Raw genomic sequence first — 72089 nt, 5'->3', positions numbered from 1 at the left:
AGCCGCAGCAGTTCAGAAGGGCGACCAGCTGTTGGGAATGTGGAATAGTCAGACATGTCAGACGACAGTGTCGTCGGATAGCAGCTACCCAGCCAGCAAGAAACCAGCAGCAGGGAAACGGACATCGTCCACAGCAGTAGGGGGACATACTGACTGTGGACCCTCAAACCAGAGAAAGCCACCTTGGCAGACCCCACGTCGGACAGGTCGACCTCAGACCCCCCCCATGGGTCGACCTCAGTCCTACTACAAAACTCCTTTGACTCACTAACTGAGCAGCAAACAGAGGAAATCCAAATCCCAAACCCAGTGGTTACAGAAAAGCCCCAGACAAGGAGACGGCGTAAGAGGTGGCAGCACACCGGTCGGACGAATCAGCAGGTCGGTCCTGAGAGAGTGGCTGCAGACACCCTTTGGAAACCGTACAGTAGTAGCTATTTCTTACCTGGGAAGATTATGGGCCGACCTGCTCATTTCCTGATAGACAGTGGATGCACCTCCAACCTACTCAGCCGTCATGTCTTTGACCGGCTTCCCGCGGGGTTGAAGGCTCAGTTGGTAGAGAGAACAGACTATGGCACGATGGCTGACGGGTCTCGCCTAAACTTTCATGGCATGTTGACCGTACCCATCCGAGTCAGAAGTGTACAAGTGACTGTATCACTTCTTGTATGCCCCCTAAAAGAAGATGCCATCATTGGGATGCCATTTTTGACAGACCAATGCTGTGAGATGAATTTCCAATAGTCCACATTGGTAGTGAATGGTCAGAAGCTGATCTGCACAGATCGGGACGGACGACCCTTGGTGAGCAAGGTGCAGGTAGTCCGTACCATGACACTTCAACCTCGGTCGGAGATGGTGGTTACATGCCGCCTCACGACCCACACATACCAACCCTTAGGAATGGTAGAAGGATCAGGAGATCGGTACATGGTGGCTGCCAGCCTCCACCTACCTGATGAGAAGGGAAGAGTAGCCCTGCGTTGTTTGAACCCGACAGATTCCCCTGTACAGGTAGCGTCAGGAACTGTGATTGGCAGCTACACAGGAGTTGATGAAACTGAAATCGGCCAGCCCTGGACAGAGGGGGGGCCAAAGGGAGCGAGACCAAGCCAGGATACCCGGCCTGACCCAAAGGTGTCTCCTCACGTGAAAGAGCTGTATAGCCAAGCTATAGTGCACTGTAGGGGTGACTACGACAGACAACAAGGAGTTAGGCTCCTTGATCAGTATGCCGATGTCTTCATTAAAGGGGATGGAGATGTGGGTTGGACTACCTTGGTCCAACATGAGATACCCACGATAACGGATGCTCAACCCATTCGGCAGACCCCATACAGGGTTGGCCCTGAGAAGGAAGCGGAAATAGATCGGCAGGTCTCTGAGCTGGCCAAACAAGGAATGATAGAGCAGGCATATAGAGCTTGGAGCTCTCCTGTGGTCCTGGTCAGGAAAAATGATGGAACCTGGAGACTGTGCATTGATTATCGGAGGTTGAATGCGGTCACTAAACAGGATGCGTATCCACTTCCTCGGATCGATGACAGTCTGGATGCTCTGTCAGGCAGCAAGTTGTTCAGCACTCTCGATTTGATGAGCGGCTATTGGCAGGTACCCCTGTCGCCGGGAGCGCAGGAGAAATCAGCCTTCATCACGAGAAGTGGGCTTTGGAGATGGAAAGTGCTGCCTTTCGGGCTGACGTCGGCCCCCGCCACGTTTCAGAGGCTTATGGAGCGAGTGCTGCAAGGGCTTCACTGGAAGACGCTCTTGCTGTATCTGGACGACATCATAGTCATGTCAGCCGACCTCCAGAGTCACCTGTCTAGGCTGTCAGAAGTACTAGACAGGCTTCGACAAGCCGGCTTGAAACTAAAACCATCTAAATGTACCCTCATGCAGACAAAAGTGAAGTACCTTGGACATGTGGTGAGTTCAACTGGTGTAGCCACAGATCCAGAAAAAGTGGAAGCGATCCACAGGTGGTCAGAGCCAACTGATGTAACTCAGCTGAGGGCTTTTCTCGGCACTACCGGTTACTACCATCGATACGTGCCTGACTACGCTTCGGTTGCCAAGCCCTTGACACTACTCACGCCAGAAGGGTCCGCCTGGAAGTGGGGTCCACCTGAACAAGAAGCTTTCAGTCATTTCAAGTGGCTCTTGACGCATGCCCCTGTACTAGGCTACCCAGATCCGACCTTAGAGTACATACTTGACACAGATGCCAGCAACGTCGGAACTGGGGCCGTATTGTCCCAGGTCCAGCAAGGACAGGAGCGAGTTATTGCCTATCACAGCAAGACGCTCTCCCCTGCGGAGAGGAACTACTGTGTCACGAGGCGAGAACTCCTGGCGGTGGTATTAGCCGTGAAACATTTCCGGCCCTATTTGTATGGTCGGGAGTTTGTCATCAGGACCGACCATGCTTCCCTAGTCTGGCTGCACCGGAGGAAAGAACCTTCCTGTCAGATAGCCCGGTGGTTGGAAAGCTTGTCGGAACACAGATACAAGATTGTGCACCGAAAGGGAGAGAAGCATGGAAATACTGATGGCTTGAGTAGGCAACAGTGTGAAGACTGCAAACAATGTGCCTCAATAGATAGACGAGATGGTGGGCCTCCCCGCTCGGAGATCTGTAAAGAATTACAGAAGGGGACGATTCCACCAAGTCGAGTACCCACGGGAAATCTGGATGAGATCGAGTGGCCACTTCTGCCCCGACAACCCTAGAGATGGAGGAACCAAGCAGTGGGCATCCCGGCAGATGTAGAAATCGACCAGGTCGGACCCAACAGCGGGCTTTGGAAAGACAAGGAGGCCGGCCCCAGGCAAATCCAGGAAGGCGACCCTAGTGTAAACAAGAAGGTCGACATAGGCTTAGGTCAGCATCCCCCTATTATAGAAAAACGGCCCCCCGCACAGACGAAAGCTGGCGAAATTGTTGCACTGCAAAAGAGAGCAGAGACGGTAATCGGGAAAATTTACCAGGCAGTGTTGACTGGTAGACCCATAGATGCCCAAGTTTTACAACTTGGCGTCCCAGAGTTGAAGAGGCTAGCCAACATGTTTTCGCAGCTACGGATCGATCCCGACAGGGTCTTGACAGCGACAATCCCAGGAAATGGTAGAAGCAAAGCAGTCACCGTCTGCCCTTTACCTGTGCGGCAAGACCTAATCTGGGAGACACATAGACAGGCCCACAGTGGCATAGATCGGACACTAAAAAGGGTCCAGTTGGACTGGTATTGGCCAGGAATGACCAGTGACGTACGTCGGACGGTAATGTCCTGTGAAGTGTGCCAACAGGCCAAACATGGCACTGGTGTAGCAACCTCCAATAGACAGAGGCTCTACGCTGGTCGACCGTGGCAGAGATTGGCTGTAGACCTGGTCGGACCCCTACCCTTAACCACCCGAGGAAACACCTGGGCTCTTGTTATGACCGACCACTTCACTAGGTGGTCGGACGCTATCGCAATCCCTGATGCCACCGCGCCTACCGTGGCCAGTACGCTGGAGGAAAGGGTTTTCAGTTATTTCGGATTGCCAGAAATAATCCATACTGATCAGGGGGCCCAGTTCGAATCCGACCTATTTCAGGAGCTGTGTCGACTTTGGGAAGTCGAGAAGCCAGGACGACTCCATACAGGCCTGAAGGTAACGGTATAGTTGAACGGAATAACAGAATACTCGGAGACTCCCTGCGAGCCCTCCTTACTGGAAGAGGACAGGAGGAGTGGGATCTCGTGTTACCACATTTAATGAGAACACTGAGGGGGATTCCCCATTCAGCCACCAAAAAAACTCCAAACTACATGATGCTCGGTCGGGAGTTGCGCCTCCCTGACCAACTCCAACATGGGAGTTCAGTGGAATCTTTTCAGAGTACGAATGAGTACGCTATTGCAATCCAAGATCGGCTCTTACAAGCCCATGAGATTCTCAGGCACAGGCAGTTAGAAATCGTGGCTGAAGACACCACTGAACCACCACTGTTCAAGGCTGGCGACCTGGTCTGGATGACCCGCAGACGTCGACGGAAGGGGAAGAACTCCAAGTTGTCGGCCAAGAGAGTTGGGCCTTACCGGGTAATCCAAAGCTTTCCAAATCATGCGTACACAATCGAACGCCGGGGACAGCGTTCTGTACAGTCTGAACACCGGTTGAGAGCTTACAAATCCTGCAGTAATTATCATGGAAAAGCCCCAGTCTTGCTTGAGCCTAGTAGGAGGCCTAACATGCGTGGAGTAAAGAAAAACAATAGAAAAACTCAGGCAGAGCCCGTCTTAGAAGCTGAAAATGCAGAAAAGGCAAGTAGGAAAGACAACTCCGAAGGTGAGGATGGGACAACTCCTAAGGAAGCTTTTGACAACCCAGAGGGCCAGCCTTCCAATGAACAAAGCCGAGATACAGAAAACTGCACTCCAGCAAGTGCGGAGGCAGGAGAGTCAGCTGTCCACCGACGGCCAGACAATGTTAGCAGGCCTCAGAAGAGTAGGAATCTGCCTCCGCACCTGCGGGAGTATGTGTTGAACAGTATCCAATCCAATTAAACAATTCGGGAGCGATTACGTCATCGGCAGCGGCTAGTTTGAAATGTGCTGCCATGCCCCAGTCATTCCATCAACACCAGCCTCAGATTTCCGTTCGGACTGTGAGTGTACGTCCAGAGAGGTTGGAAATCTCGATCCCAAGGAAGTCAATGTCAGCCGCTGACCGGTTGAGGTTAGAGGCTCAGCAATTGCGTAGGACGGCCGCATACTTAGAAAAGCTGGCTGACCAGCAAGAGGCCAGCCCGTAACTGTGACAGTAACAAGCGGTTTAGACTCATTTCCTTCTCTATTTTATCACCTCATTACTATTCTTTTTTTATTTTTAGTATTATTTTTATATATGTCTATATAGACGGATAGCCGTCTATAAGGGCGGCGTATGTGGCAGATTTGTTACTACCCATATTATACAGTTCGGTTACAGTGCATGCTTACTCATATTCTTAGTCAACCCACGCGTCATTTATCCTTGTATGGTCATTATTACCGTATATAGTCATTATGCCCTTACATGGGCTAGCTGCACGCTTGACATCACAACCTATATAAAGGAATGCACAGCCTGCAGTGGGAGCAGTTGTTTGTAAGATAGCCAATACAATTATACACACATACACACTCTCTCTTCATTTCTTGCTTGAGCAGTCAGCAAAGGAATTAATGCCGGATAGATGACCAGTATAGGCATCATCGGTCAGCTAGTTGACTACGGGGTCAGCAGCTAATGTGCCCTGACTGGGTCGACCTAATTATAGGAAGAGAGGTCGACCTAAGCTAATCAGACAACGGACCTTAGGGTTGACGTGGTCTTCTATAATCACATACAGTTATAGGCACGGCAAGCTTAATGTAAGCCGACCTGTCGGGTCGCCATTAGGTACACTGGTAGACCAAGACAAAAACCAGTACACTTGCATATTACTATGCTAATCCCAGGATAGCTTGATGCATGCGGCTATTAGAAATAGCTGAATTTAGCAGATCCATAACAATATTCACAGGATTCCAATACCTTTGTGGTTAGTAATATGAACTAAGATGGATATTAATTAGCACTTTATAGCAAGCCTACTGATGCTCTTGTGGTCGACATTCGCGTTGGGATAATCATAAGTTTTACTCTCTCGCAATTAACTCTCAGTTATAAATATTTTAACCTATAACTCCTTACGGTCAGAGAATTCTAACATAATCCAGCTCTGCTTTTGTATTAGTATCCACTATATCTTGTATATATGTATATGTATGTATATATATATATATATATAATCTACGTCAATTACATTAATTGGACAATGCTATAGACTGGTGAAATGTGCAAGTTTTCCTTGTGAAATGCGCACGACATAATGGTTCTACTTTTTGTCGCTCGGCGTTTCGTTGACCGGTCTTAATTTTGATTAGAAAAAGCTTGTCAAGTTTTTATCGCGACTTTAGGCCAAATTAATCTGTCTATTTGTGTATAATCTGATCAGATGGGTTAGTTTTAGGATATTGCAGAAACTTTTCAGAGACTTGGTAACATATTTAAATATGTTTATATGTGATTTGTATCATTATTACACTTAGACGACTCTACACAAAAATGGTTAAATTTTTTGATGGGATTATTGTACAAGGGTTTGGTTATGGCTGTTAACAGATAATTTTTCGGAAGTTGTGTGCGCACATGCATTTATCATAAAGCTCCCAAACATTCGCTTCACTCGAGTTTGGTCGTGGGAATATTATAAAATATATACCAATAGCTGACTCCATCTTATTCTAAATAGGAAAATAGTCTAATTGTGAAATATTATAAACTTCATCATCATGTATATAGTGCATGATGGGAAGGTATGAATGATTGTTATTAGACAGTTATTACATGCGTCAGCAAGTAGTATGTTAGTCAAGTGTTATAAAGAGAGAATTTCAGGGTTTACAAGCCATATCATTTAAGGTAAACATACTTGGAGATAAGACAATTTTTAAGTATGCCCTCTCTTCACTCTTTATCTGTTTGAGTAGCCGGCTTGTTTATTATGTTACCTAGCAATTCTGCTGCAACTAGCTAAACAGTTCCATTTTATGACTAGCTATTGGCAGTGTGCCAATCTGCCTATCTGCGTCTCTCCAGCTTATAAACCTGGTTGTTTGTAGAAATTGTTGATGTTGTTTGTGAAGGATGTATTGTAGCCTTAGTTCTGTAAGTAATCTAACTTTAACACAGTGGGTTTACTTATATATAATAAGTGTAATCTTTAGTTATAGTCCCTCAATGACTTTAAAACTAGGACATTTAGTGAGTAACTAAACACTTTGAAGGTGGTAACAATAAATATTATATATAGAAACAGTAAATGGTGAGTCACACTGACTCTGTCATACTCTGTCCATATGTGTTAGCTAAAGAGAGATCTATCAGAGAGAAATTACCTGATACATCTATTAAGTCTCTTTCCATTACCTGCTTTGTATGTAGATGATGATTGCTAGGCAATGTGATAGCTGCTGGCCTTTTTAGTAATGTGACCTTTAGGAGGCCTTTTCTTTTAAAACTAATCAGTGTAGAGTTGTACATCTAATTCAATATTTACTACAGCATTTCATATGAGACAGTGTTCAAACAAACCATCATATACTTAATATAATGAGTTACTTCATAAACACGCATGACTTGTAGGAGCACAATAAAAAAGTTCATCATATATTTATGCATGACATGAGCCAAGCACAAAATAACCCATGAGAAACAATAACAGATACAAACGCATGTCACATCTGTCTGTTTCAGGCATACAGGCAGAAGTGACATGAGATAGCATACAGGCATATTTGATATAAACAGAAAACTCGTTAGACCAGACATGTTTATGCTGACATGCAACCTCTGGGCAGCAAATAATAAACATCTCGTGTCAGTATCAAACTTTGAACTCTAAATTATTATTATTCTTACTCCAGTGATACCTTCTATATATATACATGTATATGAAATACAGCTGAGTAGAGCTAATAGATTTTATCTCTGTTTGGGACGGTCACATGAGGGGTCTGTCCTTTTCTGAGGTTCAAGGTCTATGTTACTCAATCTAAGCTAAGCAAACTTAGAGATAAGAAATCTCTAAGTAAGCCCTCTCCTCATTCCTTATCTGTTTGAGTAGCCGGCTTGTTTGTTATGTTACCTAGCAACTCTGATGCAACTAGATGAGCAGTTCCATTTTATGACTAGCTATTGGCAATGTGCCAACCTGCCTGTCAATCTGGTTGTTTGTAGAAATTGCTGATGTTGTGTGACAGATGTATTGTAGCCTTAGTTCTGTAAGTAATCTAGCTTTAATATAGTTGGTATACTCATATATAGTGAGTTTAATCTCTAGTTAGAGTTCCTCAATGACTTTAAGTAGTATGCTATATAGGGGTTCTGGCACACTTGGCACTCAATGGCCTTTGCACTCAATGGCCTTTGCACTCATTGACCCCTATTTTTATCCTGAGTTTGATAAAATATAAACTATGGGATAACGATATAAGCAATCACTATAGTATACTACTCAAGCCTAATTTTATATTAAACGAATCTTGTAATAAACAAGCATGGATAGCACGACTGTAAATAGCACAGAATTTAAAGCAACCACCGAGTCAATAAGCAAACTAGCTACATTAAATCAAACAACTCCTTATACCATCATATCAGTTAACCCCGAGCCAACTAAATACAACCCGTATATAGTCAGAATTTGTAATGATGATACTAACAAAGAACTAAAAGTTTTTATGCCAAAATATATAGCCAATAACGCTACGTCTAGCAAGAGATTTGTATACAATGGCCTGCAACAAAAATCTGATAACAGCGGACATACTTATCACTCCGTATTGTGGGCTCAAGATGAATAAGTTACAATAAATGATAAAGATTCCTTCAATGCCTGAATTTATATTAATGGACTCGAATGAACGACAAGTCTTGATGATGTTGATGTATTTTTTCCTTTTCTTCTTATTTTCTTCCTCCTAAAGATTTAAAAAATGAGCCAACAAAAAAATAAAAGTCTGTTTATTTTAAAATATGAACCTAGATGTATAAGTTTTTTGTAAATGGATTGCACGTAGACCCGTAATACTTCCTTCAAGATATGGAAAAGAATGTCATTTACCACCTGAACTTAGAGATCACAGAGTGAACTAGTGTTGAGAGAGATTGCTAAAAGCCTCGGTATAAACAATTATAAAAAGATGAAGCGACTCGAGTTGTTGCGAGTTTTAGGCGAGGATGTAAAAGCTCATCAATCAGTTGAAAAATAATTTAGATTAAGCAAAACTGAATTGAAAACAATCTTTTTAAAAAATACAGGCTATCTATCACTTAATCACAGGCTATCTATTACATGAGACTTTATAGATGATTAATAGACAATTATGGGATGAAAATAGTATTACAGTTGGAACATTTATAACAATTGTGTAAATTAAAAAAAATATTTACATAAATTCAAATAAAATTGTGCTAATTTAAAAAATATTTACGTAAATTTAAATAGAATTGTGTAAATTTAAAAAATATTTACGTTATTTTAAAAAATATTTACAGTAAATGGAGAAACTACAAACATTTTATTACAGCCCTGCTGGCTATCAACAGGGTGTTTTAGCCTCTAGTAAGCTACGCAAAAAGTTTCCTGAAATGAGAAAACAACAAATACAGCATTGGTTAGATAGACAACCAATATATCAATCTAATAAACCTAAACCAAAGGCTGTTAAATATCCTCATTATAATCAAGACAAACCAAATCATACTCATCAGTTGGATATTTTATTTTTACCCCACGATGGAAAGTACAAATACGCTTTAACTATAATAGATATCGCTTGTCGCTATAAAGAATCCGAACTTACAAAAACAAAAACTGCCAACTAAGCTTCAAATGCAATTCAAAAAATATACTCTAGATCTCCGCTAAAGTACCCAAAAACTATCATGTGCGATAATGGTCGAGAATTTATTGGCTCGTTTATCAAGTTGATGAAAGAACGCCACACTAAAATTCAATGATCTTTAGACAAGAAAAAAGTAGTATTTGTAAAAAAAATTAATAAGACTTTATCCGAAAAATTGTTCGCTCACGAATATAATGAAGAAATCAAAACTAAACAAACTAATCATGACTGGGTCGATAGACTACCCGATGTTTTGGATGCTATTAACAATGAAGAAACTAGAATGATACATATGAAACCAGTTGATGCAATAAAACTGGAGTGTGCCACAACCCGAATATAAAGATGAAGATTTTAAACACGATGAGCTACCTATGGATTCGATTGTTCGATATTTATACAAGCCCGGCGAAGAAGCTGGAGATAACAGATATAGAGCAACTGATCCAATTTGGTCTACAAATGCGTATTTGATTAATAAAATAATACCTTTTGATGATCAACCCTCGTTATATACCTTACAAGGTATTGAAAACAGAACATTTACAAGAAAACAACTTCAAGTCATACCTCACAATACAAAAAATCTCGACATTAAACTAGAGTAATTTTGTATTATATAATATAAAATTATTTCCATACAACGCTCGGTAGTCCATTGTTTTGCAACCTTTTTATTACAACGGTTCTTGCAGCCATTTCTGAACCCAACATCGCGAGGCTTTCTGGTTTAAACTCAATGGACCTATTTTTAAAACCCATTTTTGTCAACGCGTATTGAGATCCTACTACTCCCACCGCCATTAAAACTCCATCATATAAAGCATTAACACCATCTTTTAAGGCATCATTTGTTGCCATTTATTATAGTATATACATGTAATCTCACATTATTCTCTGTTTTGCTGTCGAGACTGGAGGATGTGAAACTTGGAGTTGTAGAGGTTGTAAGACTTGGGGTTGTGGTGTTATTACTTTAAAACTTTGCCATAGTGTATACGTTATGCCAGCTATACAATTACTCATGGTAAAATATACATTTTGTATGTTGGCTCATCCTCACTAGGTTTGGACGCGAGATCTTTATAGGCTTACATATAGGATTTTTCTAGGCTTATAGTCTTTATATCTTTATAGCTCATCACTAGGCTCTGTTTTATTTTTGAGTTTTACATGATTCGGATTCTTCTTTCCCATTTATTGATGCTTTATTTTGCAACTTTTGATAGTCAACATGAGTAGCTGTATTCAAAGCCAATGTAAGAGGCGCTAAAAATACTCTCCATTTAAATAATGTACAACGGAATGAATGCTTCTTTTATGGCTATATTTAGAAACACGTCTTCGTTTAGAGAATCTTCCAGACTCGTTGTATCCGTTATTGAAAGTACTTTTAAAACAAAAGTTGTATTCATTTTTTAAACTAATCTAGTTCACTGTTTAGACATACTATCTATAATACTTTGTTCGTGCTTGAGATAGAGCTTTTTAATTTCTTGATCTCCCATCTTGTTTAGATCGTCTTCAGTCTTTATTCGAGCGACTACCAGTCGTTCTTTGTGCATGTCTATACTCGATGTAGTATCTACAGTTTCTTCGATGGGGGGGGGGGGGGGGTAAAGTTACATTTGCCTCCACCATTTTATTATACAAAAAATATGAGTCTATAGATTTTGAATAAAATGTAACTCGATGTTAAAAAGAATACTATTCCAGACAGATGACATATTACATTGATCATTTATTTAGACACCGATACTCTCCGGAATCGACATTAATAAACAACATGATGTCGTTAACCAAACCTTGTTTTATTTCGTCTTGCGCTTTTCGAAGTATCTCATCATTTTCGCTCATTAACAGTTCAAAAGACTTTTCGCAAGTATTTTCAGTCACCAGAATCCAATGTATATTTTTTTAAATATAAAACACTGCGCTATAAACCACGTTGTCAGATTGGCGTTTCGACCAAAAAATGCAATCTTGCTGAGTGATGTACGATGTTTGTTTAAATTTTTTTCAACGCTACAATTATCAATAATAATTAAAGACTTTTTTCCACTGAGATCTCCGCCTCTCGAATGTCTTTTGATCAAGTTTGCTAGATTTTAGAATAAACTACCGTCATTGATGAGCCTGCATTTACTCAACCAAGGATGGCGACTATAGTCATAAGTTTTGTTGTCTCTAAAGGTGGGACAGATGTTGAATATGTAATCTAAATTGGATAAATTTTGCCAGAATTTGTTCTACCTTATGTTATCACGTTGTGAGGATGTTTTGGTAGTAGTTGATTCATTTATTAAATTTGCCAATTTAATAAATTTATTGATCAATTTGACTGATTTACAATTCTGTTGACGGATGTTATTCTTTTGTCGCTAACTAAAAACACAAAGGCTTTGCAATCAGCAGTCGTAACTTTTTTGCTTATCTCTAGCTTGATGCAATCTTAAATTTCACGGCTGATGCCGCTAGATCGTTTGTCATCGATAGTTCTTAGGTCTATGACTAAACAAAATTTGTCATCATAAAAGGACTCTTAGTTCATTTGACTCTCAACACGACTGTCAGTGATCTTGAAATATTTTTAGGCATCCTGATACGAATAAGGGGCTAGATAATCGGAAGTAAACAGCTGATTAGTCGCGCCGTCGATATCTACATTGATGTTGTTTATATTCGGATACTGATAATTGACGCTAGGGGTGTTGTCGGCTTTAAAAAACACGAGTACTGCTCTCAGACTCTCAAACGTACCAAATACATTAATCTCAAAGTATTATTCTTCTTTCGCCACATCTTTAGTCGTTCGCTCTATATAGTCGTTTACAATATGCCAGTGGTTTATATACTTTTGTATAATAATCGCGGCCATACTAGACTCGAGAATGTAGTCGTATTCTAAGCAAATGATTTTAAGCTTGAATTTTCCACTAGCTAGCTTGAGGTGAAACTCTATAATGTTATGAATAGCTTGCGGAGTAAAAGCCGCATCAGTCAAGAAAGATCCGAGATGAAACGTGTATCTCTCACCATGAATTGATCCGAGAGTATCAGCGGCAGCCCAAGTAATACTATGTCTCTTCTTTTTAGTGGCTACCGATTGGATACCTTTAATAGTCAACTCTTTGCTGTACTCGTTTTTAGGATACCAAAACTCGCGATATATAGCCAAATGATTATATTTACTAGTGTCCGTAATAGTGGTTCCATTTATGATCATTTTATAGTTTTCTATTATAGCTGATGTGAGATGATCGGGAACGCTGGTTTTGTTATTACCAGCATCGAGTGTGAAATTATAAGTCAGGTTTAGTGATTGGGGATAAATGACGCTGTTCTGCATTAATTTTGGCATTTTAACAACCAGCTCATTGCCAGGACTCACTTCCGATAGATTATGGTTTACTCCCGCGTTTACTTTATGCTCTTTTATACCTTGTCTATTTCTCGTAGACAGTTTGTGGTTTAATTCACCTTCATACATTTATTATATAATAAATATAGAAGTAGAAGGCAGAGATTTCGATAAGGAAGAAATGCCCGATTAATTATGGAAAGAAATGTCGATGATCTTACAATGAGTTTAGATGATCAACTTAATACCATAGCAAACCTCCGCGAATCTGAAAATTTGGAGCACGAGATACGAGGATTAGATCAAGCGGCTCAAACTCTCTGTGGAAACATTGCGAGTCAGGCATCAAAACTCCTAGTGGTAGAGCTAGAAATTGAAGCGGAAAAACTAAAACTCGAACAAGATCTAGCTAACGCTGACGCTCAAGCTACGATTGAAAGATTGGAAGGAGAAAAAATGGCAATTTTAGATAGTTTAAACGCCCTATGAGAGCAGGCCCATGGTCAAATCGAATCCATCAAAGAAACTATTAACAAGCTCAAAGATGATAGACTAACGGTTTGGGAAAAGATTAAACTACTGTTTTCCGAGCAAGGACTAACCATTGGGGCGTTACTATCAACTATAGGTTTATTGATTGGATTAATAGTGAAACCCAGTTCTGGTAGTGCTGGAGATGGTGGTGAGGGCAGTTCTGGTAGTGGTGGAGATAGTGGTGGAGATAGTGGTAGAGATAGTGGTGGAGATAGTGGTGGAGATAGTGGTGGAGATAGTGGTGGAGATAGTGGTGGAGATAGTGGTGGAGATGGTGGAGATGGTGGTGGAGATAGTGGTGGAGATAGTGGTGGAGATAGTGGAGGAGATAGTGGTGGAGATAGTGGTGGAGATAGTGGTGGAGATAGTGGTGTAGATGGTGGTAGAGATAGTGGTAGAGATAGTGGTGGAGATAGTGGTGTAGATGGTGGTAGAGATAGTGGTAGAGATAGTGGTGGAGATAGTGGTAGAGATAGTGGTGGAGATAGTGGTGGATCTAGTGGTGGAGATAGTGGTGGAGATAGTGGTGGAGATAGTGGTGGAGATGGTGGTAGAGATGGTGGTGGAGATAGTGGTGGAGATAGTGGTGGAGATAGTGGTGGAGATAGTGGTGGAGATAGTGGTAGAGATAGTGGTGGAGATAGTGGTGGAGATAGTGGTGGAGATGACAACGTAGTAAAAGATAATTTAAAAAAACTGGCATCTTTCTTAAAGGGGTTGGTGGAAAAAGCGGCAGCAGTGTTACCCGGTATAATAGGGTCATTAGTATCGACTTTACTAAAAAGTGGAGCGGAGGTAGTCCTGTTTTTTGCTGAACACCTTTGGGCTCTGGGGATGGGTATAGGATTAATAACTTATTAATCGTATATTAACCAGCCTTAAATATGTAACAATGTTTTTTTTACATTATTTAAAAGCAGCAATCCGCGCCAGCAACGCTAGCCGCTGTTCCTACTCCAACAAACACGGTTTCATATTTTTGCTGTTCATCGCTAGGTATATAGTCTAATGTCGGCTCTTTTGAGTTCGGATGCGGAAGTTCTGTAAGTTTTTTTTCGTATAATTTTTGATATACGGACAAAAACTTACAGAACTTATTTTGCAATCTATATCAAAAATAATTTTTGATATAGATCAAAAGCCGAGTTTACCGAATATATCTCATTGGTGTAGCCTCTTGCTTTCTAGATATTTGGGTATTTAACCAATCCTGATTTGTAGCTCTTTCGATGTTGTAATCGGCTTGTTCTTTATTGAGTTTTTCTATAACAGCGTTGTGTCTTTTTGCTTCTTTTTGGGCACCATTACTATCAATCTGGGAAAATAAGTAGTTGCCATCCGTAAAAGCGAGAGCGTTTATAATCGCCCCACCTATCATCATACCTACGGTTGCCATTAATATTGAATAAAATATAATGAGAGTAGACAATTTTGAACTCCCCACATAGCAAGGCGTCATCCAAAAAACCATCAAATCGATAGAATGTAGCTGGTTTGTCATTAATCCAGTTCACTTGAGCATGAAATTAGAAATTATCGAAAACTCAATTTCAAGTTTTTCACCCTTTTGATATGGTCTATAAAATAATACGTCTTTTATCAGAGCATTTTTGGGAAAAACGGGAATAAATAAACTTACCAGATTCCTCTGTAAACCTATTGAGCTCCAATTTATACAAAAATTTATGGTTACAATCGTGATGTCCATCCATTTATAATATCGGAGTAGTTGCGATACCGAGATTAAAAGTAGCATCTTTTTTTAAGGGAGGGCCAAGTTCACCAGGTTCTATTTTTATTACATCATTAGGACGTATTATTATAGGTAAATATCCATAAGCCGGATGACCTATAGCGTACAATGTTGAGGGTTCTGTGGCTCCTATAGTAATGTTCACACCAAACCCCAACAAAGGATTAGCCTGTACAGTTTTTTTACTCTGCCCAACAATGTGGCATGTGCCACGCTTGACCTTACATATTTGATTGTTCCCGCTATGGTACCGGAATTCTCCACAAAGATACCATCAGTTTCAATAATATTGAATGTTTTTCAATCTTGCTTAAAAGTTCCCATTATCGTTGCTAGCTTACTGACTCTGTTACAATCGTGATGTCCGTCTATTTATTTTAATAAAATTTCTGCTACAAACTTGCCAAGATAATCATGACTCCATTTATCTTTTATAGAGATATTTATATGAGTTATTGTATTGTTGTACATACTTTTGCTATCAGTTTGGTATTCGAATATTTCCCCCGAGCTCGTTTTGCCTACGGGAATTATCGACAACAAATTACTCCGCTTTCCATCCAGTAGGTTTTTTCAAGTATTGATTCTATCTATGTACATATACAAAGTAAATGTAGTTAGATTAATAAAGTCATTTTTTGATCAATTTGGTCAATCCACCAGTCGGGGTTCTCTCATACATAACCTTCAAATTGTTTGGATCAATTTAAAATTTACCATCCATAAGTTCTGAGTTTTTGATAAGTATAATCAATATTCAGGTGGTATCGTAATTTTGTTTCCGCTGACAGGTTCAAATTCGGTAGTCTCCATAATATTGTAGACATTTTGTAACAAAGTAATGCATCTTAAACTTATTTTACGCGCATTTATAGGAACATCCAACTCTAGTAGACCAGTTGTATGTAAGTTTAGTGTAGTCATTTATTAAATAAATGAGACTATCTAAAATTATCCCATTTACGTGTACAATTTAACTATTGTCAGTGTTTGATAAAAACAATAAAATATCTTATAGCTTTAAAAGAAAAGCTTTGCTATTAAGTCACTAACTTCTGTTGTATTACCATTCAGTTTGGTTTCTATTCTCAGAGATTAACTTTGTAAGGGTGGTGAGGGTGGCGTAACCGTTCTGTACTTTATAGAAGAACTTGTTCTAACTATAGCATAAATAATATAACTAGAAATTCCCCTGTCATACAGCCCACGACCAAAGAGATGGCCAGAGATATTGGCAAAAAAATAAAGGGTACTAATGGTTGAGAAATGCAATATTAGCAATCAAATGGCTCTGCAGTGCAATAGGATAACTGCAATGGTAGCTGTAATGTACTGGGTGTGGGTGTTATTATATACAACAATAAGCAATAATGAATGGAAAATATGTTTATATTTTCCCCCTGCAACAGGAGAAATGCAATATTGGCCAATATTAGAAGTAAAATGCACTGATATTCTTAGAATAATCAATTTTATTAATATAGTAATAATAGAAAACCAATACACAATTTTGTTTACATTTCAAAACGTCATAGGTAGCAATATCAAGAAGTTGTGGTATTTATATAGGTTTTTAGAAAATTTGTTTAAAAAGTGTTTGGTCATGACAAACAACAACAATGAAAGGAAAATATTACACGTTTATATCTCTCCCTTGCAATAGGAGAAATGCAATGTTGGCCAATATTATAAGTAAAATGCACTGATATTATTAAAATAACCAATATTGTTAATATAGTAATACAGCAATAATAGAAAACCTATGAGCGTTAATGCATCTCGAAGATTTCTGCAAGCTGCAGCAAAATAAAAGCTGTTATAAAAGTGTTATAAAGCTGTAGGCCCAATTTACTGTAATGTATGTAATTCAACAACAATAAAGAAATATGTTTATTATAACTCTGAAATGCAAAATTAGAAGTAAAATGGCAAGCTACTGTGTACTATACACAGTTTGAAAGTTGGTTGCGTTGAATGTAGAATGGTTTTGATAAGCGATCTTTAACAGAAAGCGGGTAGGAGCATTCACTCGTATAAAAATGTAGCAAAATAAAAAATGTTCTCGTCATGAAGGGGCGTTGTAGTTTGGCCTTAGCTTGTACGTAAGTTGTAAAGAATTTCGGCTAACGTTTTAAATAATGAAACCTTCGGTGATTGGACAAAAAACATAGGCTGATAAACGGTGTACCACAATTTCATACCTGTAAATCGGTCTACGCCTCAAACGGTCTACATTTATTACAAAAACCTTCGAATAAATTCGATTACAAGTAAACAGCACCATAGACTGGTAAAATGAACACGGTTTTCTCGTGAAATACGCACTACTAAATGGTTCTACAATCGGTGGCACGGCTTTATTGGCGTTTCAATTTTCGGTCTTAACTTTTATTAAACCGAGCTTTTCAAGCTTTTTGTGGCAATTTTCGTTCAAATAAATCTGTCTATTTGTGTATAATCCGATTAGATGGGTAAGTTTAAAGATAATACCGATAATTTACAAAGACTTGGTAACATATTTAAATAGGTTTAAATGTGTTCTGTACCGTTATGATACTTTAACGACTTTACATTCCGATGCTTAAATTTCTTGATGAAATTTCTAGCCAAGGGTTCGTCTCATTGTTGATGAATAATTTTCGTAAGTTGTGTGCACATGCATTTATCATAAAAACTCCCACACATCGCTCCGCTCGTTTGCTCGTGGGATAACCAATCAAAACAGCCACACGCATCCCACTCTGTTTAATAAAAGAGCAGTTCCTCTGCATCATATGACAGCTTAAGTACATGAAAAGACAATTCCTCTAACATCTTACGGATGTAGTAAAAAATGACTGATTCTGAAAATCTTGACTTTTCATGATTAGAAGCACCAACCTTAGACACAGAGTATTGTGGCAATAGGCTTAAACCATAACTGACAGTGTACAAACTAAACAAAGCCCATGTTTGGCCTAATGAAAAGTTCTACCAATACAATGGTTTTATCAAAAGATTTTCAGGATCATCTCCCCTTCACATCTGCATAAACACGATTTGTAGCAGTCATCTGGTGGACAAGCCTATCAACTTGAATTCTGGAAGTCAAAAGTGTCTCATACGTTTGATACATGTTCTTTAACACAGGCTTTTGAGAATTTGTGATGTTTCGCTTTATAGTATTTTGAGCACCTTTTCCACTGGAACTGATGGATTACTGACGGAGGTGTTTTAGTATTACTGACACAATGAATACAACAAGCTCCATTAAAAAATATGTGATGTAACCTAGCTTTTTAGAGACAGAAGATCGGGGTGTTTCGTCCAATCTAGAATTATGGAGATGGATGTCTTAAAACCCATTATTCTCTAAGTTTAGCCTTCAAAATAATCTCAGTCTTTTAAGAAATGTAGATAGGCGATTTAACATTGCTCGTAGCTTGTTACAGTATGTTTAATAGGCTGAACGCCGAGATAAATGAGCTCAAAACAGCGCTATAACTACACTAGCTTGTGATAAAATCGCATTTTTTTGAGCTCATTTTTCTGGGCGTTCAGCCTATTAAACATCCTGTAACAAGCTACGAGCAATGTTAAATAGCCTATCTACATCTTACCATCCGTTGATTTTACTGGATACGTACTGAGCTTCCAATACAACCGTAGCTGACCAATCGGCAAAAAACTTCGAGAATCAAATCTCCGATCAAGATTGGAAAATTATGCAGAAAATCGAATTTTTTCTAATCTTCCACTAGGATGGATCAATTTCCAGCTTTGTATGCAATCGAAAACGCGTGTAGAAACGCAATATTGCAGCAGATGCCTCTACACCGAATATAATTTGTTTTGGGAACGCTTATATTATAGTGATTTTACGTTATAGGAATCGGGAATACATGTAAATAGCCTAATCTGTTTTAAAATGTTTCGAAACTCACTTCTTTGGCCTTCAAACGAAAGAAATAAACTCAATTTTAAGTTTAATGACGGTGGAGTATGGTTTCATTGGTTTGTATCAACAACTCCTCCTTTTTTTTGGTTTAGGGTTAATGATTTCAATAATTATATATAAGTTAATCTGAGCGCACGCCTTCGATGTCAATTTGAATCAATTTTTTGGACCTTTTTCACAACAAGGTCTACGTTGCAAGGAAAATATATTATAAATGTCAAAAGAAGAAAAACATTCTACGTAATGGTGTACCTTTATATGTAGCTTTTTTTCTTAAGTGCGGCAAGTAAACAATACATTTGAGGCCATGAGGCTCTCGTTAATCGAGCCGAATTTGAAAACTTGCACTGGCTTGATGCTTTTAAAAAGATTACATCGAAAAGTTTTACAATGCTTTACATTCAATGGAATTTATATTATAGGGGAGTCTACTGTATACATTTATCAAACACTAACGATAAGATTGTAGTAAGACCAACGCTTTGAGTCGATAACATATCTGAAATCATAACAGATATCACAATCACTACAGTATCTCAGAGGACAGACATGTCTTCTGCCAGTACAAAGCTGTATGTTCACCCATATTAGGGAAAATAAAATTGCACAGCCCTACAAATCCTAGGAGATATTACATGTAGATATAATGCTAGGGAGATATAACATGTAGATATACTACTAGGGAGATATTACATGTATATATAATACTAGGTAGATATTACATGTAGATATAATACTAGGGAGATATTACATGTAGATATAATACTAGGAAGATATTACCTGTAGATATAATAATAGAGAGATATTACATGTAGATATAATACTAGGGAGATATTACATGTAGATATAATACTAGGGAGATATTACATGTAGATATAATACTAGGGAGATATTACCTGTAGATATAATACTAGGGAGATATTACATGTAGATATAATACTAGGGAGATATTACATGTAGATATAATGCTAGGGAGATATAACATGTAGATATACTACTAGGTAGATATTACATGTAGATATAATACTAGGGAGATATTACCTGTAGATATAATAATAGAGAGATATTACATGTAGATATAATACTAAGGAGATATTACATGTAGATATAATACTAGGGAGATATTACCTGTAGATATAATACTAGGGAGATATTACATGTAGATATAATACTAGGGAGATATTACATGTAGATATAATACTAGGGAGATATTACCTGTAGATATAATACTAGGGAGATATTACCTGTAGATATAATACTAGGGAGATATTACATGTAGATATAATACTAGGGAGATATTACATGTTGATATAATACTAGGGAGATATTACATGTAGATATAATGCTAGGGAAATATTACATGTAGATATAATACTAGAGAGATATTACATGTAGATATAATACTAGAGAGATATTACATGTAGATATAATACTAGGGAGATATTACATGTAGATATAATGCTAGGGAAATATTACATGTAGATATAATACTAGGGAGATATTACATGTAGATATAATACTAAGGAGATATTACATGTAGATATAATACTAGGGAGATATTACATGTAGATATAATACTAGGGAGATATTACATGTAGATATAATACTAGGGAGATATTACCTGTAGATATAATACTAGGGAGATATTACATGTAGATATAATGCTAGGGAAATTTTACATGTAGATATAATACTAGGGAGATATTACATGTAGATATAATACTAGGGAGATATTACATGTAGATATAATACTAGGGAGATATTACATGTAGATATAATACTAGGGAGATATTACATGTAGATATAATACTAGGGAGATATTACATGTAGATATAATACTAGTGAGATGTTACATGTAGATATAATACTAGAATTTGGGGAATTATTATCTCCCAGGTTTATCTGTACATCTATAATAAAAAGTAGGACAGGGTAAAAATGAATGAAAATACAATTTAGTTGAATACACATGCAGTACAAGCAATATAATTACTGATAAATAGCAGATCACAGGTTATAGTGACCAGTTAGAGCGTGATTGTCTCCCCATGGTTATGTGAACTAGTAGGCTCATTGCCTCTGTGTAGATTAAACAGATGAAACACCAACAATGTTATACTTACTAACAACTAGCGATGTGTCACAGTTATTGCTTTGAGAAGCTTTGCTATTAAGTCACTGGCTTCTGTTGTGTCACCATTCAGTTTGGTTTCTATTCTCAGAGATTGTAAGTTCCCTCCAATCGTGGTTGCTTGTGTGGAGGGGGATTGTCAGCATCAGTACACTTCCCAAAAGAGAAATTTTCCTTTTGGGAAGCTGGGAATTCAAAGCTGGGAATTCCTTTCCCAGCTTTGACAGTAAAAGGGTCTCATAGGTCCCGAACTCTTCATCAGTTCTTCAGCTTGAATCATGGATCCAGTAGAGTGGCAAGGACGTAAGTGGGTGGTAAATTTGGTCAGCCTCTTCTGAACAGATTCTTTTAAAGCTGTCAGCACAGGGTTGTTACTCTCCATCTGGTCGAGCTCAGTCTCTAGCACCTTTACCTGTAGAACAACCTTTGATCCAGTTGCTGTGTCTCCCAGAACCTCGATGTGGAATTCTAAAATGGCTGCAGCAGCTCCATCAGTTCCTGTAAGACGTCTCGATCGGTTAGGGTTATTGCGTACTTGGGATTTTCTCGAGAGTACCATGAGGTATTGCTAGCAGACTTGACAAAGCTGAAAGCTGCGAATTTCATCTGGTGGTGTTTGCCGCTTGGAGTTTCTTCATACCCTCTTGTTCTAGCAAGCTGGTTGCATCGAGAGAGTGTCGAACGTGGTTTATGAAGGCATTAGCTTTCGCTATTGTCTTCTGAAGGTGTTTGGAGCACTTGGCCATTCCGTCTTTCACACAAAGCTGTAGCGTATGGCAGAAACATGTGAAATGGTCTGTGCTTATCTCCCGAAAGAGAGCTGTATTATCATCGTCAATAGGGTCATCCCACTCATTTTCTTCTTCAGCTTGTCCTTCTGTCTCAACATCGAGATCGAGAAGGTTGTCAGAGTCTAGATGGAATACTTATATCATATTTTAAGCGTTAGTGGTCACTACAGCCACTACTTCATGCTCTATACCAAATTCTTTCATTAGACGGTCATATTCGACTTTAATGTTTGAACCTGAAGAAAACAAAACTCCAAAATTAATATGAATTTATTGAACCTGCTAAAATTAATGATGTTGTCGGAATTACGTTCATATATTTATTTCAGCTTACCTGTATGTTTGTCATAGAATCTCTTGCATGTAAGCATAGCATGGCGGTATTGTGTTCCTATCAAGTAGTGGACCGTAACTTCCATGTAACCGTGAACCATCCTGCTGGTCCACAAATTAACAGTGACACACACGGCAGTTGTTGCAACCATTTTTTGTTTTAGTTTGGCCTTGATTTTCGCCGCCATATCCAATAGTTTTCCAGATGCAGGCTTTCGAGTTTACATCTATAACATATTTCACATGCCAACATCAGATATTGCGAAAGAGTAGATTTATATTTTAAATTTTCTAGAGCAAACGTCAGCAATGATTTTCATGAATTGGCATCAGGCTGGTGTTTAATACTACAATATCAATCAGACAAAGCCAATGTAGTAAAGGTTTAAGAAGTGTAAGACAAGTGCACTGAATAGGGCCAATTAAAATTCAATAGTTCCTTACAAGTGACTTTAGATGCTTTTGCTGGGTTATAATTATTACATAAACATTTACATCACCAACCCAAAAATGATGTTGTGATAATACAAAGGATGCATGATTTGCTTGTGCACTGTGTAGGGGAGGGGAGGGGTAGGCTACTACTGCAAAACAAAATATGTCTCAGCAAGCTAGACTTAACAATAGTAGCAGGACTTCTAAGCGGTAGTTTGGTCTTTCAAAACATGAGAATAAATTGGTAAAGTGGCTTTCTACTCACCCTGTACTTTGGGTCTTTGTATTTCATTAACGCGTTAAAATCCTCGTCTTCCACAAACCTCAGCGACAGCTGAGCGCGGCTGATCATGCGTAGTATAATATGTGTGGTCTTCATTTGAACCGGATCGCTTGGCTTGTATGGAATGGTGCTGGCCGTTGTAATATTGAAATGTTCCAATGTTCTTGTCTGAGGTGCTGTTGAGGTGCGTTTTATAGCTATTACCTCGGATTGTGTCTGCATATAGGCATTGTACTTCTCAGCATGTTTACTCTGCAACGCGAAATATAAACATATTTCATCATCTTATCGCTTCCGTTTATTTAATTAGTTTGTTTAGGCTTTGTTCCATCACTAATATCAACAGTGTATCCTAATTCCTAGAGTTGCAATAATTTTACAAATGATAATAAATAAATATTAATATTAAATGTTGGGAGCAAATTAACACTTGCCCTGGAAATAATAATGTGTATAAGTATAAAATATTGTGTTTAGTTCCAGGGAGAATTTATTACATGTTCATAAAATATTCAGTTTTTAGATTCTAGTGTTTTACAATAATTAGTTCGTTGTTCTAGTTCAATTCAAAAAAGATTTAGTTGTACCTTTTTTTTACAAAATATTTAATACTAATATTTTGTATTGATTATTTATGTATTTATTATATTTTTATTAGGTCCAAATAATAAAAAGTTGCTGGATTAAAGCCAACATGCTTGTAGAAATAGAGAACAGGTTTCAAAGATGTTGCTCGGTTCTCAAGACCACACTTTTGATGGATCACACAGTGCTTGTTAGCCGGCAGCAATACCTAAATATATAGGCCTAATATATATATGTTATATTGGGACTGACAAAAGCAAAGCAACAAAATGATCAATATTATTAGTCGGTCATGAGCAGGGAGGAGGTAAAAATCAATCACAAAACAATTATGGCAATTCCCGCAAATTCCTGATAGAGTTATTTAGAGTAATTAAGATATATGCTTATACCTTCAGGTGCGCTGTCAGGTTAGAGTTCGCCTTGGTTGACGCAGATATCTTTTTCGTACAAATTTTACATGTTACTTTGTAAGATCCAGTGGGTGGCAATATATCAGGGAAGGTGAAGTAGTCGCTGAATTGTTGTGTACGTTTATCCTCCCATGAAAGTTTAAGGTCAACTGAGGTTTAATTCAAGTAATGAAATACCCTGCCTTTTATACCTTTTAGATTTCAATTTAAATTGAAATCTAAATTGTAACAGATTCTCTCTGAGTGACGAGTGAGTGGATTACAAGTATTATAAACCGGTATTTCCGAGTCGGAACAAAGATTTATACATTTCTAATCCATAACTTTCACCAGCGGTCCGGAGCCAAGAGCCCAAAACTGGATTATACATGAAACATTATTGTCTTTTCCTCCAAATCTTCGCCAATTAATATACTGTGCACAGGGTGACAATGATTCAACTTAGCCAGCCAGGCTGCAAAACCATTAGATAAGTATTAGTGGATTCTTTGATGTTTTCTTTGCCTTCATAAGTACTTACTGCTTTTCACTCGGAGTCCGGGATTATAAATCATGAGTAACATGTGACTTGGGTGGGTGTTGTTTTACATACAAGCGCAATGCAGACCAAAGACAAAAGGGAGGTTTGATGGTTTCTGTACTGGGTTGCTGTTAAATGTGAGCTGTGAAGGAGACGCTTTCTAAACATCAGTCGAATATCCATATTATTTCTAGCTAGCGGTTATAAACTTACACCAACCGAAATCAAAATTAATGATCAGAATGCAAAATATTAACGAATATCAAACACCAAATACTATAGAATATTCATACCAAATAATTAACCAAAATATCAGAAAAAATATAGGCCAACTCTAAACCAAATTATGATACCAAAGCAAATGCCAGATACTGGACAATCTCAATTATACCAAACTTTACCAAATAAATTAGCAAATATTTATAAATTCAGAACCAAATACCAAATAAAATTCTAAATACTGGGCTATCTCAGAACAAAAATACCAAATAAAATACCAATTATTAAAAATTCTCGAAACTAAATACCAAATCAAATAAATATAGTGATTTGTATTTGAATTTGCAAATAGATTTATTTGAAATAAAATCAATTACCCAACCCTGCATATAGTATAATCATGTTTGGCATGTTCATTCTTCAAGCTATATATTAATCTAAACCAACATTCTATGATATTGTTAAAAAACCAGAAATTATATTAAGATTATAAAGTTGAACAATTGAAGCTAGAAAAACTAAAAAACAAATTGATTGATGAATTAGTATCCATGCTAAAGACTTCCACATTTTGTTTGAAAATAAAATTATTACAAGCATAGAGTGATCATATAGTGATCATAGAGTGAACATATAGTGATCATATAGCGATCATATCGTGTTCATATAGATGGCCTGTCACAAAAAAATGATATTTTATGATTCCATGATTAAATGAGATAAAGGGAAGGTAAAACATGAATATAAATGTCTATCTAGTTCTACATTTTAATTTCTCAAAATCATTTAGAAATTCAATTAATTTGATATATAAAGATAAATGGAGGAAAAGAATCTGGTAAGTTTATTATAAGACGTGATTTCGTTAAAAGATATACTAGATTTTGTTTATGTTGTAGTTACATAACAGAAAGAATATTGCAGAAATCAGATTGGTCCTCAAATTGCAAATTTTGGAAAACAAAACCAGCGGCAAGATCAAAAATATGTCAGGAAATCGTCTAATGAATTTGTGACATGCAGCAGGTGAATGCAAAGCCACGCTGTTACCCTCAATCACAAGAATGCTATCTGCATAGATATAGTAAACCCTAGATTGGCGAATAGCTATCATTACAATGGAGCAAAAGTGAGGCCTATAATTGGCTGTTGTTCTCACGACGTTACGTCGCAGTGATGCACATCATTGCAACAGAGCCTTCAGCTGAGCAATGAGTTTAGTAGTGAAAGCATGCTTGTCCAACTAGTTTTTAAGTCATAAACATTACAATAAGACCAAATTCTTGGTGAAATGTCATCAGAGGAGACTACAACACCCCAGGTATGTGAACCCAAAATACAAATTTTAAATACTTGGTAAACTTAACCTTTGCACGTGTACTATATCATTGGTTTACGTTGTAAGAAACTACTGGAAACAAACCAACTCAACTGAACTTACTTGTCTTATCATGATCTCATAACAACGAACATACCTTTCTATGATTATTCTGAATTGAAAGTGAAGTGAATGAATGGGACTATCAAAAGAAAGAGTGTCTAGACTGATTACAACAACACATATTACAAACACGTCTCTCAGCTGATAAGGTTGTAGTCTAGCTTGGCATGATTGATCGAATGCCTTTTTTGTCTCATTCCAAGAAATGTAATGATATTCATTCTACTACATGTATGTATTGTTAATGTTTAGGCCAAGAAAAAGTCAAGCTGCAGCTGGTGCTGTGCCTATGGATGTTCAAGCAATCTTGAGAAATGCCCAGATCTGACGTTTCACCACTTTCCAAACGAGCTGAAACCCGTAATGCTTGGATATAGGCGGTGCGAAGACAGGATTGGACTCCAACATCAAGCTCTGTATTATGCAGTGAACATGTTGAGAAAGACTGCTACAAGATTCCAAGAAGGTATTGGAAGATAACCAATGCTAAAATCTGATGCAATACCTACAATATTTACAGCTTATCCAACCTAACTTCAGCCAAAAGCTGTGAAATACAGACACCAACCATAAGAACAGAAAGCCTGCCGAAACGTGGAAGAACATCTCAGACAGCAGCCAGCACCATAATACCTGACCCTGAAAATACTACACCTGGTGATACTACTATCCATGATGATGAGCACCCTGCAGCTTCTAGCAATCAGGACACACCTACAGCCTCGACAACGAGCTGCCTACGCGGTGGTTGACCTAAACAGCCTGCTGTCACACGTATCTCAATATTAAAAAGAAGAATCAAAACTCTACAGCAGAGAGTCTGTCGATCAGAGCAGAGGAATAAGATTCAAAATAATTTGATCACAATACTGAAAAAGGACAATAAACTTAACAATATAGAGCTTACATCGGTGGATGGATGTCTAGGAGAATTATTGTCTTATGCACAGTGCATGCACAGTGCATGCCACCAATCTACTCAAAACTATAGTAAATCGCTGTATCAAAATCAGAAAACACTATGCCGCTTCAAAGCATGTAATCTAGTTCAACCAACCTTAGACAAAAGCTATCTCGTCTAGTTATTTTCAGTCATGTCTAATGGGTGTTTAATACAGTGGTCCCACTTAACTGCTTCTAAATCTCATTTGATTCATTAGTTTGTTATTAGTTTAATTTCTATTTGGTCACTCTTTGTATTATCAATGATATAGAAGCTTCTAAATCATTGGTATTATCCATTACCATGTATCTAAGATTCCAAACTATGGAAAAATTGAGCAGTTGTTAGTGCTAAGTCAATAGGAGTTAATAGTTCAGCTGATTTGCTTTACACATCACCATGACGTTGCGTCATGCTAATTATAGGCCTCACTTGTTTTGATAATTCGCATATCTAGGGTTTACTATATCTATGGCTATCTGATCGAAACTTTGAACTGCCATGTCAATCAGGTTAGTTGGGAGAGTCAGTAGCTTCTTCTGGCTTCAAACTCGCCTTCAATAAAAAACAAAGAAATATAGAAAGAAAATAGAATGTTACTTACCATGTGATGTCATCAGTAAAATGTTATACAATTGGCTGGTTCCTAGTAAAAATGTTTTATATAACAAATCATATTAAATCGTTACAACATATATATATTATATATATAACTAGCTAAACGCCCCAAAGTTGCACAAGTATTGAAAAACAGCAAAAAGTAATATAGTTGCCAATGGCTCAGTTGAGTAAGCTAGGAATATTATTGCTAAACTTACTAATAAGAACCGTGAGAGCAAGCTGTAGTGACGTTGCGCATAAAACAGGGTCGCTACACGCATTTTAACCCAAATAATGACTCACATCGCCCCTTGAATCCATCACATCCCGTGTAGCTGAACGGATTAGCTTACTGACTTATGAATGTGAGATTCCGAGATCAAATCTTTTGCGATACTGATTTCTCACTGCTAGATTTGATCGCTATACAGATGACGACAAACTTCGAGATTTATATATACAGATTTCGCTATGTGATGTTATATATATTTGTATTAAAATCGCTTGCTTTTTGAGCTAAACTCTCTAAAGATCGTAAAACGATTATTCATGAAAACAGGGTTTATACCTATAAACTTAATAATACCAATGATATAAAGCCCCCCAAGGATAGCCGACGGTACTCATATGGGCGGGGTTTAATGATGGAGCTCTGTTGGGATTAACCCGAACACGGCACCCGAACAAACAAATATGCTGAATAAAGCACCTTGTAAATTTACAAATATTATGAACTATAGTGATTATTTTACTTATCTGTTGAATTTATTTTGTTGTCAAATAAATATAGTATCCCAATATTGTCACCATTATGATCAGTCAGTTCCATTCACAAGCATTCGTGATATTAATAGTCACAATTGTAAAATATCTCAAATTCGGTTTTGCATTTGGATTTTGAGTATGAAAACTACACTGCACAGCTTTGCCTGCTGTCCCATCTTATTGGCCGAGTAAAACAATGTGATAACGATGAAAGAGTTTGTCATTTTATATTAGGGGTGACAAAATATTAATCAAAAACTAGAAAAAAAATGCCGTTGTTCGGGTAATTATATTCAACTTTAGGCATATACTACGACCTTTACTAATTTTAAAATTACTAAAATTAGGTAATTTGAAATGTTTTATTTTGCATGGATCTATTATTTTGGTTAGGTATCACCTCTACATTGTAGAAATTCAAGGTTTGCTATTGTGAACCGCGGGGCCTACTGACTGAATGAGCAGATGAAACGATAACAGCGAGTCGCGTTTTCCAAAACCTAACAAGGCAACGCGACCGCCCCCGCAAAAGGTGTGTTTGCTCTGAAACCCAGGCTAGCACAATCCTAACAGAGCTCCATCATTAAACCCCGCCCATATGATAGCCGTCGGCTATCCTTGGGGCTGTATATCATTGATAATACTTATATACGTACTTAATACTTATTATATAACTTATAATACTTATAAACATTAGTTTATAAGTATTAAACTCGAAAACCGCGAATGTTTCTAATTTCTTATTTTTGCAAAGGATAGATCTCGCCAGTGTACTCCACAAAATGTATGAACAAGTTGATCAGTCTACTCTTTCAACCTACACTCGAAAGTTAACGCGGAAAGTATAACTAGAGGCAAACCTTTCGGTGTTTGTGGAACCTATTTCGACGTTGCATGATATTTATCTACCTGCCATGTTGGGTCACTAAACCTATTGCGTGGCATTTAGATAGAAGGAGATGTATTTGAATGGCGGCCAACAGCATTGCGTTTGTTCTGAGTTCCCGCATAGGCTAATCACTAGCATTGCTATTATACATCATAAATCTCCATGTTTTTTTATGAACAGATGAACTCCTCATGTCTCATCACTTGGCGCTTGCATCGCGAGTGTTTCTGTCTCCATAATTAGTTTTTTACTCTTCCAACATCAAAACTCATAGCCAAAAAACAAAGTACTAAGATTATATTGTTATAAATACAAGTAATTTTGAAATGCTGCCAGTTAACGTTAAAGCTGATACTTACTTAACTTACTTCACGTAACGCAAGCGTTACGTGAAGTAAGTTAAGCGTCACGTAAATGTGTTAGTGCATATTCGCATTGACAGTCTTAGGCAAGGGAAATTTGCGTCGAGTACATGACCTTGAACTTAACATAAACTTAATCTTGGAAATAGCATGGGCTGTTTCCTGCCTTCTGAAGCCGCGGTTACAAGTAGGCGACAAGAAGATTGTATCACACGAGATATCAAGTCTGACATTCAGCTCAGCAGCCAGGCACACAACAATCTGCACCACTCAACCACCTTGATCTAGTCTGTAATACTAGATCTACTGTGGAATAATTGTGTGGATAATTATTACACATGATGGTCTCTTATGGCGCACCAGGGTAATAGAAGTTGACATAAATCATGAATGTTTGAACTAGTCATGTCATGCGAATACAATATTATTCGATTATTAATAATAATAATACAATTATTGTTATTGTTACACTATTATTTATTATTATAAATTAACATTTTAGCAATCCTTGACAACGGCAAGTAATGTCACACCACACAAATACCAGAGTAAATATCCAATCATATGTCAACAGCTAAAATTTTCTGATAGTCTAGCATTAAACGAACATACCTTAACTGCCCAAGTTTGAATCTGTTGTAGATCAACCAAATGCTGTTTACTTTCCTGTGTTGAATCATCTCCACAAACACTGGGTGCTGTTAGATCATCGAGTAAACGCGCTTCTCTATCTCTATCAGAAAGAAATGGCTCTTTGCTAAAAGAAAGTACACAAGACAGTTTTAGACGTGTTTTAACATCTGAAAAGTTAGAGTTGCAACTCATGGACCTTATTAAATATAAAATACAAAAGAAACAATTCTATGAGATTCAAAAGTTTCACGGTTTCATAGAGAATTTGTAAAAAATCCTTTACACTTTCATTATCTGATAGTCAGTCTGACCTACTGACTCTTGATGCTCTATGGAACACCATTTTGTTTCACAGAATATAAAACAAATTACAACCTCGAACTACTCAACCTTTATGTTGTATCTTCTTAACATATTAATAAACAATATAACAACGTAACCACAATGAATTGAAATACTCGGTTAAGGATGTCGTCAATATAGTCTACTATAAGAGAAATTAATATTCTACAAAAGACTCGGTTAAGAATGTCAATATGGTCTTCTTCTACCTGCTCTACTGTATATAATGTATAACAACTTTTACCCACTCTACTGTATATGATCTCTAACAACTTCTACCTACTCTACTGTATACAATGTATAACAGCTTCTACCTACTATACTGTATATGATGTATAACAACTTCTACCTACTCTACTGTATATGATGTATAACAACTTCTACTTACTCTACTGTATATGATGTATAACAACTTCTACCTACTCTACTGTATATGATGTATAACAACTTCTACCTACTCTACTGTATATGATGTATAACAGCTTCTACCTACTCTACTATATATGATGTATAACAACTTCTACCTACTCTACTGTATATGATGTATAACAGCTTCTACCTACTCTACTATATATGATGTATAACAACTTCTACCTATTCTACTGTATATGATGTATTTTGTTACTACTAAAGATTTTCATAGAGTAGACTGTGAACATAGACTTGATTACAGTCTTACTTTCAAGCAGATCAACTTTATCGAAATAGAATAGGTTAAAACTAAAAAAAGAGGGAAGAGAGAAGGGGAAAAGAGAGAAGGGGAAGAGAGAGAAGACAGAAGAGAGAGAGAGAGTGAGAAAGAAAAAAAAAGAGGAGAAAGAAGAGAGAAAAAAGAAGAGAAGAAAAAGGAGGGGGTGGAGTGGAGGAGAAAGAGAAGAGATAGCGAAGAGAGAGAGAGGAGAGAGTCTGTAAGAGTGAGAAAGAGAGTGTAGGAAAAAGAGGTTATCGTATGACAAGGTTTACTTTATCTCTTTTTTATTCTCTATTTTATAATAGAAGAGGTTTAACAGTAAATTAGCTAATCTCCTATTACGCTGACCTCTAAAGAGCTACCTAAAAATGAAAAATTATATATAAAAGGTTATATCGCTTCTATTTATTATGGCAGTTCTATAAAGATTCAATGTCAAGCGACGACATTCTAGAAACTTTATAACAGCCTCTAGAGGTTGGTAGCTTTATTATATTCTAGAAAAAACTTTATATAAATTGCTGAATATATATATAAACCTAACAAACACTCTAAACTTACATTGTCTCAGCGTATCTTTTCAGTTTCACTAGGAGGCGCCTGAACGTAAGATGTTCGAAAAGGAGTTTTCCTCCCGCTGCCTCCTTCTGGTGGTGCAATGCCAGAATGGCACTTCGGATAGCTTCTTCGAAGTTACCACAGTCTCTGTGAAACTGCCCAGAGATCCTTAAAAATATTACTGATATTGACATATAGACAATATCAGTATTATATGATTCATACTTGTAGGCCATTTTGTTTCTAGCTCTGAGGTCAGCATTAAACTCACTATTATAATTGTTCATGTTACGAATGACAGCAGGAATGTTGAAAACAGCCTGATGCGCGGTAAACTTAAATTTAATGAAACAAAGAATGATTTTTGAGTTTTGGCAAAATGTGAAGACGACCCAATTTCTCAAACCTTTACATTCATATAAACTTGACACTTGTAAAAATTTTGTTTTGTTACATAATTTTAGGACATAAAAAATTGATCATTAAAAGTTCAGAAATTCTGGAGAATGTATTTTTACATGAAGTTTTTAGAAAAGTGTATTTTTAAGGCAATCTTATGAGAAACCTGGCTAGCAGGAGTTGTTAAGTGGGAGGGTGGATCGACATCAGACGCCTTTCCTGACATCCTGTAGCTTTGTTTGAATACTTGACCTGCTATTTACCAACCCAAAGCTTCACCCTGACTCCTTACAAACGATCTTACACAAAATTTCTGTACAATTTAGGAGAAAATATCATCAATTTTCCATTATTTGTGTTCCATTATTGTGTGGTGTGATCTGACAATGAGGATGTTTTAAGATTAAAATCGATAGAACTTCATCACAATTAAAATGCTCAGAAAAAAATTACTTCATTGCGATAGTCAATATTGACTATTGCGTGCAAGTTGCAGTGTGCACTTTTTAAAAAACAAAAGACACCAAAATTATACGTTTTTTCAATTTTGATCTTTAAACAACCTGGCAGTCAGACCACCAAAGACATTCTCACATCAATAGAAAAATACCGATACTTTTTGGCAAAATCGACTAAAAAATTTGGTGTAACTTCATCTTCAAGGTTTCAAGGGTAAAGACAGTGATAGTAGCTGGTACCTGTGAGCCCTGCTTAGTTCCTGGTGGTGCGCACACTGGGGGTTTAGTGATCTGTTTTTTCGAATGAAGCCCCGCACATTGAAGTCTTTGTACTTAGAGTCAATAATGCTCATGATCTCTGCTATAATCTGGCTCCCACTTTCTATATTATCTTCCTCCCTAAGTTGGTGCAATTTTGCTATATTCAAGAGACAAGAAGGGATCAGTTTTTGACATATAATTTGACATAATAATGACATAGAAGGAAGTTTTTGTGGACATATAATTTACATGCCAGTTATGCAGGGCAAAGATATCTCGGTAGTGGTCCACAACAGCTTTGAAAAATTTAAAAAATTACTTTTAAGAAATTTCTTTATTATACAAAGATGACATAGCTGATAGATAATATATAGGTGATATAGATGATACCAAGCTGGAAATTGATCAACGCTAGTGGAATATTAGAAACAGTTCAATTTTTCGGCATAATTTTCTAACCATAATCGGCCGTTAAACAAGGAACTACTATTAACCTGATACAGTTATTAATTATTTCTACGGTATTGCTTTCAGAGTTTTAACGAAAAAAATGAAAACCTTTGTGAAGTTGGAAACTGGACTATTATATGAACAGGAATAACGAAAGAATTAATTGTTATTGATGTAACCGAGTCATTATTAGTATGATTTTGAGAGCATTTTCTACTGATCACTTGCTATTATTGGGTTTGTAAAATTTAAAGAATGTTAAAGTGGCAGTCAAATGGAGGTGGCGTTCAATTAGAGGTTTCACGGTATATCTATATGATAGATGATGTTTGTAGAAGTTAGACAAGGTTAGCTTTGGGTATACCCAGCTCTACATAATCTACCGCTTTTACCTCCATAGAAGCTAATGAAAGTCGAGCTTCCTACTACTTTGTGTCAGTTCTGTAGCAGAGGATCTACAGAATTGACAGACCATGTGGTACCGCCTATAGCTAAACCAAAAATTACACATAACAATTCATTTGCAATCTTGAAATGCTACTCGTATTTCCAACCTTACGAATCAGTATCAAATTTAAATCACAAACAGACTGACAGTTTGAGGATAAAGGCTAAAAATAACATTAACCAATTATTAAAAAGCTACCAAATTTGTTTTTTAGCCGATTAAAGGACCCATTTTCTGGTAGAACGTTTCAAAGCAAACCTAATTTACACAATTTCTACACAGAATAAAACAGCAGAAAACTCGATGAGTATTCCAAGTGCACGAAACTCTTATTTGTTAGCATTATGAAACTAGTTTTGTTAAAGCTTGAGAGATGTGACAACTCTAACTTTAACCAAACTAGTTCCATATTATTTGGAAAATGGGCCTTTCTGAATTCTGCCAGGTCACTCTATTAAGGGGCCAGACTAGCATATAAGCACACTTGCACCTGCCCCACTATGAGTAACATCTTCGTAGATCACGCAACAACTAATCAAGTCTTTCAAAAAATTGTCAGGCTTACCTTTGGCAAGAAGCTTGGATTGAAGCGCAGAAACCTTGAAGTAGGTGTCTGTGTTCAGGTTGTATTTAACAATACCCTTCTCCATGAGGAAGGTGGGTTGTGGCAAAGGGCCATTGGTGCTACTCGACGTTCCAGCAGTCTGTTGGGCTGGCCGTGACACAGTTGATCTGTCTCCTGGCGTGTTGGTTTGCGCCGTTGTCACAACGAAACTGGGTGAAGTAGCTGCATTGACATCGGTAGTCGCCGGTGACAAACCGGCTGCCTGCGGCGGCATCAATGAAGCTGGATTTGGCGCATGAACCGGGGCTGGTATGCCTCTATCAAGGTTTGGTTCTAAACTGGCAGCTTCGGGGAAGGTTTTGAGCTCGAGTTCTAAAACAAAATCTTTAATAAAAATCAAGGAATGAGTAACCTTAAGACAGCTGAACAAAATGTTAATCGTTTCACTCAAATTAACTGAGGATTAGCTAATGTGTGCTTGCTTTCGTGCACCAGCCAATGATATGTAAGTACAGTGCACCCTCGAGATACGATTACCCTGATATACGATTTTTCACCTTACGAAGTCAAACATTGTGATATCTTCACCTCGCCATATGAATTTTATTTCACCATACGATTTTGAAAAAGGTTTCACCCAAGTTAAAATTTGGTGGTCGGTGTGCTCATAACACACGTCGAAATAAAAAAGACACCGAAACATAGTGTGCCGAAAACATTTTTAGAACGTTTAGAAGAAACACGATGATCAACTTCTCTCATGTCAGCATTCCGCGTGGAAAATTTCGTGTAAAATACACAAGTGAGAGAATATACTCATTTGTGGCGTTATTATATCTTTTACCATAAACTTTTAAGTCAGCATACGTATATAACTACAAGTATCTACATTTAATTTGTTAGCTATAGATCCTGAGACCGATACAAACGTTACAAAACGAAGGAAAAATGATTTTTATGTCAACAAAGTTGGATGTCGTAAATAAGAAGGCACCCATATTATTAACATTGTCAAGGAATATGATCGCAACCAATCAGCATTTGCAATTATTATTAAAACAAGAAGTCCATTAAAGCAAGCACAAGAAAGAGCTTCCGACTGAAGATTTGAATGAGCTAGGTCATGCACGCAATCAGAATTCAAATGGAGCAATAATTTAGGAAAGGCTAGGAAATAGAAGATACAGAAAACCCCACATTGGCAGAAGTACTTCAAGTGTTTAATTTACTGATGTGGACTGGTACATCAAAACAATGCATGTATAATATAATATATTATTTATCTCTTGTGTAGCATGTTTTTCATATTTTATTTGTTTCCTTTTGATTTTATGTTTGATTTTCTTGTTTAACCATGTCTTTGCAGGTGGGTTTGTTATCTCCTACGTGAATACAATACATCATATGTATGTAACTCATATAACTAGCTACTCAAGATAGTTGATGCATTCACATTTCTTTCTGAAACTTGTTAAAGCCCTTTCCTCTAGGGTATAAATACGTACAAACTTTGTATGTATAGTTACATTGATTCTTGTGTACATTTCATACAAGAAAAACTACTGTGCACCTTCTCTGGATCCTTCTACAAGCTTTAGCTAGCTAGCAGTTTTTTGCATTGCACTAGCATTTTTTTCTTTTAAACCAGAAGAAAAATTGGACAGGACTAGACAACCTTCTTTAGTCTGCTAAAAATTTCATTTTATTACGTATTAAATTAATCTTCAAGTGTACAGCAACATAATTAGCATTGATACATTTTTGCCTCCTCTCTGCTTTATTCGCTACAATATACCAGCTAAAGTCACGTTACTCCAAAGGTATGTACGTCCTGTGTAGTAAATAAAATTCCATTTTTCTTTTCGGTAGCCATTAAATGGTCAGGTGTGTGAGAGGCCGCTTTCGATAACTGCATCGCTCGGCCTTTCTTATTGAATTCTGGTTAAAAAAGGTTTCAACCAGACACACTAAATTTTACAAGGAAAGTGAAGACAGAAACTTATGAAGGATAAAAATACATTATAACAGTGGAAATTCATTAAAATAGTTCAAAATACATACTAAAACTTGGTTTTAATGGTGAGTTTGGCAAGCTAAACTTATTTGAATTGAATTCAACGTTTATGTTATGCGTACCTTTTGAAGGTAAGAACTTGTTACCGTTCGATCTGCATTTGGTACACAGATTACAATTTTACAGTATTGCAGATTTTAATCACTAGGTACACTTAATACAATGCAGCTAATGTAGGTAACTATAGTTACTAAAGTTAACATACTATTTTGTTACTAATTTTCATTATGTACAGCATTTTTATAATATTTTGGACGATTTTTACCTTTTTTTCGTTGTATAATTACAATGGTTTCTATACCCAGACATATGATTTTTTCGCCATACGATGCTCGCCTTGGAACGGATTAACATCGTATCTCGATGGTGCACTGTACTAGAAAAGCACTAACATGGAGCACCAAGTGCCAATCTAATCTATCTTCTATCTATACATATAAATATTAAAGCTTGTCTGTCATTGTCTGTCATTTCCTGTCTGTCTAGCTATAGCTGATTAAAACCTTGAAATAAAAAGCGTGTTTCGTACCGGATTTATACTTGAGAAAATTGCAACTGCGAGTTTGTACTGTAAACCTGCTCATCTAACCAAAACGCTACGCCGTTCTCACCACTCCTTTAGCTCTTCTTATAAACTGTATATCCGTTCCGCGATTGCAAACGCTAACTTATTAATTAATACAGTGCGCCCTCAGGTTACGCCCCTGTTACGCCCCTTGTTATACGCCCCTGCACAGCTCATATCTAAAGGTATCACTGTATTTATTATAACAGCTCATATCTCAAGGTATTACTGTATTTATTATAACAGCTCATATCTCAATGTATCACTGTATTTATTATAACAGCTCATATCTCAAGGTATCACTGTATTTATTATAACAGCTCATATCTCAAGGTATTACTGTATTTATTATAACAGCTCATATCTCAAGGTATTACTGTATTTATTATAACAGTTTGTATCTCAAGGTATCACTGTATTTATTATAACAGCTCATATCTCAAGGTATTACTGTATTTATTATAACAGCTCATATCTCAAGGTATTACTGTATTTATTATAACAGTTTGTATCTCAAGGTATCACTGTATTTATTATAACAGCTCATATCTCAAGGTATCACTGTATTTATTATAACAGCTCATATCTCAAGGTATCACAGTATTTATTATAACAGCTCATATCTCAAGGTATCACAGTATTTATTATAACAGCTCATATCTCAAGGTAATACTGTTTTTATTATAACAGCTCGTATCTCAAGGTATCACAGTATTTATTATAACAGCTCATATCTCAAGGTATTACTGTAATTATTATAACAGCTCGTATCTCAAGGTATTACTGTATTTATTATAACAGCTCATATCTTAAGGTATTACTCTATTTATTATAACAGCTCATATCTCAAGGTATTACTGTATTTATTATAACAGTTAATATCTCAAGGTATTACTGTATTTATTATAACAGCTCATATCTAAAGGTATCACTGTGTTTATTATAACAGTTAATACCTCAAGGTATTACAGTATTTATTATAACAGCTCATATCTAAAGGTATCACTGAATTTATTAAAACAGCTCATATCTCAAGGTATTACTGTATTTATTATAACAGCTCGTATCTCAAGGTATCACTGTATTTATTATAACAGCTCATATCTAAAGGTATCACTATATTTATTATAACTTCTCATATCTCAAGGTATTACTGTATTTATTATATCAGCTCACATCTAAAGGTATCACTGTATTTATTATAACAGCTCATATCTCAAGGTATCACTGTATTTATTATAACAGCTCATATCTCAAGGTATCACTGTATTAATTATAACAGCTCATATCTCAAGGTATCACTGTATTTATTATATCAGCTCATATCTAAAGGTATCACTGTATTTATTATATCAGCTCATATCTAAAGGTATCACTGTATTTATTATAACAGCTCATATCTCAAGGTATCACAGTATTTATTATAACAGCTCATATCTCAAGGTATCACTGTATTTATTATAACAGCTCATATGTCCAGGTATCACTGTATTTATTATAACAGCTCATATCTCAAGGTATCACTATATTTATTATAACAGCTCATATCTCAAGGTATCACTGTATTTACTATAACAGCTCATATCTCAAGGTATCACTGTATTTATTATAACAGCTCATATGTCCAGGTATCACTGTATTTATTATAACAGCTCATATCCCAAGGTATCACTGTATTTATTATAACAGCTCATATCTCCAGGTATCACTGTATTTATTATAACAGCTCATATCCCAAGGTGTCACTGTATTTATTATAACAGCTCATATCTCGAGGTATCACTGTATTTATTATAACAGCTCATATCCCAAGGTATCACTGTATTTATTATAACAGCTCATATCTCAAGGTATCACTATATTTATTATAACAGCTCATATCTCAAGGTATCACTGTATTTACTATAACAGCTCATATCTCAAGGTATCACTGTATTTATTATAACAGCTCATATGTCCAGGTATCACTGTATTTATTATAACAGCTCATATCCCAAGGTATCACTGTATTTATTATAACAGCTCATATCTCCAGGTATCACTGTATTTATTATAACAGCTCATATCCCAAGGTGTCACTGTATTTATTATAACAGCTCATATCTCGAGGTATCACTGTATTTATTATAACAGCTCATATCTTAAGGTATCACTGTATTTATTATAACAGCTCATATCTCAAGGTATCACTGTATTTATTATAACAGCTCATATCTCAAGGTATTACTGTATTTATTATAACAGCTTATATCTCAAGGTATCACTGTATTTATTATAACAGCTCATATCTCAAGGTATTACTGTATTTATTATAACAGCTCATATCTCCAGGTATCACTGTATTTATTATAACAGCTCATATCCCAAGGTGTCACTGTATTTATTATAACAGCTCATATCTCAAGGTATCACTGTATTTACTATAACAGCTCATATCTCAAGGTATCACTGTATTTATTATAACAGCTCATATGTCCAGGTATCACTGTATTTATTATAACAGCTCATATCCCAAGGTATCACTGTATTTATTATAACAGCTCATATCTCCAGGTGTCACTGTATTTATTATAACAGCTCATATCCCAAGGTGTCACTGTATTTATTATAACAGCTCATATCTCGAGGTATCACTGTATTTATTATAACAGCTCATATCTTAAGGTATCACTGTATTTATTATAACAGCTCATATCTCAAGGTATCACTGTATTTATTATAACAGCTCATATCTCAAGGTATTACTGTATTTATTATAACAGCTTATATCTCAAGGTATCACTGTATTTATTATAACAGCTCATATCTCAAGGTATTACTGTATTTATTATAACAGCTCATATCTCCAGGTATCACTGTATTTATTATAACAGCTCATATCCCAAGGTGTCACTGTATTTATTATAACAGTTCATACCTCAAGGTATCACTGTATTTATTATAACAGCTCATATCTCAAGGTATCACTGTATTTATTATAACAGTTCATATCTCAAGGTATAACTGTAATTATTATAACAGTTCATATCTCAAGGTATCACTGTACTTATTATAACAGCTCATATCTCAAAGTATCACTGTATTTATTATAACAGCCCGTAAAGGAAAAACCTTAACAGTTATTTTATTTTTCCTCTTAATTCATTTGAGATGCACAAAAACACTTTTTTTCATTAAATGAAGTTTAAAAGTTGGAATGATGAATGTTATATATATGTTAAATAAAAATAAATTTTCTGTCCAAAGCCTTATTACCTGGGCAATGCCGGGCATTCAGCTAGTTCATTCAGCATGTCTGTCTGTCCAAGCGTTAGGGTAAGAGGGGAAAAAAGAATTCCTTACAGGGGAATCGAACTGGCAAGTCAGATTCAAGGCAAGCAAGTTACCACTACACCACTCAGTCATCATGCCTACTCCATAGGATAATCATACTGATAGATCATTCTTCATATGCTGATTACTCATGATGATCTCTCACAATGCACAAAACTGGCAAGCATCATAGGATACTAAAATCATAAAATGTGTGCTAAATCTCTCATCGCTCATTAGCTTAGCATAAAAGCTTTAATCGTAGGCCACCTCTAATATACCGCCACTTTGATACTCATGTTTGGTCATCATGAACCTATGGTAGAAAGTGACCAGTCGAAAACTCTCCACAAAATGGTACCAAAATGACTAGATTACAGACTGCATCAATAGCAATAAACCCTTTCATTATTTCGTTATTGTTGTTGTGGTTGCCATGGATTTAGTGACAGTGTGCCTGAGAAGATCAATCGCCATAATCATCAGAACTACACTGTAACTTGAACTTGGGGTTGTCTTACCCTCAAATCTCTTATACAAGTCAGTAATATCTGAAGCTCCAGCTTCTTCTAGCTTGATGCCAAGGTAGGTCCGGTAACTAATGACAGTCTGGAGCAGAAAGATATCCTGAAGTGGTCCTCGATTGTCCTGACGCACTCTCTCACAAATCTTGTACGATATCCAAGCTAATTCCTTCTCGTCTGGAAGGTCTTCAGAAGGATTAGCTGAAAAGATTTTGAAATGATTAGTAGACCTGCCTATTATCTATTTTTCTTCTATAAATGAAGAAATGGTGTGTGTCATTTCCATGTTTATAATTGATATAAAATACCTTACAGCGAGTTACTCAGTCAGTACTGAAGGCAACAAATACTATTGAGGTGGTAAGACCTTTGCTCTGCACTCATCTCTAGCTGAAAAAAGTTCTTGGGTTCACAGGTTTGTAGAGCAATGGTAGCATATGGTAGTGCAGTGGTAGCACATGGTAGTGCAATGGTGGCATATAGTAGTGCAATGGTAGCATATGGTAGTGCAATGGTGGCATATGGTAGTGCAATGGTAGCATATGGTAGTGCAATGATAGCATGTGGTAGTGCAATGGTAGCATATGGTAGTGCAATGGTAGCATATGGTAGTGCAATGATAGCATATGGTAGTGCAATGGTAGCATATGTTAATGAAATGGTAAAATATGGTAGTGCAATGTTGGCATATGGTAGTGCAATGGTAACATATGGTAGTGCAATGGTAGCATATGGTAGTGCAATGTTGGCATATGGTAGTGCAATGGTAACATATGGTAGTGCAATGGTAGCATATGGTAGTGCAACAGTAGCTTATGGTAGTGCAATGGTAACATATGGTAGTGCAATGGTAGCATATGGTAGTGCAACGGTAGCTTATGGTAGTGCAATGGTAGTGCAATGGTAACATATGGTAGTGCAATGGTAGCATGTGCCACAAACTTGGCTCAATTCACACTCAAACTTCATATATTTTTCATCTGTGCTGCATTTGACTGGAATATTTGAGGTGAGTTAGTCAAGCATTATAGTGACACGGTTACTATTATAATTATGGTGTTATTGTTATTATTAGTATCATGGTATTATTGTTATTATTAGTATCATGGTGTTATTGTTATTATTAGTTTTATGGTGTTATTGTTATTATTAGTATTATGGTGTTATTGTTATTATTAGCATTATAGTGTTATTGTTATTATTAGTATTATGGTGTTATTGTTATTATTAGTATTATGGTGTTATTGTTATTATTAGTACTATGGCGATATTGTTATTATTAGCATTATAGTGTTATTGTTATTATTAGTATTATGGTGTTATTGTTATTATTAGTTTTATGGTGTTATTGTTATTAATAGTATTATGGTGTTATTGTTATTATTAGCATTATAGTGTTATTGTTATTATTAGTATTATGGTGATATTGTTATTATTAGTATTATGGTGTTGTTATTATTAGTATTATGTGTTATTGTTATTATTAGTATGGCGATATTGTTATTATTAGTATTATGGTGTCATTTTTATTATTAGCATTATAGTGTTATTGTTATTATTAGTATTATGTGTTATTGTTATTATTAGTATCATGGTGTTATTGTTATTATTTGTATTATAGTGTTATTGTTATTATTAGTATTATAGTGTTATTGTTATTATTAGTACTATGGTGTTATTGTTATTATTAGTATTATGGTGATATTGTTATTATTAGTACTATGGTGTTATTGTCATTATTAGTATTATGGTGTTATTGTTATTATTTGTATTATAGTGTTATTGTTATTATTATTATTATGTGTTAATGTTATTATTAGTATCATGGTGTTATTGTTATTATTAGTATTATAGTGTTATTGTTATTATTAGCATTATAGTGTTATTGTTATTATTAGTATTATGGTGATATTGTTATTATTAGTATTATAGTGTTATTGTTATTATTAGTATTATAGTGTTATTGTTATTATTAGTATTATAGTGATATTGTTATTATTTGTATTATGTGTTATTGTTATTATTAGTATTATGGTGTTATTGTTATTATTAGTATTATGGCGATATTGTTATTATCAGCATTATAGTGTTATTGCTATTATTAGTATTATGGTGATATTGTTATTATCAGCATTATAGTGTTATTGCTATTATTAGTATTATGGTGATATTGTTATTATTAGTATTATGGTGATATTGTTATTATTAGTACTATGGTGTTATTGTCATTATTAGTATTATGGTGTTATTGTTATTATTTGTATTATAGTGTTATTGTTATTATTAGTATTATAGTGTTATTGCTATTGTTAGTATTATGGTGTTATTGCTATTATTAGTATTATGGTGATATTGTTATTATTAGTATTATGGTGATATTGTTATTATTAGTACTATGGTGTTATTGTCATTATTAGTATTATGGTGTTATTGTTATTATTTGTATTATAGTGTTATTGTTATTATTAGTATTATAGTGTTATTGTTATTATTAGTACTATGGTGTTATTGTTATTATTAGTATTATGGTGATATTGTTATTATTAGTACTATGGTGTTATTGTTATTATTAGTATTATGGTGTTATTGTTATTATTAGTACTATGGTGTTATTTTTATTATTAGCATTATAGTGATATTGTCATTATTAGTATTATGGTGTTATTGTTATTATTATCATTATAGTGTTATTGTTATTATTAGTATTATGGTGTTGTTATTATTAGTACTATGGTGTTATTGTTATTATTAGTACTATGGTGTTATTTTTATTATTAGCATTATAGTGATATTGTCATTATTAGTATTATGGTGTTATTGTTATTATTATCATTATAGTGTTATTGTTATTATTAGTATTATGGTGTTGTTATTATTAGTACTATGGTGTTATTGTTATTATTAGTATTATGGTGATATTGTTATTATTAGTACTATGGTGTTATTGTCATTATTAGTATTATGGTGTTATTGTTATTATTTGTATTATAGTGTTATTGTTATTATTAGTATTATAGTGTTATTGTTATTATTAGTACTATGGTGTTATTGTTATTATTAGTATTATGGTGATATTGTCATTATTAGTACTATGGTGTTATTGTTATTATTAGTATTATGGTGTTATTGTTATTATTAGTACTATGGTGTTATTGTTATTATTAGTATCATGGTGATATTGTCATTATTAGTATTATGGTGTTATTGTTATTATTTGTATTATAGTGTTATTGTTATTATTAGTATTATGGTGTTATTGTTATTATTAGTACTATGGTGTTATTTTTATTATTAGCATTATAGTGATATTGTTATTATTAGTATTATTGTGTTATTGTTATTATTAGTATTATGGTGTTATTGTTATTATTAGTACTATGGTGTTATTGTTATTATTAGTATTATGGTGATATTGTCATTATTAGTATTATGGTGTTATTGTTATTATTTGTATTATAGTGTTATTGTTATTATTAGTACTATGGTGTTATTGTTATTATTAGTATTATGGTGATATTGTCATTATTAGTACTATGGTGTTATTGTTATTATTAGTATTATGGTGTTATTGTTATTATTAGTACTATGGTGTTATTGTTATTATTAGTATTATGGTGATATTGTCATTATTAGTATTATGGTGTTATTGTTATTATTTGTATTATAGTGTTATTGTTATTATTAGTATTATGGTGTTATTGTTATTATTAGTACTATGGTGTTATTTTTATTATTAGCATTATAGTGATATTGTTATTATTAGTATTATTGTGTTATTGTTATTATTAGTATTATGGTGTTATTGTTATTATTAGTACTATGGTGTTATTGTTATTATTAGTATTATGGTGATATTGTCATTATTAGTATTATGGTGTTATTGTTATTATTTGTATTATAGTGTTATTGTTATTATTAGTATTATGGTGTTATTGTTATTATTAGTACTATGGTGTTATTTTTATTATTAGCATTATAGTGATATTGTTATTATTAGTATTATTGTGTTATTGTTATTATTAGTATTATGGTGTTATTGTTATTATTAGTATTATAGTGATATTGTTATTATTAGTATTATTGTGTTATTGTTATTATTAGTATTATTGTGTTATTGTTATTATTAGTATTATGGTGATATTGTTATTATTAGTACTATGGTGTTATTGTCATTATTAGTATTATGGTGATATTGTTATTATTAGTATTATGGTGATATTGTTATTATTAGTACTATGGTGTTATTGTCATTATTAGTATTATGGTGTTATTGTTATTATTAGTATTATGGTGTTATTGTTATTATTAGCATTATAGTGTTATTTTTATTATTAGCATTATAGTGTTATTGTTATTATTAGTTTTATGGTGATATTGTTATTAGTAGTATTATGGTGATATTGTTATTATTAGTATTATGGCGTTATTGTTATTATTATTAGTATGGTGATATTGTTATTATTAGCATTATTACCTTCTTTCATCTGGCGACAGACTTCAGCGTAGAGACAGTAAATGGCAGCAAGCCGCTCTCCCATGAGCACCTTCGCTAGCTTCTCGCAGTCCAAAACCTTGCGACTGCTGACCTTATCTTTGCAAAACACCAGCCTACCTTCCTTTCTCATTCTATCGTACGCTCTAAAACGGAACAAAGACTGCAGCTAACAGCTTCTAATAAAGAACAAGCGTTCTAGACAAGTTCAATAAAAAGGAACAATACCTTAAATGTTCAATAGTACAAAAAATGGAAAATGAAATTACAACAAGAATAAGCTACGCAATTATAGACCATTATAGTGACGGAAACCTTCTGTGAATCTATGCTAGCGAGCGATACATGATTCTAACTTTGCCAAGAGAAGCTTTCGAATAGACATTGAAGAAAACTTAAATAAAACTCAATTCTTTACTATTCTACTACAGTGAATCTACTACAGTGGATCTACTACAGTGGATCTACTACAGTGAATCTACTACAGTGGATCTACTACGGTGGATCTACTACAGTGGATCTACTACAGTGAATCTACTACGGTGAATCTATTACGGTGGATCTACTACAGTGGATCTACTACAGTGAATCTACTACAGTGGATCTACTACAGTGAATCTACTACAGTGGATCTACTACAGTGAATCTACTACGGTGAATCTATTACAGTGGATCTACTACAGTGAATCTACTACGGTGAATCTATTACGGTGGATCTACTACAGTGGATCTACTACAGTGGATCTATTACAGTGAATCTACTACAGTGGATCTACTACAGTGGATCTACTACAGTAAATCTACTACAACAAATCTACTACAGTAAATCTACTACAGTGAGCCTACTACACGGGTTTAAAATTGAAAATAGAACACCCAAATGTAGCAAATGCTGGATTCAAACGGTGACACCAGCAAAAATGAGATATAGACATTTACTAAAACAAAAGTTGAATGATGTTACACTAGTACAAATCTAATCTACCCACCCACCAAAACTGCCCACCCATCAAACCTACCCGCTCATCTAACCTACCCACCCATCAAAACTACCCACTCATCAAAGCTACCCACCCATCAAAACTACCCACCCATCTAACTAACCCACCCATCAAAACTACCCGCTCATCAGAGCAACCCCCCACCCCCCCCCCATCCAAACTACTCACTGTTCTGTCAAATGATCATTGACATAGTCGTTGTTAGTCAAGTAGGTTGAGTGAACTTTGGATGTTAGTGTGAAGACATGAAACTTTACTAATTGCTCCAGGAAATCACAGCCTTTTCCTCTAGGCAACCTAAAACTGTCTTTTTGTTGGAGTTGATACAGCTTTAGAGCCGAGCTGAAACATGAAAATATTTGCTGTTTCAAAAGTTCGAAACAACATTACATAATAACAACTGTAAACAACAGTAATGAGATATGCAATAAGACAGTTAAAAAGATACAATGATACCTTATTGAAACCAGCTAATCTACATATACATGTATCTTATATCTATTTATATACTTCTCCAAGTATGTGTACGTGAATATGTCTGTCTGCATTCCGGCTGTAGCTTTTAAAATGTTGGAATAAAGAATCCACACCGAAAAGATTTGATCTCGGACCGTCCGGTTCGCAAGTCTGGCGCCGTAACAACTAGGCCGCGAGATCAATTTGTTCATTAGCTGATAGATGTCGTCATATGGGAGCAAATATCCAACGGCTTGGCGCACTACGCAAGGTCATAGCATAACGACAAAAAAGCTGGTAGCTCTCATTATTAAGCGTATTCAAATTCTCCATTGGCAATGTGCCAGGCTGATAGCAAGTAGCAGGCAACTCTCATTACTTCTCATTGTTTATAAGCTGACTTTTAATACCCGGGCAACGCCGGGAAGTACAGCTAGTATATATTTAAATCTCAATGGTTGTTGTCGTCGTTCGGTGTCTGTCTGTCGGTCCACTTTTAGCAGTTAAAATCTAGCAATAAATAATCCGTATCACAGAAGATTTGATCTCGGAGCCTCTTGTTCACCAGGCGATAACCTAAGCCATCAAGCTACACAAGATGCAATGAATTCATTGGGCGATTTGAGTTGTTATCATGGTTAAAATATGCATAGCACTTTGCATTATGCAACGTCACTCAAGCTTGCTCTCCCAGCTTATAATTTATTGTGAGAACGAAACCGAAAACAGAGAAAGGATAAAATTTTAGTCAATGAAAAAGTAGTTCAGTAAAATACCTTCTAAAACTTCCGTTAAGTATGTGTTTGTAGCCTAAATTCATTTAAGGTAAATTCAACATTTATGTCATACCTCTGTCTCATAGGTAAGAACTCACCACAGTACATACTGCACATAGTACACCATAATGTTACAATTTCTTGCAGATCATAACAACTAAAATACACTAAAATTACTGTAGGTAAGTATAGTTATTAAGGTTACCATATTATTTTGTTACCAATTTTAAATATGTACAGTACATAAATAAAAATGTTGATGATTTTTACCAGGAGGTGTTTGCATAATTAATATGGGCTTCTATACCACTCTATACAAAATTTTTGCCTTACGATGCCAACACTGCAACGAATTAAAATCATAAAATTGTATACCAAATGATTTTTAATTGAAATCGTAGCAAAACAGACTTTATTTGGCCAGTACTTGCCGATTGTTTCACTGTTGCATTTAAACACTGTTACAGTTAATTTATTTTTTCTCTTTTTTCTAACTGCCCAAAAGACTTCATTCATATTATGAAATTTAAAAGCTTACAAAAACTGTTTGAAAACCATTACAATTTTTTTTTCTTTATTTTTTCATTACAAATTTATTTGAACTGCTTGAAACACTTTTCACATGATATGAAGTTTGAAAGATAGAACGGTAACTGTTTTTTTCTGTTAAATAAAAATAGATTTTCTGTGCAAAGACTTTTGTAATGTCTGGACAACGCCAGGCATCATGAAACCTCTATTTGACCGCCACTTTGACAATCTTTGATCTTTATGAAGCCACGAAATCAAGAGTTCAGTAGAACATTGTTCACAAAATCGTATCTATAATGAATCGATTACACCAATAGCAATTAATTCTCTTGTTGTCCATTTCCAAAGCTTTTTGCTTTGTTTTTTTCGTTAAAACTTTGAAAGCAACGCCATAAAAATAATTACACTCAGGCTAATAGTAGTTTCTTGTTAAATAAGGTCTTGATACTAACATTTTTGTAAAAAAATGTTAATTTTTGTTTCTAAATAAGGTTCGTTTATGTCAATTGTTCATGAATATATATATTTGTAGTAGGTACTTGATAGATTATCATTATATAACTTATAAATTGGCAGACTTATAGGTAGCCTATTATTTGATACCATCATTGTGGTAATCAGCTCTTACAATTGATCGATGCTCATAACCCCACTTCTATTGCACATAAAAAGCTAGTTTTGGCTGCAAACTGTAGCCAACATATCAATGAGTGCAATGAGCTTTTATGCAACATTGGTAAATTTAGATACAAAATATGTCTTGAAATTTAAAATGAAATAAAAATTGAAAGCTCCAACAAATTGCAAAGCAGGACACAGGCTATCATATCACCATAGATTAACTGCAAGCAATACATATCAACTGATAGAGATATTTGTCGGTTTCTCGATGATTATTTATTAATATACCTTTGACAAGTTAGAGGTAAGCTAGCAGATTTATTGCATCCAAAATGTTTAATATCGGTCCTCCGGAAAAAGAGGGCAAAATATAGGCAACATTCGCTTCGTCCGTGATAGGGCTAAATTTATTTTTCCAAAATCGGACCAGCCAGTTGAAAAATATAACGACAGTCTCTATTTGAACGACACCTCAATTTAACTGCCACTATAAAGGAAGGGTTAAAAAATAGCTGTTCAATTAGAGACTTCGCGTTAAATTTTAAACCCTGTCTTGTGTATGTCCAGCTATAGCAACCAGACTCTAGCAACAAAAACCCAATTTGCACTGGATTTGATCTTGGAACATTCAACTAGCTAGTCTACAACCAACCACATCCAACTTAATCCGCTTATTGCGATTGCTTATTGCGATTGCAGGTTACAAGCGTGTACTTCTTATTATTAATTATTATCACCTATTGCATTTTTACACCTCATACACACTACGCACACACACACCCCACACACACCACACAAACACACACCACACAAACACACATGCACGCACATACACACACCCCACACACCCCCCCACACCCCCCCCCCCCACACCACACACATGCGCGAAGCAGCACTTGGTTGATAATAGTATGCTATGGCTGTAATAACAGTCTGTGTGTTATTGGTTGGTCATACACTAGTATAGTTGAAAAATCTTACTGTTATTAGTAAAAGTAAAACATAGCAATAATGTTATCATTTCCATTAATCTTCTTCTGCAACCTTTCGATGTGGTAGATGTGTACAGCGTGTTACGATTTTTAGGGTTGCCTTATATGCAAGATCGGTTTACCATCAGGATATGCAGTAATTATAAAAGTGATTTGAGCTCATAGAATGAATCAAATCCCAAATAAAATGTCTCTCAATAGAAGTAATTAGCTCCAAAGTTATCCTCAGATAATTCCAATAGACACCAACAGCCTTCACCTATCTGTATCTGTATCTGTTACAGCTAAGAATGTCTATGCCAATATGAACCCACGACAATATTTGAGTTGTCAAGATCCTGCAACTAGTGCTACAGTAGACACCTCTACAACGTAAAAACTCTGAGAATCTTTATGATATAGGGATTTTAGGTTATATGAACAGTAAAATACAGGAACTAATCCATTCTACGATCTTTCAAAATATTCCACTTTAGTCCAAAAAGAAAAACTAGACTTGACTGTTAAATTTAATGACTTTACAATTACTGTAATATTATTGGTTTGTATCGGCCACTTTTCTCTTGTTTCTTATCACTTTCACTCAGTTTATGGATTACGGTAATTTTACGTAAGTTAAGGGTATCACACACCTATGTCAATCAGTTTTTCCATGCTTTTAGACAGCAATGTCTATGGTGAAATGAATTAGAAAAAAAAACTTGCATGTCCAAAATAACGTAAAACAAATTCTTTTACTATCATCAGTATGCGACTTTGACAGAATTTGAGTTATGAAGATCCCACAAGTAGTATTGTAGGCTTACGCAGGATCGGTGTGCTCGCCATGCTCAAGAGGCGTGTAGTCCAACTCAGAGCCAGATGCTTCATTGTGGAAGTCGAGGCTTTTGTTGAGCATGGAAATGGCCTCTTTACCAAATCCAAGGGCATGCTGGCACTGCGCCATGCACCTATGCAACTCACAACGTAGCAGCTGTAAAAATATTTTACATTCGTGAAAAATAGAATAGCTTCAAAGTAGAATAAACAACAAATAAACAATGGATAAAACTAATTACGCATTTATTGTACATGGCATACCTTCATTCAAAACTATGTTCATTACACTTAAGAACTGGTACCACGAACCAAGAACCAGTACTGGTATTAGTACTAGCACCAGTACTGGTACTAGTGCCAGTACTGGTACGAATGCTGGTATTAGTGCCAATTTCAGTACCAGTAATAGTACGAACACTAGTATCAGTACCAGTACTGTACCTAGTGGTCTCGGTGCAGTACTGGTACTTCTATAAAGAAAGCAGCGTACGGAGTGGTCTAGAATACCATAGCCTAGGGTCTAGAACACCATAGCCTAGGGTCTAGAACACCATAGCCTAGGGTCTAGAACATCATAGCCTAGGGTCTAGAGCACCATAGCCTATGGTCTAGAACACCATAGCTTAGGGTCTAGAGTACCATAGCCTAGGGTCTAGAACACCATAGCCTAGGGTCTAGAACACCATAGCCTATAAATATTCTATATTTATATAGAATATATTAAGATTATTAAAGCTCAAAAATTTTAAATCAGTATAGATAAAATATTTTATAAGTAAAAATGAGAAGCTATGAATGACTCACAATCAGAATTGAACGAAACTCATTGAATAAAGGTGAATTCTCATCAAGCTTTGTCAGCCGCTGCTCGACTACCCCATCCACAGTATCAGCCTGCCGTAAGCAGGTCAATATGTAATAACTATCATGCATTTGTCCATCCTTAGGCATGCGACAAATGACAGCTATTGCTGTATGCCTGAAACACAACATCAACGTTTAGACACATGCATTTTAACAAAAACACGCATATATCCAAGACAGGGGCCAGTTTAAAAGTACATAAGATGGTCCTAAAACGTAAACAAGCTGTTCCAAAAATGTTCACATCATAGGGATTTTACGTGATACGAACAGCAAAATGAAAATAAATTGCCTAATCCATTCCAAGATCTTCCCAAACTCGCATCTTTGGCTCTTCAAAAAAGGCTTAATTTTCTAACTTAATGACTATTCCATCACTGTTGTATCATTGGTTTGTATTAACAGCTGTTCTCCCTTCTATCACTTTCGCTCTGTTTAAGGTCCATGATTGTGGAGATTTTCAACTAAGTTAAGGAAAGAGCACATATTCAATGTCAGTTTAAATTGATTTATTTCCATACAACAAAATTCATACAATTTCCATACAACTTGGGTTCTCTTACAAAGTCTAATCTGCAAAGGAAGATGATGAACAAATACTTCATGTCTAAAAAAAGTAAAATAAAATGTCTTTATCATAATAAGTGCGGTGTCTGTCTGTCCGTCTACACATACTCCAGGTTCAAGGTTAGGATGGAAGATAGCCTTTGATGAAAGTACAGCTAGCAACATTCAGCTTGGTCTAGCGACTCCCTAACGCCTGCACCAATTGGCCGCCTTTCGGAATTTCTGAATAATTGTGAGCTTTTTATTATCTGTGCTTTTTATCTTCTTATCTACACACCTGACGATCTCTCGAGGTGAGGTAGACAGCAAGGGAACTAGTGTATATAATAGTGATAACCCTATATGTTGTTTTCCCTCCCAGAGAGAAAGTGATATTTTAAAGGCTAACTACAATATTTTCGCTACTTGAAACGAATTTGAAAACTTGCAATGACACGACACTTTACATCATGTGGAGTTTTTTTTACGTAATAGGAAGCAAACCTTCACATGAAGTCTTTACGTTACATGAAGTGTACATTATAAGATGTTTACATTATAGGAGCATATACTGCACTAGAAATCCAATGATAAAACATTTACCTAAAGATCTTAAAACTTAAACTAATCAATAACAATTAATCAATAAGCAAATAATAAAATTATAATAAACTCACACCAACAACTCAAGACACGAAGGATCTCCAAGCTTTTGTGCATATGTTCCCATTCCTTCTTTGAACAGATTGTGAAACTTATAATACTTCAAAGGCCCTTTTTCATAAAACTCCAGGATTCCACCACTGACAAGCTTATCCATAATTGGTGGAACATTGAGTGAAACCTGTGAGAGTGGAATCTCAAATTTAGCAACACCTCCGTGTAGTTATTGATATAAAATGACTGATATGTCAAGGTATCAGTGTATTAATTATAACAGCTTGTATCTCAAGGTATCACTGTATTTATTATAACAGCTCATATCTCAAGGTATCACTGTATTGATTATAACAGCTCATATCTCAAGGTATTACTGCATTTATTATAACAGCTCATATCTCAAGGTATTACTGTATTTATTATAACAGCTCATATCTCAAGGTATTACTGTATTTATTATATCAGCTCATATCTCAAGGTATCACTGTATTTATTATAACCCCTCATACCTCAAGGTATCACTGTATTTATTATAACAGCTCATATCTCAAGGTATCACTGTATTTATTATAACAGCTCATATCTCAAGGTACCACTGTATTTATTATGACAGCTCATATCTCAAGGTATCACTGTATTTATTATAACAGCTCATATCCCATGGTATCACTGTATTTATTATAACAGCTCATATCTCAAGGTATCACTGTATTTATTATAACAGCTCATATTTCAAGGTAACACTGTATCTATTATTATAATAACTAATATTGATTCTAAATTTGAAACAATAATGTGCTTCAAATTTTTATTTTATAACTATACTAGCTGTGCTACCCGGCGTTGATCGGGCAATAAAAGATTATTTGGTCAGAAAACTGATTTGCATATAACATATAACAACATTTGCCATTCTAACTTTCAAACTACGTATCATGAGAGAAATGTTTTTGTAGCTGAAATAAATCAAGAGAGAAAATAAAAACAACTGTAAAGGTTTTCAAACTTTTTCAAACACTGTAACTTTCAAACTTAATATTATGAGGAAAAGATTTTGTGCAGGACAACTAAATTAAAAATAAACAAAACAACTGTAAAGGTTTTCAAACCACTGTAAATTAAAAATTTCATAACTTTCAACGACATATATCTTTTAATAACGTAGAGTGGAACCTCAGTTCTCGAACATAATCCGCTCTAGAAGGTTGTTCAAAAACCGAGTTGTTCGAAATCCGAAACAATTTTTCGCATTAGAGTAAATGCATGTGAATTTCAATCCATTCCAAGACAAGTAAACAATTTCGGTAAAGTATTTTTTCAACATTTTACACCATAAACTGTACTGTATACTGCATACTATAAATAAAAATAGGTAGATACAGATCGTGTTTAATTTTAATAAAAGGTTTTTTATTTATGATGATGAAAAAAGAAAACAAAAGTGAACATTTCATATGTTTTGCTCTTAAAACATCAAAAGCATTCTAGGTTAAGATATAATACCAAAAATGGTAGAAATTGATAATGAACAGCAAAAAATGCAACAGATCAGTTACATCAAAAATCGTGGTAAAAAGAAAATATAAACAGCAATGGCACATTTACTCCACATATTTAAAGGTTTCCTTGCAACAAAATCCCCATTACAGTTATTTGGTATTAAAAGATTCACCATGTCTTACTCTGCTGTGTTGTCGGTACAAAATATGTGGAAATGTGATTACAAGCTCATAAAAGCTCAAAAACGAACAGTTAATCGCAGCCATCATGAAACCGCCATGGATTGGAATTAGTTTATTTCTCTGACGTAGTTAATCAAGTTACTTATTGTTTTGTCACGTAATGCTCTCACGTGAATTGAAAGGCCAATAATAGGCTCAATATAAAACTTCTCGTAGCACTAGTTTATGACAAACACTTCGAAAGAGCCGGTACCAAATATAGATGCTCGCTAGTTTACAGTTTCGTTTAGGCTTGGTCTAATCGTCTAGTTGCAATCTGATCATGTGACCCATACTTCCTGCCAAACAGCGCGAATAATTTCTGCAGCATTTTTCGATTATCTTAGGTGACCAATAGGCTCGTCATGTTTATCAGAGAATGGTATGCACTCCTTCGAGCTAAGGTTAAAAAATTAAACGAATTTGCACGGTAGGTTATAAGATGTCAATACTGAAAGTGACAGCATTACAATGATGATGAAATAGACACGTTTAGGACAATAGACGTGATTTTATTGAATGCGTGAAGTATATTTGTGAAAATATTTCGACGAATGAGGGTGCATGAAAGTGTAGACGGAAGCCATCTCGTTCAACTATGTCCACATTTGAGCCGTTTTGGAAAGAGATTCTAATCTACGGCAGTTTCGTGATGGCTGCGATTAACTGTTCGTTTTTTAGCTTTTAAAAGTTTGTAATCACATTTCCACATATTTTGCACCTACAACACAGTAGAGTAAGACATGGTGAATCTTTTGATACCAAATAACTGTAATGCGGATTTTGTTGCAAGACAACCTTTAAAGAATAGAGAAAGCATAATATTATTATGCTTTATTATTTATCTTGAGGTGTTGACTGATGTTCTAAAAAAAAATCAAGGAGATTGACCAACCAGAAGCTCAGATATAGCCAGCCAAACACAGGTCTACCAAAAAACGTAAGTGTTTTGGTAATCCTCATATTAGCATAAATATGTGACATATGAAATTGACTTGTGTGTCATTGGTCAATTAAGCCAACTAATGTGCTCTCCTATAACAATCACGGCGTTTTAATTGGTTTAATTCCTGGAAGTATAGAACAATCAAATTGGGCCTAACAATCATTGCTACGAGAATTCCGAACCAGTCCCTCTGACGTGTAGATTAGTTTTAGCATGAAATAATTACACGCATCTATTATTTCGCAACATTTCGCTATCTTGCTAGTTCAGCTCAGTTTTGTTGTTCTCCCACTTAGCTTCCCTATTCAGACTCATCTTTAGCGCTGTTCAGATTTTTTTAACTATAGCTAATAAATGGAATCAATTAAATCAATCATCAATCTCAGTCATCATTTGGAATGTTCTACAAATTATATTAGTTACAACATTTATTCTATACGCAGTTATATTATTATTTTGTATAATATGTATTATGATTATTACATTAATCATAAAAAATAATATTTTAATTCAATCATAAAAAATAATCATAGATAAGATAATAGATAAATAGAAGAATCAAATCAAAAGTTATCGTTTTCTTTTCTTACAGCAAGAGCAGCGCGGTCAAGTTATTCTTTTTAAAATCATGGCTGTAGTGAACTCACAGTCTGTTAATAGTGACGATAATCATGCAAATCAACTGAATGCTGCAGTAGGTACACAGAAAGATGATGAATGAACAAAAATTCACAATCCCATTTCTTATTCTAAACAAACTGCAAATCACGGATATCGTATAATATAGACTATACACGCGCCGTTTGTTGAACAGAGGTTCTTCGGAGCACATCTGTGAAGATCGAGTTAAAATTTGAGGCACAATAGTGAAAATCTGCTCTTCTGTTTTGAAAAATCATGGCAAGGGGTTGTGGGCAACTGCTTTTACCACACAATGTTTGCTTGGTTTTTCTGAGAAACCAGCGCTAGTCTGTATATTCATTATTATCGCGAGAAGCTTTTCAAATCTCGTAGCCAAAACAATCAGTATACGTAATGACAGTAAGGGTGCGCAACTCCGGCACATGTTCAATAAGTCTATTTCATACGTCACAATTCGGGAGATTTTCGAAGGGTTTTCCTCTGACTCGTTATTAGGTAGACCTGTGTTTGGCTGGCTATATCTCAGCTTCTAGTGGGTCAATCTCCTTGATTCTTTATTTAGAACATCAATCAACACCTCAAGATAAGTAATAAAGCATAATAATATTATGCTTTCTCTATTCTTTAAAGGAGAATTCTCCTCCAAAACAATTTAGGGTAACTCGACTGGAGGGGTTATCTCCCTAGCAAATTTCTTCGGCAGAGGAGACGTCGTCCCAGATGGTTCTTCCCTTTTTGTACAGAATTTATGAAGCGTAAATTGCTTCTCCGTTTGTTAACGAATGTTTCCACGCTGTTTCCGGAGCTGCTCCAATTCCAATGCGCATGCTTCGGTTTGGTCGAGAATTTCAAAATTTCAAAATCTTTGGACAAAAATCGAGCTGGTCGAGAACCAAAGCGATCGAGAACCAAAGTTTCACTGTATATAATCAGTACGCAAATCTCCAAATATTAAGTTCCAGATAAAATATTGTCGCTATCGTGGGGTGGAATAAATTAAACCTAACAAAAAAAACGAAGAAGCGTCGTGTTGCATAAACTAATAAAATAAAATAATTCTTAACAGAGACATCGCAACGCGTGGACGCAAGGCTAAAATAATTAGCATGCACATGGCGTATGCGGTATATAAAAACATATCTGATTACTATGCCAATCTAGCTCAGTGGAAGATCGTCCGGACAAGAAACTTGTCGATGCGTTCGTCATGAGTTCTAACCCATCAGAATGCGGAATTTCAATATCAAGATTTTAATAGCTATAGCCGAAATGCAGACAGACATACGACATACTTTGAGAAATATACATAGACTTGACAATGTTGCATAAAAGCTCATTGCACTTATTGGTATGTTTGCGGTCAAAACTGGCTTCTTAAGCGCAATAGAAGAGGAATTATGAACGTCGATCCATTGTGAGCCGAGTTAAGATAAACACAAGGATGCTATCCAGTACGCTATAAATCAGAAGATTTATAAGTTATATAATAATAATCTATTAAATGCTCCAAGAACATATTAAGAACAAGTGATATAAATGAGCCGTACTTATAATACACGCAAAACCAAAAATTACCATTTTTGAACCAAAAATATTTGAATCGTTTGCTGGGCCAGTCGTGTTCTGATTGTTACCTTCGATGAAATGAACATCTTCTGGCCACTCAATACTAGCCTGGACATGGCTCTCGTGGGGGGTTGGGAGAGAGAGCCTGGGACGCATAGCGAAAAAAAGGTAAGATAACTTCTGCAAAACGAGCGACATATGTTACATATGACGCTCAGACTGATACTAATGGAAGCGTGTCGTTAGATTCGGATCTCACGATGTATTAGATGTGGCGCGTTTAAAAGCCTATTGTCATGGCCACGTGACTTGATCTAGTAAAAAGCCCTATGTTTTTGATAGGATGGGTAGTTATGTAATACCCCGTTTGACAACAAAGCAATAAGAACTATAGGTTACTATTCTCTTGCGTTTTCACGTTTGCAGTTTCATTTCCTTTACTGGTAAAAAATCGAGCGATTCAAAAATTACTATCAAAGCTAGGCATAGTCACACTGAGACCAGAACAGTTTCAAGCTTTACAACATATCACAGGTTTTGACCAATTTATAGTTCTTCCTACTGGCTTCGAAAAGAGTATTAAATTTTGCTTTCAGATGGCACCGTCTTGCAGTGGTAGGTCCGAGTTGTTCATAATAACCGTCGCAAGTAATCGTAATACTCGCGAGTAAAATAAAACTGAGATTACTTTTTACTAGATAATCTTTTTTTACTAGCAGTGTGCGATTCATTTTTGTTGTTCTATTGCTATTCGTTTGCTATGTTTGTATTGTTATTGTGAATTTTTTTTATTCAATTGATTTAATTTTTTATTATAATTAAATCAAAACATAATGAATTGAACATATGAAAACTCTCGTGATTGATTTATTATGCAACCAACATTTCATACTTACTAACCAGCGTTTGTTTGCTGCCAATTCAGATTAAAAATAATAGGGTACATAATACTCGCGTAGATCATAAATAAGACCGTCACATGATACTCCTTCGGAAGCAACGATTGTGATATTAGCGACTTCAGAAGTCGACTTTTAGAGTTATCTTCCCCGCGTGTTGCTATGTGTCCCTGGCTCTCTCTCCCAATTCCCCACGAGAGCCATGCCCAGGCTAACTCAATACCATCCACCGTGTCTTCTGACCTCAAATCTTCTTCTGCGCTGATGAACTAGTCCATATTATCGTCCAAACAATTTTTTACAAACAGCAAAACTTTTACGTGATGTGGTGCATTTTGCTCAAATAATGATAAACCTTTAGCCAGATGGGCGCTAAGCACAACTTTTAACCTAAAATTAGTCGTTCATACACCACCGTGAATGTAAACCGTTATTTCAAATACGTTGAAGTATCAAGACCGTGTTAAACAAAGAACTACTATTAGTCTGATACAGTTATTAATTATTTATACAGTGTTGCTTTCAAAGTTTTAACGAAAAAACTGAAAAGTTTTGAAGTTGGCAAACGGTCTTCGATACAAACAAAAACAATCAAAGAATTCATTGTTATTGATGTAACCGAGTCATTATTAGTACAATTTTGTGAACACTTTTCTACTGATTACTTGCTATTATGGGTTCGTTAAGATCAGAGAATGTCAAAGTGGCGGTTACATAGGGGTGGCATTCAATTAGAGGTTTTATGGTAGTTAAGGTTTTTGTAACTTGAACCAGGCCAATTTCAGACTAACTAAACATTCTCCTGGTTAGCAACGTTTTCAATCAATACCCTATTATATGATGATGAGCATACCCTGTCTCCATGCTGAGATCCAACCCCTTCAGCAAGCGCCATCACAAGCTGTTGCGGAACACTGCTGTTATCCACCTGTGATAGCTTGACCATTAATTTCGTATCAATATCACTACGATCACTTTCACTTTTCAGACAATTTTCAATGTTCTTATGAATAAGTTCCACAGCATCACGAGACGGTTTATCCAATGCTTCTTTGCCACATGATTGGTTCCCAAGTCCTAGAACGCAAGAATGCCAAAAATCCTCCCACTCAGTATAGGCCTACAAAAAATAACCAATTATTTTCAGCTAATGCTCCTGTTTGCGCAGTAATACGATGAGCAGGCAACTTTAGGTTTTCTAGGAATAGAAAGGGCCTTTCACCTTGACTTGACGGAGTTTCTTCACCACCAACTTGATAGCTGTTGGTAAAGAAACATCTATAGATTTTGATATTCTCTCGGCATAATACTCAGCGTCATCATCTTTAAAGTCAGAATTCACCAAACTGATCATGCGCTTTATCTCCTCACGTTGAAAACCATTGAACTTTATAAAATTCTCCTCACCGATGGCTGGACATTGTCGAGGTTGAATGGTAGTGCTGTGGGTGACTGGAACAAGAATTGTCCACTTACTGCGCTTTTTCTGCTCTTCTCCCGATTTTGACTGCTCTTCTCCCATTTCTGACTGCTCTTTTTCTAAATTTTGACAGAACTCATCTAGAAACTGCAACAGGTAAGGGACGGACACAGTCTCCAGGTTTGTGGCATCCAAGACGATGAACTTGTCTCCCTGACACTGTCTAATATTTTCAAATATTTCCTCCAGATTCTGAGTTCCAAAATCACTAGATGGCCCGGTGGTGACGAAATCGTGTGATGCTGCCTTGCAGGTAAGAGCATAGAACGGTTGGTCTTTTGAAGCATCATGATACTTTCGAAAGACGATTTTTGCTGCCCATCGCTTGCCCATTCCGGACTGGCCTAAACATAACAATCAAACCCAGTACGTAGACATGTGCAAGTAAGTAGGTGGGCAGGTAAGTACGTAGGCATGTAGGCCTACTTAGGTAGTGAGCTAAGTAAGCGGACAGGTAAGTAGGCGGGCGGGTGAGTAGGTACGCATGTACGTAGGTGGGCAAGCATGTAGGTGAGCAAGTGAGCGGGCAAGTAGGCAGGCAGATAGTTAGATTGGCAGGTAAGTAGGTGGGAAGGTAAGATGGGCAGGTAAGTAGTCACGTACATAGGTTGGCAAGTAAGTAGTCACATACATAGGTGGGCAGGTAAGTAGGTGGGCAAGTAGGTATGCAGGTAAATGCAGGCTAAATAATTTAAGACCAAATCAAACTAGTCATATTTTTTGAAATTAGGAAATTATTGTGCTACAGTAATGTGTTATTGTTTTTTACACCTTTATCATCTATTTGATGACATCTCACAAGGCAAAGTTTTTCCAAATAGTATGCAACCATTAAAGTGAATGCAATCACTTCCCTAAAAAAAACAATTGTACATGATACTGTTGACATGCAATACTGTTGAGCAGCATGAACACAGGACACACGCATAAACCTTACCATGAAGAATGACCACAGGGGCTACTTTGCTCCTCTCATACACATTACTGCTGTCTTTTGTCTCTCTCACACAACTGCCGTCAAGACGTGGCCACTTCCCCATGCTTGCTGTAGTATAAAATGTAATGGTGAACTTTTTTCTAACTAAAAAGTGCACTAGATTAAAATATTCTTTATAATAATCTTCTAAAAAGACCTTTATTTAAAAGCCATGGTGCTTTTAAAAAAACCATGGTTTTTTGAAAACATATTTTAAAAAACCCTTGTTTAAAAGCCATTTTTCAACCCTTCCCCCATAGTGGTGCTTTATTAGAGGTGACATTTAAATAAAGAGTGGCCTTATATTTTCCAAACACCTCGTCTGAATTTATACGCATTTTTATGGTTTGGTTGTTAAATTTGATTTTCCTGCATTTAAATTGTCTCTGCAAATTAGAATGCTGAGGAGTTCACTTTTCAACATTTGCAATATTAGTGACTTACATGCTTTAAACCATAACTGTCATGTACAACTTTTATCGTATATTCTAAGTAAATCAGCCACGCTGATTCCGATTTTGTACTCAAAATAAAGATTGGTCCACTAACCTTCAAAGTAATTTAGGCTTTTTTAAAGCGTTTCAATATCCGTTTCAAAAACAACACAATCGGCATTACAAGCTCCGCCCATAAATATGTGACGAAACCTAGCTTTTTCAGGAACGGAAGTTAGGAATGTTTAGTCCGATTTAGAATAATAGAGATGGGTGTCTTAAAACCCATTATTATCTAAATCCAGCCTGTAAAATAATTTCAGTTTTTTATAAAAAGTATATAAACGATTCAAAATTGCTCGTACCTTGTTACATGTTTAAATGGGCTGAGCGACGAGAAAAATGAGCTCAAAAAGCGCAGTTTTATCACAAGCTAGCGTTGTTATCGCGCTTTTTTAAATATGCAATGCTAAATAGCTTATCTACCTTTCAGATAAGACTGATATTATTTTTAAGGCTGAATTTAGATATTAATGCATTTTAAAACACCCATCTCTATTATTCTAAATCGGTCTAAACATCCCGACGTAACTTCTTTCCTAAAAAGCTAGGTTACGTCACGTATTTATGGGCGGAGCTTGTTGTGCTGATTGTGTTGTTTTCGAGACCGATATTGAAATGCTGTAAAAAAGCCTTCATTACTCTGAAAGTTAGTGGACTAATCTTTATTTTGAGTACAAAATCGAAATCAGCGTGTCTGATTTACCTAGTAAATACGATAAAAGTTGTTCGTGACAGTTATGGTTTAATATGACAAATTCTTATATTTCTCACATTCAACAGTCATATAAAATATAGTGTGCAAACTACATGTAAGTTAGTAGAGTAGAGCTACTAGCAGATTTACATAAAGTATGAATGAAGGCAGACATAAAAAGGTACTATGAAACATTTAAACACATTTCTCCTTGGTATGATCGATGCCGTTGATCATGTGAAATATAAATACCGGCTTTCTCAGTATCTATCTGGTATTCTTATTTTCAGTTAACAAAACCAAAGATGGAGAATACTCTTTTGATGCTTGCACTTGAGCTGAATGCTGTAGTTTGTTTGTTAAATACCCTTGTCAATAATTGTTAATACCAGTAAGAATTTTTCACTTTGTGATAGATTAAATCCCATTGGCAACTTCATCAAGGCATAAAAGGGCCTCATTCGCTTGATGACTCATGGAGAGTGGTGAAAACTTAGGCTGTACTGACTGCACATGCTTGTAAATGCTATTGAGTTCTTCCTCAGCAGCTTCTTTCTACGATATTCCGGGGTGAGCAGATAAACCTGACAACGATCTTGTGTTAGATTGGCATCCACTCGCTTGTCTAAACTTTTCAACTCGGCAATATTAAGTAGATCTTGTAACTTTGCTTTAAGTTCCTTTCATATACATATATATGTCGTAGCACAAGGTTTATGTGCAAGTACAAAGTAGAAGCGAGCCTGGTAAAGTACAGATCTGATTGCTGCCATCATGTCATTTATTAAACAGAGTAGTGGGGGAGGACTGTACCAGGTATTGAAGCTACCTCACAATTAACCCTGCTTTAGGTTTATCTTGTAAACCAGATTTACTAAAGAGACTCATAGGTCTCAACTTCAAAGAACCCTCTATAGCATTGCAGTACAAATGGAGTCAATTAGCTCTATCCCACTTGCTAATTCATGATGGAGCAATGTTCACAGAGAATTGTAAAGAATGCAGAGAATTGTTTGCCAAAAACTTATTTTGCAAAACTTATGAAATAATCAAATTGTTATTTTTGCTAAAAAAAATCATTTATATCATCTGATTTTTTCGGGCTTATCATGATCATAATATCTACATTTTCTCTTTTGTATGTTGTTGTGTGAAGATCTTAGCCAAACTGGATGATGAAAAAGAGAATCTGAGTCACATACACAGTCCATTTGATCAGCAAAAACATCTAATAAGAAATCAATGAAAAAGAGACATTAACCAACAGGTTGGAGAACTATCAAAAGATATTCAAAACGATTACACATACTGCAAACCTCTAACAGGCACAATCAACATAACAGGAATTATTTATCAATGACAACCAGTACAACCTTACTTCATGGATTATTCAAGATGGTTTCTCTCAGATACCAATTACTTACAACACCAAGAATGGAGCCTGAGCATCTAAACATCATCTCGCAAACTAACAAAGACATCTATAAAAAGAATAGCTCCAAAGGCTCTGCCTTTTTTGACTGTGAAGACTGAACGAAAGAACACAGACAACTGTTCACGTGAGGGTGTACTTCCATTGGCTAGTTTTAACCTTGTGTCGTTAGTATTGTTTTAGAATTTTGTTAGTTTGCATATTTAAGGTGTTAGACTTGTAGAACTAAAGATATAATCCTTATCTGATAAATATACAGTCATACTTCGACATACGAGTGCCCTAACATATGAGAAAACTCAGATTCGAGTAGAATTTTTAGCAAGGTTCTTCCTTGAGATACGAGTTGATATCTTTGAAATCGTTAATATCTATATATATTTATCAAAGTCCGTCTGTCTGTCATTCCGCCTATAGCTATTATTAGAACAGAGGAGCTGGACAATGCTGAAGTAACGTAACGTCATGGAGTGCCGTCATTAGAAGCCTAGCCCTATTAACTAGCTTAGTGGAATTTTCCACTGGCAATATGCCAGGCTAATAGCTTGAAAGGTACAGTTGTTTGACAAAGTTTTAAAACCTTACAGTTGTGTTTATGTTTCTCTCAATTTATTTCAACGACGCAAAACACTTCTCTCATGATATGTAGTTTGAAAGTAAGAATGGGAATTGTTGTTATATGTTAAATACAAATCAATTTTCTGTCCAAAGACTTTTTTATTACCCGGGCACCGCCGAGTAGTACAGCTAGTATGAGCATAAAAACTGGTTAATGAAGCAATAATTGAAGAACAAATATTTTTAAACACTCAATAATACAGTCAATATATAGCTTGAAAGGTATATATTGATTTTGATCGATTTATTGCCTATCTGATAGCAATGATATAAACCCTCCCAGGATAGGCGACGGCTATCATATGGGTAGGGTTTAATGATCGAGCTCTGTTGGGATTGTCATAGCCTGGGTTTTGGGGCTAACACAGTTCTCGCAGGGCAGTCGCATTGCCTTGTTAGGTTTTGAAAAATACGACTCGCTGTTATCATGTCATTAGCTCATTCAGTCAGTAGATCCCTGCGGTTCAAAATAGCAAACTTTGAATTTCTACAGTGTAGGGGCAATACCTAACCACAAAATGAATCCATGGAAAATAAAACATTTAAAATTACCTATTATTACAACTTTGAAATTGATAGGGGTCGTAATATATGCCTAAAGTTAAATAATTTACCCGAAATAACCTGATCAACGCCCTTTTTTCCCTAGTTTCTGATTAATATTTTGCCACCCGTAATATAAAATGACAAATTTTTGCATCGTTGTCACATTGTTTGGCCTGGCCAATAAGATGGGACAACAGGTAAATCTGTGCAGTGTAGTTTTCATAATAAAAATCTAAATATATAAGCTAATTTGGACCATTTCACAATGGCGACTATTAGTATCGCGAATGCTTGAGAATGGCAACCGACTGATCATAACGGTGACAATATTGGGCAACTATATTTATTCGACAACAAAATGAAACTAACAGATTAGTAAAATAACTACCCTTGTTCATAATACTTGTAAATTTACAAGGGGCTTTATTCAGCATATTTCTTTGTTTCGATGCTATGTTCGGGTTCATTCCAACAGAGCTCGATCATTAAACCTCGCCCATATGATAGCCGTCGCCTATCCTTGGTAGGGTTTTTATCTCATTGCTGATAAGCAATCAATCGGTCTCTAACATAGGTAACTGCTTGGCTGCTCCAAAGCCGTATAGTTTCACAGAATCCTGCATCAAAATCTGGAAACAAAAACGCTTGTTTCCAAACAAACCCGATCGACATACCGATCTCTAATGGAGTAATCTTACTTCGCTCTATTTACCTCACTTGTTTGCATTTACTTGTCATTTTTACAAAAGAAATTATTGGTATTTTCTTGTAGAAAATTTTGTCTTTTTTTCAAATGGTGTATGAAACAACAATCAATTTTAGAGCAACTGCCAATGGGAGTAATTTTTGTTGGTTAGTGTTGCGGCCTCTCCATTATAACTTATATAAAAAAATTTGTGGGCATTGCCTGTTTGGTTGGAACCAAGCGAGCTCCTATATACGCTTTCGTTAGTCACGGGACTGTGAGGTTATACAGCTCTGTACTGTCCGAATCGTATAGCTTCACTGAGGCCTGCGACCAAAACCGGAAACAAAAACACTTGTTTCTAAACAAACCCGATCGACATACTGATCTCTCATGGGATATTCACAGCTCGCTCTCAATACCTCTCTTTTTTGCATTTACTTTACGCTTCAACAAATAAGTTATTAGTAACTTTTTATTAGAAAACTTGTCCTCTTTTAAATGATGTATGATACAACAATCAATTTTAGAGCGACTGTTAATGGGATTAATTTTTGTTGGTTAATGTTGCAGCCACTCCATAATAACTTAAATAAAAAATAGTGGGCGCGGCCTGTTTGTTTGGAAACGAGCGAGCTCCCGTATACGCTTCCGTTGATCGCGGGACTCAGTGATATTATACGGCTCTGGGCTGCTCTACTTGCTTAGAAGCAACTATCATGTCATTTGGAAAAAAGGTTTTATATAAAGTTTCTTAAAAACCCAGCTACAGAAATATCTGGCAACGTTTGTGTTAATGATGGCATTGTCATCAGAGAAAGCAGCGAAATTGCCTATACATATAAATTACATGTAATTTTAAATCATTACTCTCAAGCATAATTTTCACAATAACTTTAAATGCATATCTATTATGATTTACCAGCATAAAATGATTTACAGAAATAAAACAGAATACTATAAGAAGTAAAACAAAGCAGCTTCACCCGGTAAGAACAATATGCGCTATTCTTACATATATGAGCAATCTTTATTGTGGTAATCAATAGTCATATTTTACAATATGTTTTCCACAAGGTACCACAGGCCACAGCTATTCTTACGTTTTTCTACTTTGTAAATAGATGGCTTCGTCCTCTGAACGCCTTACTTGGCATTTCACAGCCATTTTCATCAACTTAGCATATGTATTAGCCAACACTCCTATATAAATAATTTGACAAATAATTTTACTAAACGTCTCTGATCTTTGTACAAGTCTTTCGCCGTAGTTTTCTAGCATAAATAGACCAGAATCTACAGAAGATATAATTGCAGGATAACATAAACGGAGATTGTATTGTTATAATTTTAGGCTATAACAGTATAGACGTTATCGTATAAACATATAGTATAAACAGCATCGCAACTCGCTTGTAGGATTTCGGGCGACTTGGCTAACACCTGCGCACGACTGTGTTCGTGAGCGAATCGTTGTAATGAAAGTAATTTTGATGTGCAAATTTTTTCAATTGCCCGACGAAATGTTCCAACTTATAGCCGACATCTAGCTATTAACGTAAACAAATCACAATAACCTCTTTTATAATTTACGAGAACGTGTGGCCGATCATTTTATATGCTCGTTAGAAAGTATAACCGACGATGATGGTTAGTGTTGTAGTCTATGCACCACGCTACGACTAAACAAACACATCTGCATGGCAATAACATGTATACCTGCCAACTCTCACGCATTGGGCGTGAGACTCACGCAATCACCCTAAAGAACTAATGAAAATGCGTCAGATTTTTGCCCCTATTTCCACAATTTTATATATACTATCATTGATACATCAATTGCCTTAAAGTCAAATCTCAAGCATTGCCCCACTCTTGGGTTGGCAGACTTGATGTACATGTAGTGCACATGTAACTAGGTTTGTTAGTGTTGTTTGGCTTAATGCTTCGAATAATTTCATGGATTTATGCATATTAATTGCTAATGGATTGATGGCCGCGAAGATTAACAACATATTTCGTGTTAATGAGGATATTTAGCTACAGACTGTAGCATAGTCAAGTTTACATCAAGCAACAAAAAAAAAACAAGCAATAATATCAAGCTAACAAAACCTGTGTATTGCCAAAACCCATACAAAATGAAATACACAAATAATTAAGACCGTGGTACGTTACTACTGTTTTTTGAATCCAATATGTCTGCCGCAAAAAGAAACTGCGATGGGTTTTCCAATGAAGATCGCGTTGTGGAAATGTGTCAAGGTGTGCGCACACTAGAGCGAATGTGATACGAAAGTGAAGCGATGCGAAAAAGCGGCAAGATTGTGGCGTTTTAAAAGCATTCAAACAACTGAATTATACCAGAGCCGTATAGTTTCAGTTTGTGGAACTATACGACACTGAATTATATTACCTCTAAAATGGCCAAGGTCATTTATTACTAACTATTCGAGCGCCATCTTGAGTCAGGCTACATGGTCATGCCCCTTTATAATAACCTAGCAACATTAATACATTAGTACAATATTTAATCTCAATGAGCTTGCGGGTGCTTTTATCCATCCCCAATCTTAATCAACCTATATATCAAAGTCAAGCTAAAGATCTACAGATTCATTCAACTTATCAAAGTCAAGCTAGCTAAAGATTTACAAATTCATAGGCTATAGGTTTTTGTTGTAGATGGCTATTGACATGGTTTCAACAACAGGCAGACAACTCTATAGGCTCTATATAGTTTGCATTTCTTATCAACAGATGTTTCCGCTGGATTTAAGGGTATCATTGGCATTGCTCGCCTTACCAGCCCAGTGAACTATAGCTTTAAAACTTGTTGACTATCTAATGAAAAATCACAATAGTCGTTTACATCACCAAGAGCAGAAAACTGGCCAAAACTTTTGTATACATTTGACTAAAATCTTGCAACCTACACTGCTTTGTTTGAAGAGTGGTTAGATTGGCCTCGAGCCTAGATTGGCTTTGGCTATCACGCCAGTAGGTCCCAACACTCAATATATCTTGATTTGTGTTATATTTATATATGTTATTCGTTGAAATAGACCAAAAGCAAACTATAAATCTTAACTACAGTATGCTTGACCACAAAATCTATTTGTAATTTAGAAAATAAATGATCTATGCATAGAAAATGAGCCAGATGCGCTGATGTTAATACAATATCGAATAGCATTATATATAAAAAGTATATATTAATTTAAACAACTACATGCCTGCAAACTGTACAATTTGTATGCATATATATAAAGAGAAGTCTTGAAAATAAATACTAACCTAAACCGGCTATAGACAATTTATGTCAGTGGCATAACGGTTTGCTGTTCTCTAAATAATATGTTTTTAGTAGCATTATGTCTGATATTCATTTTATGTCAATCTATGTTTTTTAAGTTCGCTAAGTGGTGCTGTCTTAAATCAAAGTATGTTTCAACCACTAAAGCTAGTAGTGAGAAGTGGTGATTATCAATTCCTACAGAAGTGTCAGTACAATGTTGCTTTAATTCAAATATATCATAACGAACAATCTCTTCTTTTACACACTTCAGAATCTTGGAATATTTCAAACATTGATTTGCTGATGTCGCCGCCTTCAGATATTTTTCGGTGCAAAAAACAGTTGTTACAACACCATCAGGAGGAGAAATCAAGCCACCGTTGCTCATAACTTTTAACAGGACATGAATATCATCATTTGCTAATTTCTTTAGACTGAATTAGGGAAAGTCTACATGGCTCACAACACAACTTTTTAAGCAGTTTTCTAACAAGCCAACCAGATAAATGTACAGCAAAGTTACTAAGAACAGGATGTGATGTAATGTTTAGCATTCCTTTGGGAAGCCTAGGTCGTCTGTCAATAACATTTCCAACGCAATCTTCACTACCAACAGTTGATGGCACTAAGGCAGTAAAAGCTTGTAACAATGCAGTGTCATCCATAGATCTGACTTTACCAGTAGCTCCTGGTGTAACACTACATCTTGTAACCAAGTCTCCTAAAATAATAACAGTTATCCTTTGTTGCAATTAGAAATAAAATGGAAATGGTGATAAAATATGAACTGAATAATAATGATTTATCAGTTTTATCGATCATAGACTCATTGAAGTGGGCACTACATAGATTTGCATTTTTGCTGGAGATTTCCTGCCATCTGGAAACACTCCATCAAGTATGCCACTTTTCCGGCTCTTTCTATTTACTTGGAAACCTGATGATAAGAAAACTAGGTAATCAAATTATTAAACAAACATACAGATTGGGATCTGTGGTCTTTTAGTCAGTTATAATTACAGGGAACTTTTATCGACAAAGAAAAAATTGAAATATTGACTTTCAACCTTTTAAAAAAATGTACCTTTGATTTTCAGGAAGTTTTTTTCGTTTTAAAACATTCTTATCAACTAATAGAAGTTTCTTTATTGACAAAATCTTGCTTTAGTGATAATGATTGCAGTTACTAACAAAGTTTGTTCCATGTAACTGGCACTCCTGAACTATGGGAACAGTGACTGTTGTTGTTGTTCGAATTTAACAGCATCAGTATTGACCGACATTGTCCGCAACACCAGCCAAGATGAATCAACCAGCAGCACAACATAGTTCTAGTAAAAACAGTCAACGATTGTGATGTGTAAAATAATAAAATCAGGTAAATGTACACTAAAGGCTGGTTGTGAGTAGTAACAGAAGCGAGCTACTAACCAGTTATTAGCAAGCTACTACTAACCTGTTGCTAGCAAGTTACTACTAACCAGCTACTAGCAAGCTTCTTCTAAACAGCTACTGCTGTACTAGTGCTACTAATGCAGGAATAAAACGCTAAACTCACTTGTGATATACATGTATCTTTAACCCTCCGTGTTTCAGGGTTGTCGTAGGTGGTAGCAATTAATCACAAAACACTGATTTCTAGCCGATCAATGAGTTCTGTTCTTAGGATAACTATGAACTGCCATTTCACTAATTACATCTGGAAGTCCATGTAGCATTGCTCAAGATGGCGCTCAAATTGTCGCATGGAAGTTCGTTGGTTTAGATAGGCCAATGCCATTCCAGAGGTAGTATAAAGCTGTGGTCACACGATGGCCGAACCGACTTAGGTTTGGAGGTTGTTTCAGTTTGGCTAAGCCACATGTCACACGGCATCCGAAGTAACTTCACTTCCTAGATACTGTACTAGATTCGCTCTCAGGAAAGCACTTGCTAACGGACCACCTGATGAGTGGTATACATGGTTTGTTTGCTTTGCTGTATTGTTTACTCATAAGCAGTCGTACAATATAAAGTACAAGAAATATACATTGAATAATACAATATTGCATGACTAGCAGTACATAATTGCATAAGTGTGGTTTAAAAATTACCATGCAAATAGAATGTGACAAAGAATGCAGAAACAATAATATGACAGTAATACATGTGTACAAACTCACACAAGATTTTGCTTCCTTAGAGCCAAGAAACACATAGATAAACAGGTGCTACATTGCACATATATAATATAGATTCTGTAGCAGAAGCTAAAAAGAACAAAAGCAAACTTTAAAATACAGATACAAATTTAAAATACTACATGCATGATAAAATGCATTCATCACAGAACAGAATTAAAACACAAGAATAAAACAAGCATTATTTTATGTACTTACATAAATTGTATAGAAATATAAGTCCGGGTGACAGGCTACTGCTGTAGTAAGCAATTGCTACATTTTAAAATGAATAATATGTATAGATAAAATAGTTTAAAGTGTGTAAGCAGTAATTATAGATGCTTACACAGAGGTGTCTGACTGAGCACTGACTCAGTGACCTGATTTAACTGAGCGAGGCAGCCAAGAATGTTTTGTGGTAAAAATTGCTTCCTACCTAATGACAAAAACTTATGTCATGATTCATTTCAATGTTTGACCAACAAGCACAGTAAACTATCCCAACACAGATACCATACCCATGGAGACAGGACACTGTTTCATTGGAAGTTTTTATGTATTTGAGCTGAATAGTTCTATTGTAAACAAAAAATACTTGGAGGAACAATTATTAATTATAATTACGCAGCAAATTTGACAGAAAATCGTTCAGCTGCTCAAAATAAATCACTCGATACAAAGATGTTGCCAACTCTTCCCATCAACAAAATTATATTTTTTTGTTAGCATATGAATATTTTTCTACGCTGAGTACATAACAAACAAAAACAGTCTGTATCATAGTCTGTGGTTTTACATAAATAAATCAGTCAACGATTCTTCATCAGGATGAGTATGACACATTACTTCTACTTATCTACTTCTATTCTACACGAAAGAAAACCACACTCATCCTCTTACACATTTATGCAACACTAAGTGCAACATCTTGCATTTATGCAACACAATCACAAGCTACATTGTGCCTGAGTAAAGTCTGGCAAAATCATTTTACAATATATCATCATATGGCAATGGATGGCGTCTTTTAATTATTTTACTTATTTACCAACGAATTCCATATAGTTTTGCGCTCTCATTTGATTCAAAATGAAGGACCAGATATAGTT

At 35.7% G+C, this 72089-nt stretch overlaps 2 protein-coding genes across 2 annotated transcripts; one reads left to right on the top strand and one right to left on the bottom strand.

Annotated features, from left to right (window-relative positions):
- The first annotated feature begins 13041 nt into the window (after window positions 1–13041).
- LOC137402229 (keratin, type I cytoskeletal 9-like) lies at window positions 13042–14241 on the top strand. Its single transcript, XM_068088727.1, has 2 exons — window positions 13042–13318; window positions 13496–14241. Exons 1-2 carry the CDS (start codon window positions 13042–13044, stop codon window positions 14239–14241), a joined length of 1023 nt encoding a protein of 340 aa, XP_067944828.1.
- Window positions 14242–25121: 10880 nt separating this feature from the next.
- LOC137401619 (uncharacterized) lies at window positions 25122–59504 on the bottom strand. Its single transcript, XM_068088055.1, has 12 exons — window positions 59446–59504; window positions 52836–53002; window positions 51553–51727; window positions 50736–50902; window positions 46722–46895; window positions 45535–45698; window positions 41058–41261; window positions 34586–34957; window positions 33102–33279; window positions 32008–32172; window positions 30393–30537; window positions 25122–27719 (listed from the first exon to the last, which is right to left on the bottom strand). The coding sequence occupies exons 1-12, from the start codon at window positions 59485–59487 to the stop codon at window positions 27678–27680; spliced, it is 1995 nt and encodes a 664-aa protein (XP_067944156.1). The 5' UTR covers window positions 59488–59504; the 3' UTR covers window positions 25122–27677.
- Between the last annotated feature and the right edge of the window lie 12585 nt (window positions 59505–72089).

Source organism: Watersipora subatra, chromosome 8 (assembly GCF_963576615.1).
Source record: "Watersipora subatra chromosome 8, tzWatSuba1.1, whole genome shotgun sequence".
Taxonomy (NCBI): Eukaryota; Metazoa; Bryozoa; class Gymnolaemata; order Cheilostomatida; family Watersiporidae; genus Watersipora; species Watersipora subatra.
Note: the sequence above shows the minus strand (reverse complement) of the source record. Positions and strands in the feature narration are given on the sequence as shown.

Excerpts from the sequence above, each read along its gene's own strand:
- LOC137402229 (XM_068088727.1), top strand. The coding sequence starts at position 13,042 with ATGGAAAGAAATGTCGATGATCTTACAATGAGTTTAGATGATCAACTT. Across the intron at positions 13,319-13,495 it reads AAAAATGGCAATTTTAGATA|TGAAACCCAGTTCTGGTAGT; the intron begins GTTTAAACGCCC and ends TTGGATTAATAG.
- LOC137401619 (XM_068088055.1), bottom strand. The coding sequence starts at position 59,487 with ATGGCGCTTGCTGAAGGGGTTGGATCTCAGCATGGAGACAGG. Across the intron at positions 53,003-59,445 it reads GATCTCAGCATGGAGACAGG|GTTTCACTCAATGTTCCACC; the intron begins GTATGCTCATCA and ends CCACTCTCACAG. Across the intron at positions 32,173-33,101 it reads GAACTAAGCAGGGCTCACAG|GATCTCTGGGCAGTTTCACA; the intron begins GTACCAGCTACT and ends AATATTTTTAAG.